General features: G+C 48.6%; 2 protein-coding genes across 2 annotated transcripts in view; both read right to left on the reverse strand.

Annotated features, from left to right (window-relative positions):
• LOC118574485 (UV radiation resistance-associated protein-like) overlaps positions 1-20,908 on the reverse strand; it is a 54,311-nt gene extending 33,403 nt beyond the window's left edge. The window contains exon 1 of the mRNA XM_036175446.1: positions 20,606-20,908. Coding sequence (XP_036031339.1) covers positions 20,606-20,722 — 117 coding nt within the window. The 5' untranslated portion in view covers positions 20,723-20,908. The remainder of the gene's footprint in view (positions 1-20,605) is intronic.
• Positions 20,909-30,965: 10,057 nt separating this feature from the next.
• On the reverse strand, positions 30,966-60,748 carry Dgat2 (diacylglycerol O-acyltransferase 2). The gene is made up of 8 exons (XM_036175740.1): positions 60,392-60,748; positions 46,988-47,116; positions 42,323-42,430; positions 41,883-41,953; positions 36,044-36,248; positions 35,407-35,581; positions 34,140-34,342; positions 30,966-32,055 (listed from the first exon to the last, which is right to left on the reverse strand). Exons 1-8 carry the CDS (start codon positions 60,510-60,512, stop codon positions 31,901-31,903), a joined length of 1,167 nt encoding a protein of 388 aa, XP_036031633.1. The 5' UTR covers positions 60,513-60,748; the 3' UTR covers positions 30,966-31,900.
• Between the last annotated feature and the right edge of the window lie 6,027 nt (positions 60,749-66,775).

Consider the following 66,775-nt stretch of genomic DNA (forward strand, 5'->3'; position numbering starts at 1 on the left):
GAAAAGCCACTCTGGTGTGCTGGCTGCTAGTGCAGACACTGTGAGAAGGTTTCTTCACAGCATCTGCGTGACAACTGTCTTCACACTTGTCCTGGAGCCCATCTCTATTCACACTTGCACTCCTGGTTTCATTTCTTCCTTGGTTCAAGCATTTATTCTCAGCCTGGAGCCACACTCACTGGCAGGTAAGGGCTAAGCCCCAAGTTAGCTCAAGTAAATTCGGATTCTGGTTTATCTGCTTTTATGCAGTAGTGACTTTTTTTTTTCCAGAGCTGAGGACCGAACCCAGGGCCTTGCGCTTGCTAGGCAAGTGTTCTACCACTGAGCTAAATCCCCAACCCCTCATCTGCTTTAATTTTATGGAAGACAAGAAAATGAAACGCTGAAGAAAATTTGCTTTTCAAGTTTCCAAAGAGGACAAAGACACTCACTCACTGAAACAGGGACGTAAGCTCAATATCAAGTCAGACAGAGTTTTCAAAACCAGAAACGCCCCTTGGGTGCTGCAACACTTTCCACAGTTTCTCAGCCTCCGGTCCCACCTGAAAGACTCCCTGGGAAAGTTCTGAGAGATGAACGCTTTAGAAACGAGGGCTTAGCCCTCCGACCCTAATCAAATGGTGCCAAGAGTCACGTCACAGACTTAACCCAACAGCACATCCCCCAGGAACCACTTCACAGTTCTTGTTCGTAACTGAGCGCGTCCTCTGGCTCAAATTACACCGCTCTCAACGGGAACCTTTAACATTAACTCTGCTTTCCAACTAAATCAGCCCAAGCATTCGTTTAACAAAATCACTTACTGAGCACTACTAAATTATCAAACAGGCTTCTCCATGGCAAAAACAGAGAAACCATCGGAACGTCGGGCATTTCTTTACTTTCTTACCTCTACCCTATTCACCTTCAATCTTGGCTCAAACCTGCCCCTTTCTTCCCCTTGCCTTCTGCCTTGCTCTGAGGAACAAGGTGCTGGGGTGACAACCAGCATGCATAGCCATCTACATCTCCTTCCCCTCCTCCCATCTCACTGATACTGTCTTCACACACTATGCTTAGGCACTGTGCTGTTGTGGGATATTTTGATTGCACTCTGATGCCAATAAAGTTAAATCGGGGGCGGGGCCAGCGACTAGCTGACCAGAATCCACCAGAGAGTGGATTTGAATAGAAAAGACTCACAGGAAGGAAAGGGAGACTTCAGCTTGGCGCTTCCCTTTGGTTCTAGGACAAGGGATGAGATGTGTCTCTTGCAGTGTCTCTGGCCAGAAAGCAAGGTCAGCTAGTTGCTACTCAACCTCTCTGAGCTAGGTTTTCACACCAGTCTTATTGATAAATAGAACGATAAAGGCTTAATTTAAACCTATATATTGTGACTGGGAGCCCTGACTGGCCGGTGGGCCCTAAGACGATAATTAAAATATCAGTAAATTCATGTAGCCAACAAAAACATCACTGTGGGGAAGGAAACATGGCACTCCCTCAATTCACAGTATACAAGGGACATAAGGAATAGAAATTCGAGCCCAGGTATGGCAGCCCACTTACAACCCAGTAAACCCTGCACTCAGGAGGCAGAGGTAGAGGGCCGAGTTGGAGGACAGCCTAAGCAACAGCAAGTTCCAGGCCAGCAAGAACCTCCCTCCAAACACTTATTAAAATACAAAATAAAAAAAGAGCCAGGTCTACAAAGCAAGTCTCAGGACAGCCAGCACTGCTAAGAAAAAAAGACAGAGGCATGGTGGTGCACAGCTGGAATCCTAACACCTTTATTTATACTGCCATATTTTTTTCAGCACACTGAAATTTCCATGATAAAATACTGCCAAATAAGGACTGAAAGGATCTTAGAGTCTAAAGACTTTTTCAAGTTTAATAGGGTGACAAATTCGACTATGTGTTTGAGGATAAAGAAAATTATTTTTAAAAAAAGAAAAAGGAATTAAAGACAATTTCTAGAAAAATGGCAACTAATCAATAAAGGTATCAGAGCAATGGAGCCGTCCTTCACACCTGCTCACACCCCCACACACACATACCACACTCACCTTAGCTTCACACCTGCTCACACCCACACACACACATACCACACTGACCTTAGCTTCACACCTGCTCACACACACACACACACACACACCACACTGAACCACACTGACCTTAACTTCACACGTGCACACACACACACACACACACACACACACACACACACATCACTGTCCTTCACACATGCTCACACCCACACACACATCACTGTCCTTCACACGTGCTCACACCCACACACATCACTGTCCTTCACACGTGCCCACACCCACACACACACATACCACACTGACCTTAGCTTCACACCTGCTCACACCCACACACACACATACCACACTGACCTTAGCTTCACACCTGCTCACACACACACACACACACACACACACCACACTGACCTTAACTTCACACGTGCGCACACACACACACACACACACACCACACTGACCTTAGCTTCACACGTGCTCACACTCACACACACACATACCACACTGACCTTAGCTTCACACACGCTCACACCCACACATCACTGTCCTTCACATGTGCTCACACCCACATACATCACACAGTCCTTAGCTTTACATGTACACACACACAAACACACACCATACTGTCCTTAGCTTCACATGTACTCACACCCATACACACATCATACATCCTTAGATTCACATGTACTCACATCCATACACATACATCATACTGTCCTTAGCTTCACATGTACCCACACCCATGCACACACATCATACCGTCCTTAGCTTTACATGTATACACACACACACACACACACACACACACACACAATCATACTGTCCTTAGCTTTACACATACCCACACCCATATACACACATCATACTGTCCTTAGCTACACACACACACACACACACACACACATCATACTGTCCTTAGCTTCACACGTACACACACACACACACACACACGTCATACTGTCCTTAGCTGCACACACACACACACACACACACCACACTGACCTTAACTTCACACGTGCTCACACACACACACACACACACGTCATACTGTCCTTAGCTGCACACACACACACACACACACACACACACACACACACATCATACTGTCCTTAGCTTCACACACACACACACACACACACACACACACACACATCATACTGTCTTTAGCTTCACACACACACACACACACATCATACTGTCTTTAGCTTCACACACACACACACACACACACACACACACACATCATACTGTCCTTAGCTTCACACACACACACACACACACACACACACATACATCATACTGTCCTTAGCTTCACACACACACACACACACACACACACACACACACACATCATACTGTCCTTAGCTGCACACACACACACACACACACACACACACACACACACACACATCATACTGTCTTTAGCTTGCTCTCTGCTGCTGTGATAAACCCAACAGCCAAAAGCAACTGGGAACTCCCACTCTCCCACGACAGCCCATCACGGAAGCAAGTCCCAGCAGAACCCAAGGAAAGCCCTGAAGACCACGAAGAACACTGCTTACTAGTGTGCTCCCCGCTAGCTTGCTCAGCTTGCTTTTTATAGAACCCAGGACTGGCTGCCCAGAGCTGGCACTGTCCACAATAGGGTAGCCCCTCCCCATCATTATTAATTAAGAAAATGCCCCACGGACTTGCCTACAGGCCAACCTGATGAAGGCATCTCCCCAACTAAGGCTCCTCTTCCCAGATGACTCTAGCTTGTGGAAAGCTGACAAAAACAAACTAACCAGCACATATAGTTTATATCAAATCCGGATGGCTCAAAGCTATTTGAATGTTCTGTTAGTCATAGGAATAAGAATTTCTGGTTGGAGGTGGGGTGAGCATAGTGCTCCTCACCTTTACTCCCAGTACCTGAGATACAGAGGCAGGCAGGTCTCTGAGTTCCAGGCCAGCGCCAGGACTACATAGCAAGACTCTGTCTCAAAAACAAAAATAAAAACAGAGTTTCTCAGGGATTAAAGAGATGGCTCAGCAGTTAAGAGCACGTGTTGCTCTTACAGAGGACCCAAGTTGTATTCCCAGCACCGAGACATTCACAATCACCTATAACTCCTGTTCCAGGGAATCTACCAGGCATACAAGTGGTACACACAGATACAACAAGCAGGCAAGGAACACTCATACAAATAAAATAAGCACAAAAAAAATTTTACCAAAAAATTTTTGCTATTATGTTATTACTGTATAGTAGAGCAACTCCAGAAAACAATATACTATATCGTGCTTTGGTTGGTTTTTGGTTTTGTTTTTAAAGACATTTTTAAAATTTATTTATTATGAATACAGTGTTTTGCCTGCATATATGCCTACATGCCAGATCTCATTATAGTTCTGAGCCACCACATGGGTGTGAGGAATTAAACTCAGGACCTCTGGAAGAACAGCCAGTGCTCTTAACTACTGAGCCATCTCTCCAGCTCCTTGTTTTGTTTTATTTTTTTAAAGACAGAGTTTCATGGGGCTGCTCTTCCAGAGGTCCTGAGTTCAATTTCCAGTAACCACAAGGTGGTTTCACAACCATCTGTAGTGGGATCTGAAGCCCTCTTCTGGCAAAAGGTGTACATGCAGATAGAGCACTCATATACATAAAATAAATCAATCAATCTTAAAAAAAAAAAAAAGTCAGGGTCTCACTATGTAGTCTGGATGGATGGAATTCACGATATAGACCAGGCTGGCCTCAAACTCACAGATATCCACCTGCCTCTGCCCCCCAAGTACTGGGATTGAGGGCATGTGCCACCATGCCTGGCTCACTATATATCTTGAAAAGCTACAAGACAATTTTGAATGGCTAAAGAAGTAACATACACAAGTATACTTATGTCAAAACATCACACAGTACCCCATAAATATGAACGTTTATATTTTATGTTAAAATATTTTAATTTCTTAAACAATTTAAAAATACTGAAATGCAAATAGTTCAAGCATAAAAGTACCCAAGGAAACCTTATAAGTTCAAAGATCTAAGAATGACACAAAATTTAGATGCAATAAGAGAGAAAAACAAGGCTGGGTGGCACACGCCTTTAATCCCAGCACTTGGGAGGCAGAGCCAGGTGGATCTCTGTGAGTTCGAGGCCAGCCTGGTCTACAGAGCGAGATCCAGGAAAGGTGCAAAGCTACACAGAGAAGCCCTGTCTCAAAAAAACAAAAGAGAGAGAGAGAGAGAGAGAGAGAGAGAGAGAGAGAAAGAAACAAGGTACTACATAAAAAATGTTTTCAAGGTCAGAAAGATACTCCATATTTGTCTTGACAAACTGAGTTTCATCCCTAGAACCTTCAGTGAAAGGAGGAACCCCCAAAGTAGTCCACTATCCTCCACTGATCTACACTACATGTGCACACATGTGTGTGCATGAAGTAACAAATAAAATTTAAGAAGTTTAAAAAGGGAGCACAAAATGTTTAATACTTCAAAATTATCCATGACAACAGAATATGGCAGTTCACACCTATCATCCCAACACTTAGAGGCTGAAGCAGGAAAATTACCATGAGTTGGAGGCCAACCTGGGCTATACACTGAGTTCAAGGCCAGCCTAGGCTACAGAGTGAGACTTTGTCTAAAAAAAACACAAGAAACAAAACCAAAAGCAACTCTATGCGACAAAATGACCAAGTACAAAGTAAAAGGAAAAAAATAATTAAACTCAGGCAACAAAAGCAATTTCACTGACACATAAGGAATTCCTAGCAATTCCCAAGAAAATTCCAATAAATGGGAAAGAATATGAAAAGATAATTCACGGAGGAAATACGAAGAGTACTTAAATGTAGAAAAACACTGTGCAAAAAATAAATGCAATGAAATGTCAGTAAAGCCGGCACAGGTCAAAGGGGCAAATATCATTTTGAGGCAAAACACTGGCAAAGCAGGCATTCTGCAGACAGCTGTGCAACTGGTAAGAACCTGCGCTAACCGCCACCAGCATCATCTAGACGACAAAGGGACACATCCTTCCAAACCCAGTTCCGCTTCTCCATCTGGGCTAAAAATATACTTGCAGATATGCAACATGATCCACTGAGTTTGGATCTTGCTTCTCTTGCAGTGGTTGGGGGCAGACAAGGTCTCACTCTGGCCTTGAACTCACTATGCGGTCCTGGCTTCCCTCAAGCTCTTGACCCTCCTGCTTCTACTGACTACAGTTTGGATCTGGGGTGCCCTTTCAAGGTCCAGAGATTTGTCCCCCAGAGTGATACTTTAAGAGGCAGTGGGGCCTAGGATGAGGGTCACTGGAGGTGTGTCCCTGAAGATAGTGTGACCCCAGGTCTTCCCCTTCCTCTTTAGAATCTGTCTCGAGGGGAAAGTGGCTCTTTGCTGTAGGAAATGCTCCCTACCATGATTGACAGCATCACCACAGTACCAAAGCTACCTCACCACAGACTGAGACCTCAAAATCCATGACCCAAAATATTCCACTCCTCTTTGTAAGCGACAGTTTTAGGTATGTTACAGTAACAGGAAGCTAACGAACGCAAATATAATAAAGCATGGTTCCTATCAGTAGAAAACTGCAGAGAACGTCAAGTACGTCCACGGGTAGTTAAGTTACAGATCCTATAGTGAAAAGCCCTGCATGGCCGCGAAGAACACTACAGTCTCTCACTAGTTTATGTGATCACTGTGTTGCCATTTGTGTTTAGAGAGAGAAAAGAATACAATGATGAAACTCCTGGAGAGGCTTGGGGATAAATGAGAACATTACTTGTCCCAGGAGAGAACACAGTGGTAGGGTGACTGGGCACTGTATTCTTTTATACACACTTTACATGAGAAAGCATAGGGAATTTATTCCCTATTTTTAAATGAAATTAAATTTACATTTAAAAAAGCAGATGGCAACAAATCTTTAAATGCAGACAGATGTCACAGCCGTTCCCTGACGAGTGTGACAGAGGGAGGCGCTCTAACTACAACCAGTAACCCTGGACGCCAAGGGTCTACAGATTTCCAATGGAAGCAGAGATTTACAGCATCAGGCTTATTTCCTAATGAGAAAGTTGAGACCAAAGTAAAGGGAATACTCACATTCACCTTGTTAGTAAGAAGCAAAAGCAAAACAGGGCCACAGGCCTGATCTCCCAAATGGGTGCACCATGCTTGCCTCCCAGACACCCTGCCTCAAAACCCGTGAGGCCTCTTGGCCTTTCAGGCCTCCTGTGTTCCACCCAGTTGTAGCCAGCCAGCCATGTTCATTACCGTCTTCTCAGCATGATGGGTATACGTCTCTATGGTGTCTTCTCAGCATGATGGGTATACGTCTCTATGGTGTCTTCTCAGCATGATGGGTATACGTCTCTATGGTGTCTTCTCAGCATGATGGGTATACGTCTCTATGGTGTCTTCTCAGCATGATGGGTATACGTCTCTATGGTGTCTTCTCAGCATGATGGGTATACGTCTCTATGGTGTCTTCTCAGCATGATGGGTATACGTCTCTCTCTATGGTGTCTTCTCAGCATCATGGGTCTCCGTCTCCTCCTTTGACGTCTATCATTCACTGCCTCAAAGCTATTGTCACACTAGGAAAAGCAGCTTCCTTCTCCTGCCTATGTATCAACTTCCTCTTCTGAAAACAAATATTCAGTTGCAAATGTCAAGCTAAGGACAGTTTATGAAGGTTCAAGGCACTGAGACGCATTTAACTTGAACATGCTGGTCCCAGGCATAGACTACAGCAAGCCAGAAGTTGGTCTTCCTAAGGCAGAACTTTGCTTTCTCCTTTCTGTATTTTTCCTGTTACATCCTTTTCTTTGAAACTAACCATACTCCTTTATGTAACAAGGTCCTCTACTTCCTCTCATCCTAATCAAGCTTTACTGAAGTCCAAAGGCTCCAGAGCTCCAGTGCCATCCTCAGCCCCTCACCACCCACAGATGTTCTCATCTTTACAAAGCTCCCCTACATGCCACATCCTAATAAACCAGAATAGTTCACTATCTCCTCACTACTCATGAGTTACTAGCAACACCTCTGAACATCACTACTATAAAAAGAAGTTGAAAAACCCCAAGTACTAGGATACAGGTGTGCACTATCATGACAAAGATGAAGTTTTTTAGTTGGTTGTTTTTTTCTCTTTTTCCCTCCTTCCTTCTACTACTTGGAATGAAAACCCAGAGGCTTCGTGCAAGATAGGCAAGAGCTTTACCATGAGCCACTCCCTAGCATTGACACTTTTAAAGGGAAGCCTGTGTTCTTTGTTTTAAAAAAAAAAAAAGGATAAGTTGACTAAATGTAATATCCAAACAGTGGCTGGATCCTGAACTGATGGGGGACCAGAGACCAGTTCTAAAACATCTCCAGAAGGCCTGTGTGTTAATGGCTTGGTCCTCAGTATAGCACTATTGGGAGTGGAACAAACTTTAAGAGTTAAGATCTAGTGGAAGTCTTCGGGCATGTGCCCTTGAAGGGATGGTGGGATCCCAGCCCCTTCCTTCCACGTCCCCATCAAAGGTGGATAGCTTTGTGCCACTGTGCTCATGGAGCCCAGGATATTTCACCATAAGGGCAAAATAATGAGGTTAGCCAATCATGGACTGAAACCTCTGAAACTCCAAATCTTCAAAACTCAAATCTTTTCTCTTCATAAATTATTTGGAGGAGTTTGTCCTTTTTTCCTTTCTTTTCTTTTTTTTAACTGAAAGCTAACAAGAGGAAATGTTCTATAAAGGACAGTCAATCCGAGGCTGGAGAGATGGCTTAGAGGTTAAGAGCACCGTCTGCTCTTCCAGAGGTCCTGAGTTCAATCCCCAGCAACCACATGGTGGCTCACAACCATCTGTAATGAGATCTGGTGCCCTCTTCTGTATATATAATAAATAAATAAATAACTCTTTAAAAAAAAAAAAAAAAGACTAACTAAATAGGCATATGAGCACCAGAGAGCTTCCACACAAAAGACCAAGCCATAGCTGGGTGGTGGTGGTGCACACCTTTGCTCTCAGCACTCAGGAGGCAGAGGTAGACAAATCTCTGAGTTCAAGGCCAGCCTGGTCTAAAGAGGGGATTCCAGGACAGTCGGGGCTGTTACACAGAGGAACTCTGTCTTGAAAACCCAAAAAAAAAGAGGGGGGGGAGAAAGAGAGAGAGAGAGAGATGAATAGAGACTAGAACTTTCTGCCCCTACAAGGGGGAGAAGGACTAGAGACCGGAACAGTCATCAATGACTCTGTATAAGCATGTCTGTATAACAGAATTACCGTGAAGCCCTAAGTACAGGAGGTTCTGACCTGAACATACAGGGCCACTGGGAGGGTGGTATACCCCACAGGTCACACACACACCCCCACCCGACCCTTCTCTAAACCTTATTCTGTGATTCTCTCCATTTCGAGCTCTTGTGCTGCATGCTGTAATGGAAAGCTGGTTTGTGAAGTTCCAGGGGCCATTCTAGCAAACAAACGAACCCATGGCGAGGGTGATGGGAGCTCCCTGATCCCGAGACTTGCGGCGGCAGTCTGAAGCAGAAGTCTTGTAAGAATCAATCCTCAGCTTTCAGGCTCTAAGACTAACTCCAGGTAGACAGCTTCAGAACTGAACCAGAGACAGGCAAACCTGTTCCTATAGGAGGATGGGTCAGTGGAGCAAAGCAGGCAACCCCTTAGTTCCACCCCACATTTATAATCATTCCATCAGCAAATGCAGTTAACACGAGGCCTGGAGGCAAGGCCTGCAATCCTTGCACCAGGGTGACTGAGACATGAGGGCTGACAGGAATTTGAGGCCACCCTAAACTACATAGTAAGTTCCAGGCCAGCCTGGGCTAAAAGAATGAGACCGTATCCTTTTTTTTTAAAAAGGACAAGATAGTTCTTGCCATGGAGGCTAACATCCCGAGTCCAATCCCCGGGACCCACCTGGTGGAAGGAGAGAACTGACTCCTGAAAGTGGTCCTGTGGCCACCACATACGTACACCAAATAGATAGATACATAAATTAAAAATATCTTTAAAAAAGAAAAGAAATTCTGCAATTCTCCAAATCTAATAACTACATGGTGTCTTCTGGTGGAGATAAATTAATCTCTCCAGAGTAGAGAGGCAGCTGGCTCTTTATTTTCCTATTTGTCCTTAAAATCCTCCACGTAGGGCTGGGGTAGCTCAGTGGTAGAGCGCTTGCCTAGCAAGCGCAAGGCCCTGGGTTCGGTCCTCACCTCCAGAAATAAATAAATAAATAAATAAATAAATAAATAAATGAATGAATGAATAAATGAATGGATGAATAAATAAATAAATAAAATCTTCCACATAGAACAAACTCCATTTAATTACTTCATGAAAAGAAGCCTGAAATGCCTTCCTATGAAGACAATCACACACCCGTAAAGAGTGTGTCCCGTAACCCACCCTCAACCTTTCATGAATGCCCACATGCTTGAGTCTACAGATCAAACCTTGGCAGGCTCCTCATGGAAGCTAACACATTAGGAGTATCAGTATTTCCAAAGACTCTTCTCTTTTCAAAAGGAACAAAATTTTAATCATCCCTCATAAGTCTAAATAAAATCATTTTCATCTTGAAGACTTTTTAAAGTTTTTTCTAGATTAGCTCTCATACAAAGAATGTTTGGAATTGAGGAAGGAAATCATCCATATCCTCTCCAAGACACAGTCAGGATGACTAAATCAAGGCGTCCAGCTCTGGGTCCAGTGCTAGCACTTTCAGAGACAGTGCTTCACAAATATCTACTGAGTAAATGGCCAACTGGGCAGGCCTTCCTACTCAGCACTACAATAAACATACTGAATTACTCAGAGTTCAAAGTAAATCGCTAGTCACAAAAAGTACCCTCATGGCAAAAGTCAACAAGTTTTTTGTAGAAAAACATACATCAGGAGCCTGATTCCCAATTTCTTTTATTTGTTCCCTTTTTCCTTGCTCAGGAACCTATGGACTACCAAAGGTAGACACTAATTTCAGCTTCCTGATATATCTTGTTATTTTTTAAAGGTCTGGTCACATCTTTTAGAATATTCTAAACCCCATAACAGGAAAAGAAAAATGCTACCATTTCCATGGAGCACCAAGTGCTGGGTTCTAATGCTCAGCTTCAGGATTATTTATCTCAGCCTCCACAAACACACTTTGCAAGTTTTCATTTTTTAAAAATGTCTAATAACATCACAAGTGGCATATACAGCAATCAGTGCTAAATATCACACAGAATCAAGCAGCTGGCATGGAGAAAAACCAGTTACCAGATGTTTGCTGTTCCTGAAACTTAAGGAGGTAGAGAAGTCATTGTTCCCAAGAATATTTATTGAGAGCCACTGGTAACAAAAATCCCTGAGAGTATATAGCAGTGACAACTAGTGTTCAGAAGGTCAACCTATTAGAACCAAGGGTTCTGTTAGAGGAAACCATCATGCAAGGTGTTATGGAATTACTGCCTTTTGAATGAATTGGCTGTATCTTGTTGTAAACTTCTTGTGTAATAACAGCTATGATTCTCCCCATTTACCATGCATTTCTATGTTATGTGTACATATAACCTCATGATTGCATCTCAATCTTATGGCATACATAATTGTGGATAGTCTAGAAGATGGTTTCTTATTTAACTGTACAATTTTTATGAATAGAAACAAACTAAAATATGGTTCATACTAGATCTATTATTCCATGTGGACTGTAGACACTTAGAGGTCTTTCGCTCCATCCTTAGTCACTGATAAGGTAATTACTGGCCAGAAAGTGTCTTCGTAGAACTTTCACAGAGCGGAATTGCAGGTGCCTGGCCTTGTTAGATCAAAATTCTTCAGAAGAATTACAGTGAACCAGAAGTGATAGTGCAGGTGTCTGGCCTGGGTATCTCTTAGTCCTTCAAGAGATCAATAGCACCTATCTTGCCCTCAGCTTCCTCCAGCGGCACCTCCCCACTCTGATTCAAAAAACAATTAACTCTTTGTATTTATTTCTACACCAGTTTTTAATGCAAGATTTTGGGCTCAATAGACTAATTATATATAGGTCTTGACATTCAGGTGACTAACAGAAAAAGGCTGTTAATTGATTAATCATATCTGCATATTATTAATCACATAAAATAGTACACATATTCTTTGTCCTTTCCTTAAATCTCTCATTGGTTTCTTTCCTTGTAACCTTTGTAGCTATTCCTTTAAGAGATAGCCAGAACTTTTTACAATCTACATCTGTTGTCAGTCACCAATTAAGCTGACCAACTCTTTGCCAAGTGTGACTCTTATCAGAATACTTGTCCCTGAGAGTTTACTTTGTAGTTTTTACTAACAAGTTGTTAATGAATGGAGATATACACATACATAAATATGTGTGTGTGTATACATACATACATACATACATACATACATACATACATACATACATACATTGGATATATATCCAATATATATATTGGATAGCCCTCAGATTAGAATCCTCAGCTGGTTGGTAGACTCTTCCATGGACCCTGGAAGCAAACAATATAGGCTGGAGCTATTATTGTTTGCATTAAATATTCAAAAAGGGACAGGCTTGGTAAAGCACAGAGACAAAACAGGAAGACCAGCCCTGGAGTCCAGAGGGAAGGGCAGGGGGGCATTTCAAAGCTTCCAAGGTTCACACCGTGAATGGGGCAGGGGCAGAATCCGAGGGTCCAACCCTGCCCTTAAAGGGAACTTTAAAACAATGCCACCACGCCGTCTTGGTTCCAGCCTAATGTCACCAAAGCTGGAGGGACACCACCTCAAAGCCCAGAAAGGAGTTAAAGAAACAGGTTCTCAGCAGCACAGACCTGCTTAGAAGGCGCAGGAGCTGAAGAGTCCAGAGGTCCCTACAGATCCCTTATACAAAAGTCCCTGAGGTCTCCAGAGCACAGTCATGGCCTAGCAAATAGTTTCACCTCTGAGAACATCAGGTTTTTTATATCTGTAAAATTCCCTTATTCTAAGTTTCCACCTTAGAGTAAGATGGAAAACAATATGAACAACAAATAAAAAGGAAAGAAAGAAAGAAAAGCTCTCCTTTTTCATATGTTCCACTGTCATTTCGGATACAATAAAAAATAACTCTCGCAGGACAAGACAAAGCCAATGCCATTAAACCTAAAGAACACAACTGCAAATATTTAACCCATATTTCTAAAATATATGTCTTTAATTTTTCTAAAATAACTCAAAGTTTATAACTGTACACATCCTAGTACACTAAAAATGTCCATTATTTGCCACAGGAGAAGTATGTTTTGGCTTGCAGGGAGAATTACACAGTGTATTAAAAATACATATTGGACTGGGCAGCAGTTGGCACACACCTTTAATCCCGGCACTCAAGAGGCAGAGGCAGACGGATCTCTGTGAGTTCAAGGCCAGCCTGGTCTACAGAGATAGAGTTCCAGGAAAGCCAGGGACACACAGAGAAACCCTGTCTTAAAATAAAAAAAAATAAAAAAAAATAAAAACCCACATTCGTGGTCCATCCTGCTGGCACACGCCTTTGATGCCAGCACTTGGGTGGCAGAGACAGGTGAGTCTCTATGTGTTCAAAGCTAGCCTGGTCTACACAGTAAGTTCCAGGGTAGCCAGGGCTACATAGAGACACTGTCTCAAAAGTCAATATAAAAGTAAAATGCACATTTGGAAACTGTGGAGATGTAAATTCTGTCGTCTTAGCACACACTGCTGCCCCAACTTTCAATTCTGCTCTATTTCCAGACAGTTTCACTTCTGGGTTTTCTACCCAAGAACTAAGAACTATGATTCTGTGAAGAAATCTTTACATAAACCCAAAATAAGAACATAGATTTTTCCCTTCAAAGAAAAACTAAACATTTTCATGCGCTGAACAAAGAAATAACAACAAACAAGATAAGCACTTAAATTCTTGATGGCATTTTGTCATGTAAAATAATGACTTTAAGATGGGATATTTGAAGCTTCCAGCATTTCCTCCTGCTCAGGGGTTTCCACGCTTTTATTTTACAGCTACACATCTATAGACTGCATTTCCTTCCTTTGCTGTCTCCCTTGTTCTCTCTTCTTCCTCTCCTTCTTCTTGAGCCTCGATTTCTCCTCCTACTTCTTCTCTCTACCCGCCAGCCCTGCCTATCCTTTCTCCTGCCCAGCTATCGGCTCTTCAGCTCTTTACTAGACCAATCAGGTGCCTTAGGCAGGGAAGGAGAAACAAATATAACACATCTTTACATAATTAAACCACATCTTTACATAGTTAAACAAATGCAGCACAAACAAATGTAACACACCTTTACACAGTTAAAGTAATATTCCACAGTATAAACAAATGTAACACATCTTTGCCTAGTTAAAATAATATTCCACAATGAGCAGACTTCCAGCAGGGCCTGATGAGCACTACCCGCTGTGTGGTCATATCTATGGTGAGCACTACCTGCTCACTACCTGTGGTGATGTCTTTGGTGAACACTACCTGCTGTGTGGTCATGTCTATGGTGAGCACTACCTGCTATGTGGTGATGTCTTTGGTGAGCACTACCTGCTGTGTGGTGATGTCTTTGGTGAGCACTACCTGCTGTGTGGTGATGTCTTTGGTGAGCACTACCTGCTGTGTAGTGATGTCTATGGTGGGTACTACCTGCTCACTACCTGTGGTGATGCACAGTAAACACTTACCTTGGTCTTCAATCCCTAGAACTTTGCCTCCTAATTCCCCCAACAAGGAGTTGGAAGGGAACTCCTCCTCTCTGGTTTAGGTGTTTGACCCTGGTTTCTGACACAGACCGTTTCCTGGGAGTGCCTCTAGTCTAAGGAAGTGACACTTGGCAGGCTCCTGGGGGGGTGGAACTATCAGCCCATTCACCTCAGGAAGGGAACTGGCAACTGAGTTAGACATCAATAGTGTCTACATAATGATCTCCCAAAACTTGAGGGTGAGCACTCTGAGGACAGGAAACCTTCCCCCACTCCCTACACCGTTCTCTTCCATCTGACTGCTCCCCATTTCCTTCAAAACCAGTAAACTGAAGGTTTCCCTGGCCTTGTGAGCCATTCTTAGCAGATGATCAAAACAGGGGGCAAGGGGAAGGGGCTGTAAAAACCCTCAGTTTACAACCAACTGACCAGAAGTTCTGGAAAGCCCAGGTTTGAGATAGGCATCTGAAGGGCATGGGGGCAGGGCTAAGCCTTTAACCTGTGAATTCCGGGTAGCTAGTGTCACTATTTAATTATAGAGCACACTTCTGGTACCCACTGGAGAGCTACATGGTTCCGAGGAAAATTCCCACACTTGGGGAGTTTTCAGAAGTGCTGTGTTGGGAGCCAGGGAGGGGATAGGAGAAAAAAAAGCTTTTAGTCCCTTAACATCTCAGCTAGGGGCCACAGTTCATATCCATCAAAACAAATAGTGTAATAGTATGTACATCTGCCATAGTAAAATGGTATTTCACTCTTAAACCCTGTTCTTAAAAGCCTACAACCCTAGTGTAACTATGAAAAACAATCCATATTAATGCTAGCACAGAAACATCCTAAAAGTATGTGACCAGTCAAGGGCATCAAAAAAGGGAACGTGTCAGAAACTGTCACAGCCAAAAGGAGCCACAGTGTTTACTCACAGAAAATAAGCAGGTGAAAAGCAAGGCTCACTGACTAGCTAGATGAGCATTTCCAAGGTGGGCTCATCCACAGTGGGTGAGCCTCGCAGGAGGGGCCAGTTCTGACACACGCTACGACCAAGATGAACCCTGAAAACATTCCGCTGAGGGAAATCGGGCAGACACAAAAGCACAAACACTAAGAATCCATGCACCTAAAGAACCTAGATGGTCAAATTCATAGAAACAGAAAGTAGAAGACAGTTAACCATGAAAGGGCGAGTGTGGAGGGAAACGGAGAGCTGTTTACTGGACTGCAGGTTCTGCTTGGGACGATGAAAAAGTTCCAAGCTGTCCAACACTGAGCACATTCTCGATGCTACTGAATTCCTCGCTTAAAAAAATGTTAAAATGCAGGGCCAGATGGATGGCTCAGAGGTTAAGAGCATTTACTACTGCTCTTGCAGAAGACCCAGGTTCAATTCCCAGCCCCCACATGGCAACTCACAACCATATGTAACTCCCTTTCCAGGGTATCTGACAGCCTCTTCTGTACTCTGCAAGCACCAGACACACATGTGATGTACACACATCTATTCAGGCAAAATATGCAAAACACATAAAATAAAATAAATAAACCTAAAATAATTTTAAGTTCAAGGCTCATCTGGGCTACAGATCAAGTCAAGGCAAGCCTGGGCAATTTAATGAGACCTTGTCTCAAAAAAAAAAAAAAAAGTAGAGAAAGGATTGGAATTATCATTCAGTGACAGAGGACAGAGGACTTGCCTAGCAAGTGCACGGTCCTGAATTCAATCCCAGTACTTTGACGATGATGATGATGATGATGATGGTGATGATGATGATGATGGTGGTGATGATGGTGATGATGGTGATGATGATGATGGTGATGGTGATGATGACGACTGATACAACTAGGGGAGATGGTGGGCAAGCATTGCCCTAAAAGTGAGAGGACTTGAGTTCAGGTCCTTAGAACCAACATAAAACAAGGCTCGTAACTCTGGAATCCAGAAACTCCTATAAAATGCAGGCCAGCTAGCCTGCCATATGCCACAGAGAAAACAATATTCTTCTTCTTAAGGTGGAAACCAACACCTGAGGTTGTCCTCTAACCTCCTAGTACCATGCTCCCTAACTAACACAGAAACAGAAATACACACACATACACACTAAGATAAAATTCATTAATAATAATAAAGGCTAATAGCTTTAACCCAGTTCTCTCAAAAACAAAAACGAAGGAAGGAAGGAAGGAAGGAAGGAGGGAGGGAGGAAGGGAGGAAGGAAGGAAGGAAAGGATTCTTCAAGACTATAAAAATCAAAAGCACAACAATTAGAAAAGTGAATGCTAAGGACACAAACAAGCACTTCACAGAAGAAATTCAGGTAGCAAGAAAATACATGCAAAGATACTGAAACTCATAAGGTTGGGCAAGAAAACTGAGATCATGTGCTTAACGGTCTAATATGCAATAAAGGAAGCTGTTAAACTATAGCCAACAGCTAAAGAAATGCACATTTAAATAACAAGTACATACACACACACACACATACACACACACCTGGAAGGAAGTGATAGCATATGCCTTTAATCCTATTGGTAGAGGAAGTGGATCCCTGAGAGTTTGAGGCCAGCCTGATCTAAACAGTGAGTTCCAGGCCAGCAGAACAAATAGACAAACACAAACACACTACCTCCCTGTGTTTTCACTGCTCTAAGTTTATCCTCCAGAACATCGCATGTATTGAGAGATCCTTCAACACAGCCATCCAGTGCAGTGGAAAAGAGAATTGCTGGAAATAGTCCAAAAGCCCTTCAATGGGAACTGGGGTGTCACAGGAGGAAAAAAAAAATCAGGAAGGTGTGATAACACACACCTGCAATCCTAGCACTCAGAAACGTCAGGCAAGAGTTCCAGAGCAATGTGGACAAAGGCCCTGTCTCCAAACAATGGGCAGGCAGTGTCTCAGGAATAACATAGAAGTTGCCCACTGACCTCTACACACATGTGCACACATATGCACACAGACACAAATACATAGACAGATGAAAAATGTGGGTAATACACATACATATGGAAGACTATCCAAGAAAAAGTCTAATAGCTACATTTTGTAATTTTTTAATTGAAAAGGATTAAGCCAACTTAGGAACACTCAATCTGAAGTTTTCTATTTAAATAAATCAAAGACTCATCCAAGATTAAGTGTAAATGCATTTTCTAAGAGTCTGTTTCTTTTATGAATTCCTTTTTTAATGTTTTATTTTCTTTATTTATTTAAAATTATTTATTTTTATTTTTTATGTGCATTAGTATTTTGCCTGCATGTATGTCTTGTGAGGGTGTCAGATCTCCTGAAACTGTAGTTACAGACAGTTGTGAGCTGCCATTGTGTGCTGGGAATTGAACTTGGGTCCTCTGGAAGAGCAGTCAGTGCTCTTAACTGCTGAGCCTTCTCTCCAGCCCCCTTTTTATGAATTCTTAAAGGAACATGTGACCTCCAAAAAGGGTAATCACTAAAAACCTCTAAAATTGTCTGCATTCTGAGTATCTGAGAACATGGCTGAGGAGCTTTGGAAGAGGAAAGAAATTTTCTCAGTTAAGCTTAATATTAAGGACACATTAAATGTCTCTGCCAAAAAAAAAAAAAGTTTTATCTTAAGACTCCTAAATCCATGCTCCTCCTTGGCTGAGCCTCTACTGATTCACCAAATAATGACAAATATCAACCAAAACAGACAGAGCAGCCTGTCTTCAAGGTGTATGACCACAGCTTCTCGCTTAAATAACGGTTACACAGAGGACCCAGAAGCAGAGGTGACTGAAGAGCTGTAGTATGGTCACATTAGAGCCAGTGGGGGGGGGGGGGGGGGGGGGGGGGTAAGTGGACCATAGCTAGTACTCAGCCATGAAAAGAAAGGTTCCAGGTTAGATATATAAAATAAAACTACCCCTGGCGGGATGGCACAAGCCTGTCGTTCCAGCCAGGTGTAGTCATGCATACTTGTAATCCCAGCATCTTGGAAGGCAGAGGCAAGTGTTTATCTGTGAGTTCAAGGCCAGCCTAGTCTACCTAGTGAGTTCCAACCTATCCAGGGGCTACATAGTGAGACCCTGCTAAAAAATAAATTAATTAAAATTTTAAAGAGATAAAACTATACATCTTTATAAATAATCTTGTGGGCTCTCTTGGGCAAACCCAAATCTTTCTAGAAGTAGCTAGGGTGGAAGGAGGCTAATACTATCAGAACTTGTGCTATATAGTAATACATTGATACAGTTAATTAACAAAATGCTTATTTTAAAATATATTTGTTTCCAAAAACCTGAGCAACTTTGATCTAGAAAGCGAAATTAATATCAACCACAGAAGGAATGTGCTTTGTTACATAGGCTGCCTAACAGAGTTAGGATGACTCTCAGAAAACGGTAAAGAGCATGCCAAGTTCATGCAGCATCCAGCTGCAAACTTAGGCCATTATCCACCAATCCAGAAACTCGACAAACACTGACAAATGGAGCTGAACTGAGGCTGTGGACAGTTTGCTTGGATTATGTCCCCTAGTGTTAAACTGTGAACTATTACTAATAGAACAGGCTCTGTGCAGTAAATGAAGCTTTCTTTTTCTTTTCCAACCCCACGTGTTCTCATAGCTCCCCTAGACTATTCCCAGCTAGATCCCAGAACTCCAGGATTTCTCCAGGCTGCTTCTAACAGTACCCACTACTGCTCCTCCCAGCACCCGCTCGCAATCCACCTCCCACACATACAAAAATTCACATTAATGCCCAATTCACAGGGACGCTCTCATCCTCTCCTACGACCTCAAAATGCAATCCTGACCTCACTACTTTCCAACTCCTAATATTCCCCCACCAAGTCCACCCAAAATCAGGGCACACGGCTTCTGATCTTTTAAGCTCTCTCCTACTACAGACTCTTGCTTCTGCAATTAATGCTGCTTCCCTACTCGTAGGGCACCGGGTAGCGGTGGCTGGGAGTGTGGATGTGTGAGCAACATTTCTCTTTCCTTTACATTCCAATCCACTTCATGCCTGGCCCTCTCTCCCATAGCCTCTGCGCTCTTGTGTGGCTCCTTCCTGTCTCTGGCAAGGATGGAAAGTTACAGGAAGGGTCTAAGGGAGCTTGCTCTGTCCTGTGGACAGTGGCGGAGTCGCTGCTCAAGTCTCAAGCAAACTATGCCGGTGCGTTGTCTGCAGTCAGACTATGTTAGGAAGCCCAGCCCCACCAGTAACAGTAACAGGAAGGCAGTGGACAAGCCTGTTTCTAGAACAGAAAAATCAGGATGATAAAAACAGCTGTCTCATGGAGTTGTGAGGATTCAATGAGCACTTTGCACAGCCCTAGCACAGTAACCTCTCCATGGCTGACAGTTTGTCCTGATCCTCTTCAAAGCTAAGGTCCCTGCAGAGTCTCACCCCTGAGGGACTGCGGGAGGGCAGTGGAAGACGTACTTTATAGATAGGCGGGTGTCACCAAGAAATTTGTCAGATTCCCAAAGTCGGTGTTCTCTCGTCCTTATACCCCTGCAACCTAAGATCCAAGATATAAACACATACTTCAAATACTCCTTCCCGGCGCTCACCCGAGGGAGTGAAGTGTGCCAAGAGGATCTGAGACTTGGGAAAGAAACCCCGACGTCCCAAATACCTTCCTCAGGAGGAGCAGAAAGAAGCATCCCATAACGCTAGGAATAAGTGCAGAAACCAACTCCTCGGCGCGGGAGCGAAAGAGAAAGCGCGGCGACCGCCAGCAGGGCGCAGGGCTCCCCGGCGCCTTCCCGGAGGGATGCGGAGGTCTGAGCGCGGGAACGCCCGGTTCCCCCAACCAAGGACGTGGGGTCCTCCTCCTGTCAGCCCTCCTCAGTCCCGCGAGCCTAGCCAACCTCCTCTCCCGGCCTTCTCCACCCCCGGCTCGCGGCTGGCTCACCTGCTGGGACGGCAGCTCCACATGCAGGGCCCGCGCCGGGGCACCGGACGGCAGCGCGGCGGACGGGCCCGGGGGTGGCAGGGGCACCGGGCCCCCGAGAGAGGCACAGGAGCTCATCTGGACCCCTGGGCCGCCTTGCGGCCAGGCGGGCACTCCTCCTGCATCCGCCGCCGCCTCCGGAGCCGCTATCCGCCTAGCCCTTGCAGCCTAGAAACGGACCACCCGAGAGCCCCGGCACCTCGGCGCCCGCACTGGCCACCGCCGCTGGCTAAGGAAGAGCCATATTACCGCAGTGCAACCCCTCCACCCCGCCGGGAGCTGGCGTGCTCATTGGTTCCGTTCCTGAGAGGGCGGGACCCGGCGGCGGCCAAGGGATGTGCTATTGGGCAGCGAGTCCGTCCGTCGCGGGCCGCAATGGCTAGGGGCGGAGGGACTCTTAGGATGGCCTCAATTGCGTCTGTCAAACCCGGGCGAAACCTGGGGCGTTACTTCTCTTTGCCTCATCCTAATTGGTCCTTTCACTAGTGAGAGGCGGGGTCTCCTAGTGGGGCCTCATAGGCCATTGCTCTAGAGCACTGTCAGTTGACGGTGAAAGAGGGACGGCGTCTTGATTAGGTAGAGCGCGCGCCTGGGCTCCTGTGTCACGTGCAGAAGTCTGGAGAGTCACCTGATTAGTGAGAGTCAATCTTTTAAGCCACTTCCGCCCTAACCTAGTTGCCATGGTAACAGAGCCTCCAGTGGAGGGCGGGGACCGGCTTGGAACCAGCTGAGTCGGGATGGATGGTCTGTCTTGTTCTCATCCACTTACAAAAAAGCTGTGCTTCATGGCTGAGACGGGAGCCGCCACCGAAAGATCACTAAGACCAGAGATCCATCGGGCAGTCCACCAGCTTGTCAACGATCGACTCAGACCTGCAAGTCCACGCCCCTTCTAGCTTCTAGTACTAGTAAGCTTAGCTACAAAGTGTGTCAGCCACCCAGGAGACTGTCTCACCTCTGCAGGTGGGATGCTTATGCTCTGCGTAGAAAGACTTTACTGCTTGTGACTAATGCTTGCTAAGCCGTCATATTTCAGCTGGGGCAGGAGTCCTTTCTTCAAAAAGACTTCGCTCATCTCTCTGGGACTCTGAATTAGGAACCTTGTCTCTACCGCCGTCCAGTTTATTCTATTGTGTTGTCTTTGTTTTTGTTCTTTTTTTTTTTGGGCGGGGGGGGGGGGAGACGTGGCTGACCTGGTACTCACCATGTAGCTCAGTCTGCCTCAGCTGCCCAAGTGCTGGGATTACAGGTGTGTGCCACTACACTAGCCTCCACTTTGTCTTTTAATGGGCGTTTAGCACACACAAACTGCCACTCTGCCTCCCTGAACACAAACACGCACACGTGAATTCCTCAACCGAAGGACCTTGTCTGATTCATCCCTGGATCCCCATTGCCTGCAGAGAATAAAGGAATGGACACGAAGGTACAGCTCAGATGCCCTCTTTCCTGAGGACTTCTTTGATCATAATAGCAGCTACAGCCGTTGCTTCTCTAAGTAGCTCTGAGTCATTTTGCAGGATATTGATCCCCGCCCCCGTCCCCTTCGAATGTGAATTTCTCCACCACCTGGACTGATAGGACAGAAAGAACACAGTGTTCAGAGCGGCAGACACAACAGGAAGCAGGCAGTTTGGGGTTCTGACTACCACCTTCGAGCAATGTCGCTGAGCAGGTCAGCTCCCCACTCTCCAGTTTATCCGTCTGTAGAATAGTAATAATGTCACCGTGGGGGCTAGGTAGGCCAAAATATGTACCCATGAACCTTAGCATATAGTAGATGGATTTAGAATCTTTTACTGAGTGGGAGGGAGTATAGCTCAGTGGTTGAGCTCACAAGGCCTTGGGTTCAATCCCTAGCACCATTATTAAAAATTGATGTGTTTGTGTGTACACGTTTGCATGTGTACAGGTATGCATGCACGTGTGTGTGTGTGTGTGTGTGTGTGTGTGTGTGTGTGTGTGTGAAGAGATCAGAAGTCAGCCTTGAGTATTACTCATTGGGAGCCATCCACCATGTTTTGAGACAGGGTCACTCATTAGCCTGGAACTTATCAAGTAGGTAGGACAAGGATGGCTGGCCAGTGAGCCCTAGGGATGGATCCTCCTGTCTCTGCCTCCCTCGAACTGGGATTAAAGGTATGCATGCACTGCCATGCCTGGCATTTTTACTAAGATACTGGCGCTGGACCCCGGGTCTTCATGGTTGTTCAGTAAGTACTTCACCAACTGAGCTATCTCCCCAGCCCCTCCCCCCTCTTAAAAGAGAAGGTAAGCACAGTGACTTCCAGGGGCATGAATTGCATAGGAATTGCTTCGATGTCAGTCTCCTGTTGTGAAACGTTGAGCAGTTCCTCATGGCTGGAGCCTCAGTGTAGGTCAGGTGTCTGTTGAGAAGTGAGTGGTTGGGAAATTCCAAATCGCACACAGCTCAGCCCATCCAGTGCCAAGATGCAGTGGAATTTCACAGAAAACATATTTCTGTTTCTGAGCTGTGCTTGTTTGCCAAGGCTGCCATATCAGATTACCACAGACTTGGTAGCTGAAAACAACAGAAATGCATTCTCCCACAGTTTGGGGGGTCGTCCCCCCTTGCTTTCCCAGCTTCTGTTGGCTCTCCAGCTCCCTTGGCTGCATAATTACAGTCTTTGTCATCTCCTGACCTTCTCCCCTTCTTCCTGTGTCTCCTTTCTCTTATCAAGACACTGACATTGAGTTTAGATGTCCTGTCTAGACCTCGTCTTGAGATTCCCCACTGAGTGGCGTCTGCAGAGGCAGGCAGGGTAGCTCATGCCTGGAACAGCAACACTCAGAGGGGGGCCGTGAGCAGACTACAGGAGGAGTTCCAGGCCAGCTACATGGGCTACAGTGTAAGACCCTATCTCAAAAAAGAAAAGAGGAAAGGAAGGGGAGGGAAGAAGGAAATAAATGTGTATGTAAATACCTTTTTCCAAATGTAGTTCTAATCACCGGTTCAAAGGATTTGAATACCTGGGCCATCATTCAGCCTACAACACAAGTTAAGGAAAAGGAGTCTGTGGGCTGGTAAGCTGACTCAGCAGGTAAAGGTGCTTGCTGCCACGTCTGAGGATCTGAGTTCGATCCCCAGAACCCACCTGGCAGAGGGAGAGTGCTCAGTCCCATAAGTTGTCCCCTGACTTGCAGGTGCACACCTGTATGTAGCATATAGGAGCCCACACACGTAGCCATAGATACATAATACATACATATGAATGTAAAAAGAAAAACGGGCCTAGGGAGAGAACAGAGTCTCTTGGTCTTCCTTTAGGGGTTCTCTTCCATCAGCTGGCTTTATTACTTTATTCACAATAAATGCCCAGAAGTCCTCTGCTGGGTACCAGGAAATGCGACCCTTCTCGAGCCAACTCCTTGTAGAAGGGAAAAATAAGTGAAGAGTGACGGCCTGATGGCTCAGTACCGGCACTGAGCTAGTACTCATCACTCATGCTAGACTAGTCCTGAATGAATCCCAAGGACAGCAGCACCCAGACAAACTTCACACTGGAGGGACATTTAAACAAGGGTACTGAAGAACCGATAAGAGCAGAGGGAGACAGTCGGTGCGGTCCATCTTCCCACAAGCTTTCACTGGGGTTCAGCTCCTCACAGGCTGCCTGCTGAACACCAGAAACACATCCCTCGAATACAAGTCCCATCTCAGACTTTTCAGCCTGCGTGACTCCATCACTAGTGGGAAACGCAGCCTGCTGCTTGCAAAGCAGTCAAGAAAATGCACATCAGCCATGCGGATCGTGTCTCGGAAACAGTAAGCGTTTAAGAAGCACATCCTATAATTATCTTCATATATGCTATTTTATTCTAAAGCACTTTGTATTCTTTGGAACTTAGCCTGGAATGTGGCAGTTTCAACATTAAAAAATACTTCACGTTGCTTAGGATTACCATGATATTTATACAGCCCTGTGTGTATTTCGCAGGGAAACATGGTCAGTGGTTCCCAGCCTTCCTAAGGCTGTGACCCTTGAATACATTTCCTCTTGTTGTGGTGACCCCCAACAGTAAATTATTTTTGCTGCTACTTCCTACCTGTAATTTTGTTAGTGTCATGAATGAATCATAATGTGGATATCTGATATGCGACCCCTGTGAAAGATGTCGTGACCCATGGGTTGAGAAGCATTAAGTGGCCAAGTACAGCATACATGCCATGGCAGAAAGGTTAAAGGTCGGGTGGGAACAATGACTGGCTCATCAGAGGCTAGAGGAGAAGACCAGAGCTGACCTGAAAAGTTTGAAAGTGTGATGTCTTAGTTACTTTTCTATTTGGTGTGATAAAACGCTACAACCAAAGCAACTTAAAAAAAGGAAGCATTTGGCTGGGGTTACAGTTCCAGAGTCGGAGTCCATGACGGCAGAGCAGAGAACAGCGGAGAGCTCACATCTTGATTCACGACCACAGTCAGAGAGAGAAACCTCAAAGCCTGCCCCTAGTGACAAGCCTCCTCCAACAAAGTCACACTTCCTATTCCTTCCCATACAGCCCCACGAACGGGGACCAAGTGTTCACATGCATGAGCCTTGGGGGCCATTCTCGCTCAAACCAGACTTAGTTCAATTAAACGTATCCCTTCTTCTCAACAGAGCCTCTTCTTTTCATTCACTCGTTCAACCAGACGGCCTTTGGACCTTCACCAGGCACACAGTCTGAGACACCCCCCCCCCCCCCCCACTTAAGAAAACGGCAGCCCTGGCTGGGGCGAGTCCTCACTCATCTCGGTCCTCGGTGCTGAGTGCAATCATGGAAACGGCATATGAAGTACAATGAGAGGGCATGAATGTTCCTAAAACGGGGTGTTGTACAGGAAGGAGGGAGCAGACAGGGCGCTCTAGGCGGGTGAGCAAAGACGCGCAGCAGGGACCTGGCGTCTGCCTTGTTTGGCTGAAGCAAAGGCTGAAAGGAGAGCATCAGGCAAAGAGGCGAGGAGAAGATGGAGGGCTAGCCGGGCGGTGGTGGCGCACGTCTTTAATCCCAGCCCTTGGGAGGCAGAGGCAGGTGGATCTCTGTGAGTTCGAGGCCAGCCTGGGCCACAGAGTGAGTTCCAGGAAAGGTGCAAAGCTACACAGAAAAACCCTGTCTCAAAAAACAACAACAGCAAAAAGATGATGATGGAGAGCAAGGAGGTGAGAAGAAGGTGGAGGGCCAGGAGGTGAGAAGAAGGTGGAGGGCCAGGAGGTGAGAAGAAGGTGGAGGGCCTCGAGAGGAGCCTGACTGACTGGCTGAAGAAGGCACTTTGCTGGTGGGTGTTAGGAAGTCACTTTTAGGGTGATGGCGAGATAGCCCTGGAGAGGCAGCTTGGAGGGACAGGATGGGACAAGACAGGTTTGTCCAAGACCAAGTTAGAATTGTGAGACCGAAAGGCTCCTCAGACGCCTGCACACATCCAGCTGACCTGGAAGGCAGGACCCTGATGGCATTTCTCCTTTCCCTTCCAACCACATTTCTGAAAAACCTTTCTGGAACTTTCTAATGGCCACCTCCTCTGCACTCCTCGTGGCTGCCTGGCATGTCTTTATGGCTTTATCCATGTGCCAGTTATACTGGGTAAGGTAAGTCAGTCACCTTTACTCTGTATAAACCTCTGCTTTGATTTCTCTCTGAACCCCTGGCATCCAGACATAGGGCGGCCTCACAAGCATCACTGAGCAAATGACGGGGTGAAGTCTGAACAAATGAATGAATGCTTGAGTGTTGGGATCACACAAGGGCCTCATGTGTTAGCTTCTCATGGGGTCAAAAATACCTGAAGACAATTTAGTACAAAAAAAGGGGTTATTTTGCCCCATGTTTCAGCCCTCTTGCTTTGGGCCTAGAACAGCCGCAGTGCATCATGGCAGGTGTATGTGGCAGAGGAAGCCCGTTCTCTTCATGACAGCCAAGACACAAAGTGAAGGGAAAAGAAAGGACAGGGTTACCAAATCTGCTTCAAGCAAGGGTGCATCCTCAGCGGCCCACCTCCGCTCACTAAGCCCTACCTCCTAACTACCTCCCAAAAGCCCTAAGGAGCAGCCCTCAATACATGGGCCTCTGTGTGTGTGGGGTGTGTCCAGATCCAAACTATAACACCTCCATATCTCCCCCAAATGGAACAGAGGATCAGAGCAGAGTCCAGCCTGCTCCATCCCTACAGCCTCATGGCCATGCCTGTAATTGTGCTGGTGTGCGCACAGGAGCATGGGGACATGTGACAAGCCGGGGAAGCAACAAAGACGACGCGGCAAGCGTATGGAAGCCCAGGGCAGATCTAGCGAGAGGTGTCCCGAGGAAACAGTACCCAGGAAACAGTCCCGAGGAAGGGGCTTTCATGGTGAGGCCTGAAGGGCACAGAGGAGTCAGTTGTGCAAAGGCTGGTAAGAGCAGGGGGAAGGGCAAAGGTTGAAGGAACAGGAGCACTGGCTTGAAGGAGGAGCATGGACCAGAGAACTAAAGAGAAGGCCAGGTACAGTGGGTGGGGAGCACCCAGTGCTGAGAAGTGGGAGAAGGAGGTGGGTCAGTTTTTTAAAGATCATATGCCAAAAATCAAAGTGCAAAAACCAACGCAAAGCTGGCCTTTGATCTAGTTTACATTGTCCCCATTTGTCATTTCACAAGGCAGAGACACCACCTTCTTTTCAGGGCCTAGCACTGCAGACACTGCCACCTGGCCCCTGGACAGCACTGACCGAAGCTGGAGATCTCGCAGGGGCATCCTCTGAGTGTTGCAGGCTACTACAGGGTTTGCGTGTTTTGAAGGGACAACCATTGAAAGGTTTAAACGGTGGCATGATCTGATTTATGTTTTAGAAATGTCAATCTGGGGCTGGAGAGATGACTCAGAGGTTTAAGAGCACTGGCTGCTCTTCCAGAGGTCCTGAGTTCAATTCCCAGCAACCACATGGTGGCTCACAACCATCTATAAAGAGATCTGGTGCCCTCTTCTGGCGTGCAGGCATACATGCAGGCAAAATATTGTATACATAATAAATAAAAACAAATTCATAAATCTTTTTTTTTTTTTTTTAAAGAAATGTCACTCTGAGCATCAGTGAGATGGTGTCTTAGTTAGGGTTTCTATTACTCTGAAGACACACCATGACCATAGCAACTCTTTTTTGTTTGTTTGTTTTTTTCAAGACAGTGCTTCTCTGTGTAGTTTTGGTGCCTGTTGCTGGCCTCAAACTCACAGAGATCCCCCTGGCTCTGCCTCCCGAGTGCTGGGATTAAAGGCCTGTGCCATGTTGGACAGAGGGAGGTAGAGGCAGGCGGATCTCTGTGAGTTCAAGGCCAGCCTGGTCTACAATGCAAGTTCCAGAACAGCTAGGACTGTTAAACAGAGAAAACCTGTCTCAAAAAAAAAAAAAAAAAGCTGGGCGGTAGTGGCACACGCCTTTAATCCCAGCACTTGAGGCCAGCCTGATCTACAGAGCGAGAGCCAGGAAAGGCGCAAAGCTACACAGAGAAACCCTGTCTCAAAAAGCCAAAAAAAAAAAAAAAAGATTTAATGTTAATCAACTCGTTAATTTACTGATGTATTACAAGAAGTCAGCCACTTTATTCAAGGTTGGGGCTATGGGAATTTTGTAGCAAGGAGACAGGGATTTCTCTCTGTCAACCTGCTATGTAGTAGAGGGTTACCTTGAACTCTTGATCCTCTTGCTTCCACTGCCCAGTGTTGGAATTACATTTTCTGGATAGGGCCTATGGGCTAAGCCATGGGGTGACCATTTCCAGTTCATTTGTCAGATGTCAGTATCCTCTGTTAGGAGTAGAGATCTATGCACTTTACAGGTGCATAAACTGAGGCACTCAGAAGTTAGGTGACAGGGTGGTGCTGATGGCATGTGCCATGCCTTAGGGGGAGCAGTCCAACCTCAGCAGTCTATGATTTTAGGGATGAAGAAGGAAATAATTCAGTTTTCAGAACTGTGGGGAAATAGGGGGGGGGGGTGGGCTAGAAATATGGGTGTTTTGTCATTAATGTTAATGTTTCAAGTGCCTAAGAACCAAGAGCATCAATCTGAGTCAAGAGGAAACAGGCAGTGAGTGCTGATTGGCTGTGTGATGGAGGCAGGTCCTTCAGCCCCTCTACACCAATGTTCCCAGCAGTGTACTCTAGATGGTGGCTAAGTTTCTGTCTAGCCCTCTGGGTGCATTTATCTGTAGCTTCTAGCTTGGGACAGGAGCTAGGTAAGTGTCAACACATGAGGCGTCCAGGCAGCCTTGTCACATTTGCCTTGGAACCGATCTTGGTGCCCCCTTGTGGCTATGTCTGGGATCCCCGGGAAGAGTCTAGGAAATGACACTCTTGGGTAGCCTAAAACTGCAATCCTAATTCTCCCTGGACAGCAGAGGGTCTTCTGACAGGGGCGTTCCTTCTACCAAGGCAAACCTTCCCAGTGTCCACCCAGGACCTCCCTCCCAGCTACAGATGAAGATCAGGCTGGCTCAGCTCTGGACACACTGCTGCTGGATGGCCCCGGGGAAGGGGACCCTTAACCACACAGAGGCGGCTGAGTTTCCTAGTACATAGTACGCACTCACTAATAAGAAACTTAGCCGGGCAGCAGTGGCGCACGCCTTTAATCCCAGCACTCGGGAGGCAGAGGCAGGCGGATCTCTATGAGTTCGAGGTCAGCCTGGACTACCAAGCGAGTTCCAGGAAAAGGCGCAAAGCTACACAAAGAAACTCTGTCTTGAAAAACCAAAAAAAAAAAAAAAAAAGAAAGAAATTTAATCCTTAGGAGTGCCCCTTCCGTCATGGGGTAGCTTAGGTTAAGGTCAGGGCTTAGTCTGGAGCCAGAGGCTTTCATATCTATCGTTAGCTGCACACTGGGATCGGGACTAGAAATTTGGTGTGGGCCTGCGGCTCTCACTAGAAAATAGGCCTTGTCTCCACCAGAAGGAAATGGCCATTTTCTGGCCTAAGCTTTGATTTGTAACATGAAAGGACTGCCTAGTGTAACAGAAGTCAGCAGAGGCCTCCTCTCTTTATGCCAGCTGGACACTAAAGAAATGATCCCCCTGCCCTCAAAAAAACCAAGCTTCACAGACACAGCTGCCCACAAGCACTGGCTCCAGACCAGCAGGGTGCAGTGTGGGTCTCTCCATCTTTGCGTCCACTGCTCTGCCCCTCTGTCGTCGTCCCCCCCAGCCCCTTCAGCTCTGCTGGGGCCCAGCTTAGTCACTACATTTTCAGTGAAGCTCCAAGTTGGGCTACAGGGTCCCTGTCACAGCTGAGTGTACTCCGTTGTTCCCGTGGTCTCTGTGGCCCACTCAGGGCTCCGGAGAGAAGATGCCCTGAGGTGGGGGATGGGACGCTGGCAGTAAGGAGGTGGGAATGAGGTCTGTGGTCTAACAGCAGCAGGGTTTCTGGCTGCTGAGCAGTCACCAACCGAATGAACAAGAACAGTGGAGCTGCACATTCTGAGACCTGTAACCACGGAGGTGACATCAGGCCCGGTCTCCACCATTTTAGTTTAGCTCAGAGTAAGCACAGGTTTGAATAGTTCATTAGGACCCTTCTAGCTCAGCTGTTCTGGAACCCGCCCGCACATGGTGGGAACTTGCAAGGAGGCTACGTGGCCCTTGCCTCTCAGCATTCACCTCCTCCTCACATCTAATGAAAGCAAGACTAGTAAGACATCGTTCCCAAGGTCAGTTACACAGGGCTGTGGTTCTTCTCATTGCTCTGCCTGAGCTACCGTGTGGAAAGGTATACAGGGCAAGGCGCTGAGAATGGCTTCTGGTCAAGTCTGTGGGTGTGGGTGGGGGTGTGTGGGTGGGGGGCTGTGGGGAGGGGCGGGGTCCCTGCTATCACCCACAGGAACAGGGAAGAGGATCTCTCTCTGACTGAGAGGCGCTTATCCCTGGACTGCGGCCTTGGCAGGGACAGTAAGCAGAGGGCCCAGTAAAGCATCAGTGCCTACTTTAGGATGGTGAGGGCAATGCTTGAAGACACTACTTTTTTCTTTAATGTGTGTGTGTGTGTGTGTGTGTGTGTGTGTCTTGCCTACATGTGCCTGTTTGTTACACAGCTTGTATGCCTTGTGCCCACAGAGGCTCCTAGGACAGGAGTTACAGACAGTAACTAATATCTAATTCCACGTGGATATTAGAAATTGAACCAAGGTCCTAAGCAGCCAGTGCTCTTAACCACTGAACCATCTCTCCAGCCCTGCAGGCACTACAGTTTGAAGCCAGTTGTTTCCCAAGGCTAACGGAATACGAAGGGAGTGAGTGGGAACTGCAGTCTGCCCTGTCCAAGAGACTAGACAACGCGTAAGGAGAGCACCAAGCAACGACTCGCAGGCAGTTCTTGTTTCCATTTATTAGTCTAGGAATATACAAAAGTGTGACATGGCACAACAGTCTCATGGAGAGACAACAGAACACACAGGAGAGGGTGGCTTTCTTCCCTGCCCAATGCCTCAGGAAGGCACACATGTGAGGCTTGGGTAAGGGGGCCTCCTGTCCTGGACCCAGTGTGCTACACAGAGAGCCAGGCCCCTTTGTGAACAGAAGAGAGACCCTTCCTCACACCAGACTTGGGGTATGGCTTAGGAGAGCTCAGGTGGCCGGGAGAAGATGCTCCAAGCCAAGGCTGAGCTGTGCCGAGTCTGTGAGTAAAACCAGCCAATGGCAGCTCGATAACCCAAGTCGGTACCTGTGGGACATCCTGTCCCTAGCACAGTATACAGGAGGCCAGTGTAGGCTCAGATTGGGAAAAAAGGGACGGGGTGGCCTTCCAGATGCTGTCTACCACCTTCCCCAAATGGGGCCAACTCTGCCCTCTGCACCCTTCCCTTGGCAAGAAGGACCAGACCTGCAGTCCCATGTGAGGTGGTGGGAATGGAGGTGTTTGTTAAACATGGCCTCTGCCTCTTGAGAATCCCTGGAGCAAAGAGGATTATCTAAGAGTCATAGGGCTGTCCTTTCTGATTAACCCAGGGCCAAGTGTCTGTTGTTTGGAGAACCCTAGAGGGGGTGGATAAGAAACCATCAAGGCCCAGAAATGTCAGCCACCACCTTGAACAGGACACACTAGAAATGGGAGCTTAAAATACTGACTCTTCCCTTCTTAAAAAAGATCTAACATTGCAATGGTTTAACAAAGTATAATTTCTTTTAAATAACCCACAGACACCCATGACGCTTCCAAATTTACAGAACAGATGCGCGTGAGAACTTGGCAGAAAAGGATTTGCAGTCATTCCTTCCAGGAGCTGCCCGTGGCTGGGTCAGTTCACCTCCAGCACCTCTGTCTCTGGAAGGCCGAATTTGGTCTTGTGGTTGTCAAAGAGCTTCACCAGGGCCTCCATGTACATGGCGTGGTACAGGTCAATGTCCTTCTGGGTCGGGTGCTCCATCTTGGGGATGGTGATGGGCTCACCCACTGCAGAGAGGGGCAGAGGCTCAGGTCAGTCAATGTCACTGAGTGTCCCATTCCTGGGGACCCTGGGCTGTGTGCTGACCATGGGCTAGGAACTGTCCTATGGTCCAGAGGAGAATACTATGGCATCGCAGCATCAAGACCCCACCCAAGACTGTGGCCTCTGAGTGGGGGAGCGAGACCCAGCTCCACAGGCCACTACAAACTCCAGTGTGATGTGTAGGACCATGCACAGGGCTTTGCTTTTGCTCTAGGAGCCTCGGTTTCCCATCTGCCACCTGGCATGTCTCATAGATCTAAGGATTCTGGGAAGAACAGAACACGCTTGAGCAGTGGTAAGGGCCTGTGGAAGGGAGAACACCCTCCCACATCTGTGCTATGCTTTTTTTTTCTCATCCTGCTTCATGTTCAAGGCCAGCCCAGTCCTCTGCGCTGTTCTGAGCTTTCTCTCAGATGTATACATAGCCATCTCCACTGGCACTCTTTCAGTCCGGGCCACTGAAAACCTCCAGAATGGCCTCCTGTATTTTGCCCATTCTAACCCTTTATTTTCCCCTCTACCTAGCAGCTCCAAGGATCACTTAAATTTGTAGATAAATGTAGCTCTCATCCCTCATCAAAAACAAAAACAAAAAACAAAAAACTTCTCTTTGAAGCATACAGAGATGATTACAGAAAGCCACAACTGGTCGGGGCTGGAGAGATGGCTCAGCAGTTAAGAGCACTGACTGCTCTTCCAGAGGTCCTGAGTTCAATTCCCAGCAACCACATGGTGGCTCACAGCCATCTGTAATGAGATCTGGCACCCTCTTCTGTATACATAATAAATAAATAAATCTTAAAAAAAAAAAAAAAAGAAGAAAAAGGAAGCCACAACTGGTCAAAATCTGATCCTGGGGTGCTCAGCCCTCACTGATACATCTACAACACAACCCCCACAGCTAAGGGTCGGGGACATCTCAGAAGAGGAGACAGAAAGGCTGTAAGAGCCAGAGGACCAGGGAGTCTGCTGCGAGATTCTGTTTGCTGAAAAGGTCAGGGAAGCCACAACCATGATATTTCAACAATATGGCTGCCTGAACAAGACCCGAACATTGACAAAACCAATAGACACGTTACCACGAAGGGGAAGTCTTGTGGGTGGCACTCCTAGACAATAAATATAGGCAACTAGTGACTGCCAAGAGGAAGAATGAAGTCTTCCCCAGGGGTGAGTGTACTGGTAAGCCACACCAAGAGATCAGCCCGGGAATCACTGCACATGAGCAGCACTAGAGTGAGTGAATGAATAGTGCCCAGAGCCCCCCACACCTCCCCTGTGCTGCAGCAGCTCTCCACCCTGCAGCTGAAGAGGCTCCAGCTCCAGCCCAGCTCCTCCAGCCACCCTCTAAGAAGAGCTGCCCTGCATGGAGCCCAGGCAAACGCCTGCCCCAGATACTCAGGCTTGGACATCTACTTAAAACACACACTCACATACACGTATACAGGCTTACACCCGACAGGTGATTTTCTGTATGTTCTAACTTGTCCCAAATATAAACATACAACACTACAAGTTTTTTTTTTTTTTCTTAGTTCCCACAGGTCTATAATTATATTTTCTTTCTGTTTAAAAAAATCTCGTTTCTCTAACTTTTGTTGGGCAGTTTTAATTTGTTTTGAGACAGGGTCTCACTGTGTAGCCCTAGCTAGCCTCAATCTTGCGGCAATCCTCCTCTGCCTTCCACACTGGGATTACAGGTACGCAGGACTATGCCTGGCTCTTCCTTCCTCCCTCTTTTCTGCCGAGAATTCCCACTGGCCAGCAGTAAGAGCGGTCTTCTGAGAGGGCCCACTACGAGGAGGAGAACAGGAGCAGCAGCAGCCCCACAGCACCGTGGACAGCCGCACGGTCACTGCAGCCACCTGTTCCTAACAGGTTTGTATTTACCACTGCCACGGTGCCCCGGCTCCCAGCAATGGTTCAAACTCCACCTCCCTCATCACTCCCACCAGTGCCTTATGACAGGTTCTCATCCGAGCCAGGTGATTCGCCCAGGATCCTGCCATGCTCAGGACAGCCTTCAGCATGCAGGCTAGGGACTCACCAACAGTGGTGATAGGCTTGGAGTAGGGCACCAACCCCCAGGTGTCAGAGGAGAAGAGGCCTCGGCCATGGAAGATGCATGGGGCAAAACCGATATACTTCTGGAACTTCTTCTGGACCCATCGGCCCCAGGAGCCCTCCTCAAAGATCACCTGCTTGTACACCTCATTCTCTCCAAAGGAATAGGTGGGAACCAGGTCGGCTCTGCAAGAGAAAGGCCTAGATCAGCCAGACCCCCAATCACTGGGTTCCGTTCCTTCCATCACCCTAGAGGGCCTGTCTAGCAGGGCCCGGCTCTGCCATTTGCCTGTCCTGCCCAACTCAACTCCCTCAGCCTGATTCACCTCATGTCACAGCCTCAGCACACTATCTCCTCCTGCCATTGGTCTGGCCTGACTTGACAGCAGACCGCAGAACAGCCTCTCCTGAAACCCGAAACCCGAGGGAGATCCTGGGACCTAGAGAGAGAGCTCTGTCCACAGCTATGTTCCAAGACCACAGGGCATCAATGACTTGGATTGTTGTGTCCCAGCAATTCACCTGCCTCACAGAAGTCCATCATTCTAGGACCCTACTCCAAGGTCTCCCAGGGCTGAGCTGTGGGAGGAAAGCAATGACATAGGGTTCAAGGAGCTTGCTCTGCCCCCTAGACCATGTATCCTCAGTCTTCTCCAGGGGGAAATGGGCACTCACGTCTCCCCACCTGCTAGGACATCTAAAGGAGCCCAGAGGTGGATTTGCTTCTCAGACATGTCCCTTGGTTTTCTGCAAAGGTCAGGGTTCCAAGCTGCCAGCTTCTCTTGTCTAAAGGTCAGCCCTCCAATAGGCAAGCTTTCCTTGGGGCTTCAAGTAATGCCATCTCCTTCCTGGTCTCTTGCTCCATTTGGTCCTGTGTGGTGTGTGTGTGTGTGTGTGTGTGTGTGTGTGTGTGTGTGCACGCGCGCGCGCGCACGCGCGCGCGCAGGGGATTGAACCCAGGATTTTGTACAAACCAAGTATTTGCTCTAACACCGAGTCTCACATCTCTGGCCCTTTAAGTGATAAGTCTTCTCCTATGTTCTACACATAAGCCTGGCCTCTCAGTTACTTGCAAGTGCCCAGGGACAACAGGTCACACACATCTTTGCACCAGCTATATCTGGACAAGCCAAGCCATGAAGTGTGGGTTCCAACTTCTTTCATTACCTTCCGAGGTTCTGGGCACCCCCTCCAGAGACCCGTTGTTCTGGGTAGAGGAAAATACCAGAGATGTGTGTGTAGGCACTTACCCATGGCGCAGGGCCAGTTTTACAAAGCCTTTGCGGTTCCGCAGGGTGACTGCGTTCTTGCCAGGCATGGAACTCAGGGACTCAGCTGCACCTCCCACCACGATGATGATGGCATTACCACTCCCGTTCTTTGAAAGCAAGTAGTCTATGGTGTCTCGGTTGACAGGGCAGATGCCTGGGTGAGGGGACACACAATCAGGATTGCTTATGGATGCAATCCCTATCCTTATATATAAAATCAAGGATCAAATAAAAATCTCTATAGGTGGATACCAGACCTGTTACCCTCTTAGAAGATTTATGATCCTTCCTACCTAAGCAATTCATTTTTCCTGATTCTTAGTTTACTTATCTATAAAATGGGAGGGATGATAGGAAAGTCAAGCTGGTGGGGACCCTGGGTAGGTAGACCCAGACAATAGAAGAGTGAGAGAAAACCCCCGCGAGGTGTCATCTATGATGAATCCTGAAGCCTAGGACAGCTCACCTGACCTAGCGTATCTTCTGTAGTCTTTCCCTACCTGCATGGGACCAGTAGCTGGTGGGAATGGAACTTCAGTCCCCTGAATTGCTATCCTCAATAGGGAGGCTCAAGCCTTGACAGTGGAGCCCAGGAGTAGCTGAAGTGGATTCTCACCTCCAGACATCAAGTACTCCCGAAGCACAGGCATCCGGAAGTTACCAGCCAATGTGGCCAAATAGGGCCTTATGCCAGGGAACTTCTTGCTAACTTCGGTGGCCTCTGTGCTGAAGTTACAGAAGGCACCCAGACCCATGATGCCATGGGGATGGTATCCAAAGATATAGTTCCTGGTGGTCAGCAGGTTGTGTGTCTTCACCAGCTGTAAGGAAACATGTGTTAGAACTGGCTGGAGAGGACACACCCAACAAGTGGGGAGGGGACCTGATGTTTCATGCCCTCTTATGCTAGGAGCCCAGAAGAATGCAGTGACTTTCCAAACCTGTCCTCAGACTCATTACTGAAAGCGCAGTGCTAGTGCCTGACAGTTACTGGCCTGTGTATGAGTCCCTGGTCGGGTGCTCTCCTCATTTCCCAAACACAGCCCAAACCTACTACAGGCTTAACCAGCCTCCTGTCTTCCTGATTCTAGGCTCTTTACACACAGTGACTTCCCTAAAACTCACACCCAAGCTGAAACACTCAGACCGAAAGAGGGCATTCAGCTTTCACTAGGTACAGTTTAGATTCTGAGTTTGGCAAGCAGAGCCATGGCTTCAGGTCTTCCAGTAAGAATCTTAGTGGAGGTATGATCTGTCTGGTCCCTTCAACAGATCAGAGGACAAGCCCATGCAGCCCACCTCTTTATACTCTAGTATGGACAAAAGGATGGTACAGCTGGACCAATGCAAAGTTCTTGCCAAGTAGGCAGGCCCAGCTCAGGTTCTGAGACAGGTAGGCAGGGCAGGATAAGACAAGACAAACATCAGCCCTCATGCCAGGAGGCCCTCCAGGAGGAGGGGGAGGTGGCTGGTTGTGTGGCTGTGGCAGCTGATGATCTGAACTACCTGTGCTATCAACAAAGCTGTCCTGGAATGCTCCAATTGATAACTGGCTTCCTAAGAGCCCACCACCTGCTCTGAGTTGAGTGCCCGTAAAACCCCAAACATGAAGGACCCCAAGCCTGAGATACTGAGACAGCATTGCCAGGAGCGTACTGTCGACGGAGTGCTGAGAGGAAGGAAGAGGGGTTTCTGTTCCTAAAATATCACTCTCTTAGAATAGAAACAAATACTCAGAATTCAGTGTTTGTTTGTTTGTTTTTGTGTTTAAGACAGAGTTTCTCTGTGTAACAGCCTTGATTGTCCTGGAACTCTCTTTATAGACCAGGCTGGCCTCAAACTCACAGAGATCCACATGCCTCTGCCTCCCAAGGGCTGGGATTAAAGGCATGTCCCACCACTGCCTGGCCAGAATTATTTTTTTTTTAAAAAAGTGTCTGCATTCATTTTTTCATTCCATTGAGATTGTCCTTTTCCTACTTAAATAGAAATAGGTCTCTCTAAAAAAAAAAAAAAAAAAAAAAAATCCAGCTTAGTCTACATAGTGAGTTCCAGGCAAGCCAGGGCTACACAGTGAGATCCTGTCAATAATAATAACAACAATATTGGGCTGGAGAGATGGCTCCGAGGTTAAGAGAGCTGCTTGCTCTTCCAGAGGTCCTGAGTTCAATTCCCAGCAACCACATGGTGGCTCACAACCATCTGTAATGAGATCTGGTGCCCTCTTCTGGCCTGCAGGGATATGTGCAGACAGAACATTGTATACATAATAAATATTTTTTAAAAACAATAATAACAATATCAAAAATCCCACAAAATTGAGGCTATAGCATTAGTGCTGTCTTCTAGGAAACGTCCTATCAGTACGGGTCTCCTCAAAGCTGCACTTCCCTATCCCACAGCCATGCCACTACCATAGCACTCACTCAAACCTTCACTGACAGACATTTTATTTTTTATTTCATTTATTTATTTTTGTGGTTTTTCAAGACAAGGTTTCTCTGTCTGGTTTTGATGCCTGTCCCAGATCTTGCTCTGTAGACCAGGCTGGTCTCCAACTCACAGAGCTCTGCCTGGCTCTGCTGCCCAAGTGTTGGGATCAAAGGCGGGCGCCACCACCGCCTGGCTGACAGATATTTTCAATGTATCCAAACTTTCCCTCCTAGAATAATGCTGTAGTAAAAGCTTCTTCTATCCATATTTCCAACCGGTTTTGTGAGCTGAACTGGTTTGAGGCTGCCCAGGCTCAGGGAGGGCATTCAGACCACCCCCGCCTAAGAGCTCGACAGTACCTGTTCCTGCACTGGGGCTGGCTAGCAGAGGCCCTGGCTACCGGGCGAACATTAAAAGACCAAATTTCCCTTCACTCCAGCTGTGGGAACCTCCGAGCTGAGCGAAGGTCCTTCTGCTCAGTTTGGGGAGAGGAACGCTGCTGAGGGCACGCGCTAAGACGGAGGCGGGGAGGGCTGGCACGGGGCATCTGGCGCCGCTCTCAGCTCTGCGGCTGTGGTACGCGTCCCTTGGTACCATCCCTGTTGGATGGAACACTTGTACTCTTTCCTCACTTGCCTTTGGCAAGCAGGTCAATGTTGTCTGGAAAACAACCCTCAGCTGTCCACCAAATAACCAGGGAATGGCAGTGGGCTCAGCCAGGGCTGAGTGGGGAGTGAGGGAACCCCCCAGGAGCAGGGTCCATCAACTGTGCGGGTCTGCGGCTGGGCTCTGCCCACCTAGCTAGCTCTTGAACTGGGAGTCAAAGCACAGACTGGATTGGAGAGCCCTGGCAATCTAGGTTGTTTCTTGACAAGCTAAACAAGTCTAGAGAAGGGAGTCACCCCCACCCCCCCCCCGCCCCACCCCCCACCCCAGGGAAGTCATAGTGAACCGATTCCACATATGCACAAGGCCATTCCCGTTTCACTTTTTCCGGGACACTGTGACAGTGACGTCACCTCTTGGAAACCTAACTGGCTTTTAAATAATTCCCTCGCTCCCCATCTGATAGGACGCATGGTTCATAACGTCCTTGGGACACTGTACAGTTAATGGTCCCCATGCAGTACCAAGGAGAATAGAGACATTTGATACAGCTTTGATGTGTCTTATGTCACTACTCTTCCCACCTGGACAGAATGTCCACTCAGCAGGGAGGGTGAAGGTCACTGCTACTGACTGCTCTGCTGACATGCCTGCTGGGTGGCAAAGTCCCAGCCCAATGGCGTTCAAGCCAGGCTGGCTGGTGAGCATAAGCCTGGGCAGATTCCTGGCAGGTCACTCCTCACATCCTGCTCCGAGGACAGGCTTAGTCTACCTCTAGCCCCAGACAGAGGAAGACACCCAGTCCCAGAGAACAGCAGCGGCTTGCCTAGGCTTACAGCAGGGCATGGCAGCAGAATCTTGTAAACTTGGGACAGTCTCTTCTCTCTGAGCCTCAGTCTACACATCTATGAAATGAGGCAGTTGGACAGATAGCTGATTTGAACTCCAGACAGCCTTTCCTAGTCTCCAAAGGTCTCGCCTACCCTTCAGGTAGAGGAACCCCAGGATATGGGCCACTTCTGTTACAGGCAGCTGCAGTCCCAGCAGCTGCTAAAGAGGCCAGACATCTAGTCTCTGGGCCAGCTAGATGACTTTGGAGAAGGAAGCTCCAAGAAGAACAATGGGTGGGTACATGGGTCTAGCTGGAGAGCTCTGTTACATAACCCATGGCGGGGAGCTCAGGAAAAAGGGTAGAACAGGCAGGTCACACACACACAGCTCTTGGGTACAGGCTGTCAGATCTGACGTAAAGCAGCAAAGGGCAAGGAGTAGAGCCCGTCACTCAGGGTGGCCCAGGAACCTCATAGGGCAGCTCACAGAACAGAGACAGTGCAAATACAGGGCTCAGAGTTATTCATTTATTTATTTGAGGTAGCATTTTACTGTGTAGCTCTGGCTAGCCTGGAACTTGCTAGGTAGACCAGGTTGGCCTTAAACTTACAGAAATCCAGCCGCCCTTGCCTAAGATTAAAGGTATGTGCCACCCCACCCCACTAGATTTATTTATTTTTATTTTTTTACATGTATGGGTGTTTTACCTGCATGTATGTCTGTGCACCATGTACGTGCAGTGCTCTCAGAGGCCAGAAGGCATTGGATCCTCTGGAACTGGAGTTACAGTTATTAGCTGCTATATGGGTACTGGGATTTGAACCTGGATTCTCTAGAAGAGCAGCCGGCCATCTTAACCACTGAGCCATCTCTCTAGTCCATCATTTGGGTCTTTTGAAAGGGTAAAGGTCAGTTGGAGTAGGACACCTGAATGCTGGGGTCTGACCAACAATCATCGGGTCACTTGCTGGGGGAGGGGAGCTACCAGCTTGCAGGTGGCTCCCTGGAGTGAGACCACAGTGGCAGGAGACAAAGCAAACCTAGTAGCAGTAGAGGCAAATGGTGCTCGGTAAGGCTGAGAAAGCTATACAGAGAGTGGGTGAGAGGACAGGGGGATTCGTGAGACCGTAAGCCCAGGGCTGACGCTCCTCAGAGCCCAGCGAGACAGGCCCCCAAAATGGCAGGTCAGTAAATGGGATGGCAGAGCAAGAGCTTAAACCCTGGTTCCAAAAGTCAAGGAGCTATGGGAAGAGGGAATCTTTCTAGCTGGGGACAGACGTGGGCCAAGTCCCTCACAGAGGAATGGGCAGTTAGGAATCAGGGAGGACCCTGGGTTGTATGTCAGAGGCTTGACATCACGGCCATGGACTTGCTAGACATCTTGAGCAAGGCCTTGCTTGGCCCTCTGGGGGAGCGAAGCCTAACCTCAGGGGACAGCAACATCCTGGGAATGCATGCCAGCAGTAGGGAGAGCCTGTGCACAGCCTAGGGCCACTCCCACCACACAGCGCAGTGGAGGAATGCAGGGCTACCTGACCACCTTCCCCAGGCAGCCTATCCAGATGTCTCAGTGACTGACTCACACCAACAACTGACTCACACCACCCTGCATCATGCACATGCACTTTCACACTCACATACTGCCACCATTTCCAGCACTCTGCCTTCTGCAGGGGGAGGGGTAGCGGGAGGGTGGGGGTGGGGAGGGCTCAGCAGTAAGGGTGCAGGCTCCCCCCCACCCCGCCATGGGTAAACCTTCAGGCCCACTCACAGTCCTCTAGTGTATCAGGGCTAGATTATTCTGCCTTACCACCCAGCCTGCAGACCAGGCAGGGCCAGCTGGAGCCAAAAAGACACCAACATTGTTCCTGCTGGGGACTTAGGTCCATCCCAGAGGAGACAAAAGCCCAGGAAAGTGAGTGCCCTCAAACAGCCCAGGGCACACTAGGAGGAAGCCCAGAGGGGGCGTCTGTGGGGAAGAGTCCCACCCTGACCACTCTGGCCTCCTCTCTCCCAGCATGAGCACCTGCTGAAGGGAGAGGGAGCACCCATGGTGAGCAACCCAGGCTCTGAAGCAGGGCAGCGACTGGAAGCTCTGCTCGGCTTCACCGAGCTTTGCTACTCTCTAACCCCCAGGTTCCTCTTTAGAAAGAGGATCAAGTGAATGGCTGCCTTCCAGGGAGCAGTGCGGAAGGTGATGGCTGCTTCCTGTCCCTTCACACTCTCCATCAGCTGTTTCTCAGTCTCAGGGCTTCAACTCTCCATTTCCCCTGCCCCTCAGTGCCACACACCCTTAACGTTCTAGGCTCCCCACCCTCTAAGGAGGTCACGTCTCAGGTCACCCTCTGTTCAGTTATAAGGCTGCCATGTCCAATGACTGCAACCCTGCTTCCCTGACAGCTGAAGAGGTGGTGCTTTGCTCTAAAACTCTTGATTTCACTTTACCTAGTCTATCTATCAGAAGTTGCCTCAATCCGGCACGGACAGATGCTCAGGGTGGGGGGTCCCGGACGGTTCAACTCCACACTGCCACTGTCCCTATTTCCACCTATCCCGTCCTCCAAGACAGCACACCATGTCTTTACCTGGATGGGAAAGTAGTCTCGGAAATAGCGCCATACAGCCCAGTTTCGCACCCACTGGGATCTTCTGCCACCTTCCAGGAAACAAAACAGTGTTGGGAAGGCGCAGGTATGAGTGAGGGACATTTGAACAACACAGGAGAGACAGAGCCAGTGTGAACCCCCGAGGGAGGCGTCTATCAGCCCACACAGCATTTTTGCAGCTGCCCGGTGTGCCCCTTCCCACATACATTCCCTCTGCCACCCCTAATGAAAGGTGAGCTCCTGTGAAGACACTGAGGGAGCTTTAAACCACCCACTCCAAGCCATACACAGCCCAGCCCAGGTCTTTCACAAAGTAGGTGTTCCATAAAGAAAGAGGCAGCGCCCAGGAGGAGAAGCTGCAGCCCAGCAGGGAGCTTCCTAGGGTGTGGGAGAAGCAGGTGGGAGACGCAATCATTTACCTTTCTTGGGCGTGTTCCAGTCGAATGCTAGCCAGGTGAAATAGAGCACAGCTATCAGCCAGCAGTCAGTGCAGAAGGTGTACATGAGGATAACACTGCAGGCCACTCCTGGGGGGGCGGGGGGGGAGAGCAGGACAGCAGGTCAGGCTCCCAGTCCTCATGCCTGTGCCATGCCTGTGCCGTGGTTTCCCCTCGGGAAAGGATGAAGCACTTCCCATGGCACTCATCTAGGCAGAGGTCCCCGATGCCCAGGCCATGGAGCAGGGCCAACAGGGCCCCTGGGCTTGAGCTGGCTAGGCAATATGGGGAGACTTCAGCTTCTTGTGAAGCAATTCTTAATGTCTCCTCTCAAATGACCCCTTTGAGTCATTAAAGCAGGGTGACTTTTCTATTTTAGATGAGAACTTGACAGGGCTGACCTTCCCAAGCTTACCCAGCAGGACGGAGGAGAGCCCGGGTTCAAACTCAGACTTGGAAGTCAATGGTCTATCATCAGCCTTAGAAGTTCACCAAAGGTGAGAAATCTCAGATTGTCATGGCGGGGTGGGGTGGGGTAAAAGGGAATACCTGTCCCATGGGGGCTGTTCCCAGTCAGCTCCAGGCCAGAGCCAGAGGCCACCAGGACCCCTCTCCTCAAACACTTAAGATTCTCCTGGGACACCTTCTATTTGTGGTCACTGTCCTCTGGGCCTGCTGGCTGACCATAAGGCTGAATGGCCCACCCCTAGATGCCCTCATCAGGGCTTCTCTTTTCAATTTGTATCCAGGCTTTAAGCCCTGCTCAGAGCCTTGTTCCCTCCAGAGTGTTCTTAGTATCAAATTATCCCACCACACAATCTGAATTCTCCACCCTGGTGGGGATACATCTTTTCCCCCTGGCATTCAACCCAACTGGGGGAGGGGTCAGGGACTCAGGCTCATAGGCCACAATGCTAAGTCTGTTTTAGAATGTGTCCGTGAGAAAGAATAAGCCCAGATGCAGATCTCTGTGGACCTGAGAGCAGGGAAATTATGGTCCTCACCATCATCAGCCCAGTCCCATTCCTGAGCTGGCCTTCCCCGGGATAGCTAAAAGCAAGTTACAGTGCCCACAGAACAGGTATACGCTTTCCCAAGACAACTCAGCAGTGGTGCACACAGGAGTTGAATCTTGGGAAGCATCCACAGCCCACACACCCTGTTGAAGATAATGTGGGTCCCTAAGGCAGCTGTGAAAACAGTGCTGCTTATATTTAGGCTGCATACAACGCATTGATCAGTTTGCCCAGGCCCCCTTCCTGGGTCCCAGAAGAGTCCACTCCAGCCCTAGCCTCCACAGGGGTCCAAGCAAAGAAAGGCTCCAAGCATTCCCAGTAGGCCAGGCAGGTCCATGGAGTTCAGAAGGAAGGGTGCAGCGTGAATATCCTAAAGACCTTGCTGCCAGCAGGGAACCTCAAGCCCCACTGCTGGGAGGCTAGTCACTATGGGGAGGAAGGTGTCCCTAAGTATCTGTCCTTTCTGCCCGACACAGCTGGGGGCTGCCCCTACCCTCTCAGGGTGTGCATTTCCTCTCACCGACTGTCTCTCCTGTTCAACAGTTCAGTCCCTGAGCCCCCTTGGAGCTAGAACAAGGTGAGATTAATCTCTCCAGCCCCAGCTACCAATACAGAAAGGCTTAAGTAATGTGGTGGTGCACAACTTTATTCCCAGCACTCTGGAAGCAGGGGCAGGTGGATCTCTGTGAGTTGAGGCCAGCCTGGGCTACAAACATACAAGTAGCCAGGGCTCCACAGTGAGACCCTGTATCAAAACACCTTATGGAGGTTGAGAGGATAACTAGGAACCACCCCTAAAATGTCTTCTTTTTGGGAAACCTACAATAGGTCCTTGTCCTACGTTCTCAGGTAATGAGGCTGACACCCACCAATGCCACTGGGCCCCTGATATACAAGGCCCATGACTGAAACTGCCTGCTTGTTCCTCGTAGAGAACACTCAGGACTACCTGCATACATCCCTTCCTGTAGATGGTAGCCACAAGCAACCCACAAGTGCAGAGCTCTGGCCCCCAGGCTGGAGGTACAAAGAAATGTGTGGGCACTCTTCAGTAGGAGACACAGCAGCAGGGCTGTGGAAAAAGCAGGGACAGGGCCAAGCAGACTGGGTGACATGGCCCTGCCATATACTGACCACTACCCACCCCAGAGCCTCTGCTTTCTTACAGAGGGTTGGGAAGATAAAATGACATGATGGTGGAATGTAACACATGGTCTGGAGCACAGGTAAGTGTCGATGGACTTGTATGGGGGAGCAAGGTGACATCTAAATTTCCTACTAGATCCACGTGGAAATGTAGCATTTCCTTCACTCAGAGACAAAGCACAGGAGTATGGGCAAAGCCTGCTGACATGATACCAATGGAGGCAAAGGTGTTTTCATGCTGCATTATAGCAGTATCAGCCACTGAAGACACTTCATTACTTAAGATTAATCATTGTTATAGCTACTGCTACTTTCTAACCAAACAACCTAATAAAAAAAGCACACATGAGCTGGGAGGTGGTGGTGCACGCCTTTAATCCCAGCAGAGCCAGGTGGATCTCTGTGAGTTTGAGGCCAGCCTGGTCTACAGAGCAATATCCAGGACAAGCTCCAAAACTACACAGAGAAACCCAGTCTCGAAAACAAAACAAAACAAAAGCATGCATTACTAAGTGTCCAACTGGGTTTCAAAGGTTACATATTTATATTCCAGCATAATTAGAATTAGTTCCTTTAAAAAACCCCAGTGCACTTTATATTAGGCATTTAAAAGTGCCAAGAAGACCCACGGCTTTCACCAGAATTCTAGAGGGCTACATGGCACATTAGAAAACAAAACAAAACACTGTTTAGGAGAAACGTGGAAGGTGCCGTCAGCAAGCAGCCTTGGCAATAGAGAGTAAGCCTCTGCCAGCAGGTTTGGGACACAGTGGGAGTGGCTGGGACTGCTCATGTAGTGATTAACAGCAGCTTAAGCAGGGCTGCTCATCTGCCCAGGTCTAGCTCCCACCTACACCAACATGTTGGAAAGACGCGCCGGGCCAGTTTCTGGGCTGTGGCTGGGCCTCACAGATCATTAACCCACAGCTTGGGGCCAGTCCCTATCACATGCTGTATGGGATTGCACAATGTACTCGGTGCCCCACAGCCAAGCTCTGACCCACTAAGGCAAGGTAAGTGTTGGCTTCTAGTACAAATAGGGACAAGTGAAGCTGGGAAAGCAGACTAGACAGAGGACTGAGAGGCCAGGGTCACTGCCTTCTTTGTCTTGGTCCCTCTTATTTCCTCATTTCCAGACAAGGTTCTGTCCCCACTAGGTTCTTGCTTCCTGTCTGAACAAAGATGAGGTTACACTGTCTTCTCCTCCCTGGTATTCCAGTAAGAGACCAAATGCAAGTCACACTCAGGATTGGAGACCTAAGGGAACCAACTTAACTATCTGTCCCCCGAACCACGATTTCTTTATCTTTCTGAGGCTATATGACCTCGTAAGAATCTGAGGATGGCTGTAGCCTGATAGCAATGAAAACGTATGCCTGGCCTTGCATTTAATTTTAGGGGTTCAATGAATTCCCCAAATCCCACCCTGGGCTCTGTCCATTAACTCTTGACCCTCATGGTAAGGGAATTCACTGGGCCTTGACTCAAACTCCAACTTGCCATTTGAGGGGTGTCATGGTCTGCCACTGAACCTCTAAATTCCCATTTCCTCAGCCGTGAAGTAGGACTTTGAGAAAAGGCACTCCAAGGGCCTCACACACCATGGGATTTGTTCCTTTCGTTCTGCAATGTGGCTGCTCACACTATCATGTGGACGTCTGCTGAGCTCCCGCCATCCCAGGCAGTGTGAAGAGTGAGTGGCTAGAGGCTTGGCCACAAACGCTGGCCACATGGTGTTCTGCGGCAGGTCCGTCTGTGCTCATGAGCTCAGAAACTAACCTGTGCTGAGGATATACTATGGCCTGGGCATGAAGAGAAGGTCCCAGGAGGGCAGTCTCTGCCCTTCCCCCAGATTCTAGCTGGTAGGCAGTGAAGCACCTAGCCAGGCCTGCAGAAACAGCATCACGAAGCCACCACAGGCAGGGCTGAAAGGCAGGGTGAGTGGCTGAGGAGTACAGTCAGCGGAGGGAGGGAATTAGGACTGGTATTGAGACCTTGGGACACTCTTCATCCACAGCATTCCTGCGATGGGGAGCACCACCAGGCTCTGTGGAGTGGCTTTCAGCCCTTATCTTCAATCCCCATGTGAGGCAAGAAGCGGCATCTTCACATGCATGCAGGAGGAGAGAGCTCAAGAAACCTATGTAAAGTCAGAGCTTGTCTGGAGGGGGGTCACAGACCTGACAACACACACTAAGGCAAAGCAACACCCCTGCTCTCTGCTGGTAGTCAAGGATTCAGTTAGAGGAGTACAGGCTTTGGGCATCCTCTAGACCCAGATTCAAGAAACTGTGGGCAAGTTAATCTGCAAAATTAAGCCATACTATATCTTCCACGAATTCATTAAGGTTTCTGGCATGCCTAATGGTAGAATACTTGACCATAGACCTCAAAGATGGGAGTAAAGGGAAAGAGGCTGTGGAGATGATCTCAATGCGGATGTAACCGGGTCTCCCCTACCTCCTCCTCTCCCCACTGTACTTACCTAGCACCAAGAAGGACAGGACCCACTGTAGTACTGAGATGACCTGCAGCTGCTTTTCCACCTTGGACCTGTTGAGCCATGTGACAGAGAAGATGTCTTGGAGGGCTGAGAGGATGCTGGAGCCAGTGCCTGCAGGAGAAGAAGAGGTCAGTCTATATTATAAGCCTGCCCTCCAGGCCAGACACTCCAGGACAACCCACCTCCCACAGGTACCTTCCTAGACAGGTGAATGTGGGACACAGATTCAGAAATAACTGAGTCCTTATTCTGCCACCAACGCTTTCCTAATGGCTGCCTTACAGCATAAAAGCCATAAAAACTATGACTTCCCTGCATCACCATTTCCATATATAAAACAAGGGAGCAAGGTAGCTGGGAATCCAAGAGCTAGTCCTGGATTTGGGCCATAGGGAGGCCAGTTCTCTCCCATCCCCAATGCCCAAACACGTATCTTCCTTTATCTGATCTAGCACAAATATTTAATCTTTGCTTCTGGGTCTATGAGGCCAAGGACAGAAGTTCAACATCCAATTTGCAATATTTTGTTTTGATTTTTGTCCAACTGTACTTTGAACATCCCGATCCCTGCCCCACTCCCTTTATTCTGGACACCTCTTTCCATGGAACTGACTCTCATCCCCACTCCAACAACTAGGCTTAAACCCTTATCAGCTGAAGAGAGGTTTACATTCATCTTCACTGTAGAGCCCAAAGCTTGGGGCTCAGGGAGGACCCAGGGGGTCTCTTACTTCCCCTAAAGGGAGGGCTATGGACCACAGCACTGCAGACAGAATCCCAAGCCAGTGGGTGGAACAGGGAGGCATCTGATCTAGGGCCGTACCTATGTTTGCTTCTAAGCAAGTGCCAAGACCGGGTAGCGGGACAAAATGTGCTCAGTGAGTTGGCTCTGTCGTTGTACCCCAGGATGACCCCCGGACTCCAATAGCTGACAGGCAGTGTGACTGTGAAGCCTGGTGCTTACAAGAGAAGTGGCACTAGGTAAGAGCACAGGTGAGACGTGCAGTCAGCCCTAGACTGAAAAGCAGAGGCCACGTCACACCCCAACTCTGCTGAGCCTGCATCTCGGTTACCAAGCGCCTGTTGTGTGAGGCATTCCTTCCTACCACCCACTGCTCGAGGCCCAGGACAGATGACTCACTCATTCTTGTCCTTGAGGGTCTCTGACCATTCACCCTGGTTTACAAGCTGAGAAAAGGGATTAAAGGGCCTATGGGGTCACATTTGAGCCTTTGCTTTCTGTCAAAATTGGTAGCAACAAGGTCACAGCCTAGTTCAGAAAGGAATATACCTCATCTCAGCTCCATGATCACAATCGAACTTTTAGGCATGAGTAGGGAATGCCAGACTTCAGGGAGGATCTAATAAATGAGGAGGGGGCTTGGCGCTGCAGAGGCAAACATTTCTTCCACTCACTACGTGACCCTGGGGAATAGCATGTCCAGAAATCAATGCTACAGGACCATCACCTACTGAGTACTCAGTAACCACCAATGCTCTACGGGAATGGGGTGGGGGTGGGTGGGGCAAAGGCACGAACAGAGCCATTCCAGAGGGCTCCTTCACCCCTTTTCTAACTCTCCTACTGTCTTAGGCCCTTTTCCTCCTCCAGACTTGCTCCTTAGCTTTCGTCCTGAGCCCTAGAGGGATCATGCATTATAGCATGAACAAGGTTACTAGGTAGAATAAGAACCCAGGATTACAGCCAGGCTGTGGTGGCACACACTCAGACGCAGAGGCAGGCCGATCTCCGTGAGTTTGAGGCCAGCCTGGTCTACAAAGCGACTCCCAGGACAGCCAGGGATGTTACATGGAGAAACCCTGTCTCGAAAAACCAAAAAAAAAAGAAAGGAAGGAAGGGAGGGAGGGAGGGAGGGAGGGAGGGGAAGAGAGGGAGAGGGGGAGGGAGGGGGAGAGGGGGGGGGGGGGGAGAGAATGAATGAACAAGGAACGAACCCAGGATTCCTGCCTCTGCTCAAGGCTCCGCCTCTTTTTTTGTTTTGTTTTGTTTTTTTTTTTTGAGACAAGGTTTCCCCATCTCTAAAATGGAATGAATTAGATCAAGTTCATGGTCCCTGGTGTCCACCTCCTGGCCAGAATTTGGGCCCTAAAGTTCACCAGCTTGCAGCAGCCCTGGGACAGTCACCTGGGGAACCAGGAAGTGAGGGTCCCTTTACATATTCCCAGGGCATAATCAGCCTTTGCTACCTGGTTGTCAACACTTCCTCTACTCCAGCTTGGTTGGCAGAAGTCCAGCTGGTGAGGAAGCTACAGGCAAATGCCACCCCCTCCACTCCCACCCAGCCTGTTTGACTCTTGGGTAGGGTGGCAGCGAGTCTTAGCATCCAGCCCAGTTCAGCTTCCTTATCCCTCAAGCCTCCCTGGGCCCACCCACTGTCCTCTGCTCTCTCATACAGCACCAGTCCCATGGAATCCCATGTATAGGTATTTGGCAACCCCGCCTGTAACAGTGACTTGTGAGTACCAAGACTGGACCTGGTTCATCTGTGTGTGCAGAAGAACCTCACACAGGGTTGGTTGGGGTGGGGTGGGGGCTATAGAGGTCTGCTGTACAGCTGGGCAAATCCCACAATGCCAACCCCAGAGAAGGCTGGATGCCCAAGTTGCACTGGGCTGCTTTCAGCCCTGCTGTGGGAAACGCTGGGGCCTCTCCTGACTTATGAGAACAGAACCTCTACTTCAGGTTCTGTTTTTCATTTGCAGACATCATTCTTCACAGGAGAGCTAAGGCATGGCGTAGAACCAAGAGACTAGTCCTGTGAAGCAAAGATTTGCACAGGACGCTGAGCTGAGACACTAGTCCTTGCACACGGCTCTTTTTTTACTCCATCCATTATCTGGAGGACAGAGGGAAGGGGATGCCAGAGAGGCCCAGAGCAGCTTTCTTACCACTCTAGGCCATGTCACCATCTCACAGCACTCCTTAGGAGGAAACTGAGGCATGACGAAACCAGAAGAGATTAAACCTCACTGGTTAGGGTACTGGAAGCCATTACTCAAGACACGTATTTGGACTCCAAGTCCCTTTATCACTTGAACAATGCCATGTTACAGAGGGCTGGTCCCCAACTAAACATGGTCGTCCACACCCAAACCCCAAGCTAGCACCTGCCTGCTCTGCCTACATCATATCTCATTGTCATGGGGACAGTTCTGTGCAGACTGGCTGTGCAAGAGTGAGCCCCACCCAAATGCTTCTAGAGTCAAGCTTCTGCTGAGGTCATGAGAGCTGCAGGCCAGAGTGGACCCAACAGCCACATTCTCAAGGCCCAAGAATGGGAGTGGTGAGGACTGTGTTAGATCTTCCTTGTGAGGAAAACGGTTTTCTGGCTTTCTCTCACTCTTGCCTAAGAATGGCAGAGTCTGAATCTAGGCCCCCAGTTCTGGGGAAAGGGCCAGCTCTGCCCTGTCTGGTTCTGTGACCTGGGGTGATTAAACCTCTGAGCCTAAGAACAACCTCAGGGGGTTTTGGAAAGGATTAAATGAGAGTATATGGGAGGCCTGACAGCTAAAGGCAACTGCCACCAACAGGACCCACATGGTGGGAGGAGAGAACCAGCTCCTTCAAGTTGTGCGCTGACCTCCACACATGGACTGTATGTAGTGTACGTGTGCGTGTGTGTGTGTGATGTATGTAGGCAACAAACTATTTTTAATGTAGGTAAGGTGCATGTGGCCAGTTAGGAGAGACTGGTGCTGCTTTCACCTCCCCAGGTGGAAAGGATATAAATAGTGAGCAGAGACAGCTTTTCACAAGGTGTGCATTAGGTGTGGCAAGGCCGTGCAGTAGGAGAAAAAGTACAGAGCGTGCTGTGCAGGGAGACTCTCCAGGGCTCTGAGGGAAGATGGGAAGGTGAGCAGAGGCTGCAGGTGGTGGAAGTTCCAAACCAAAGAGGGATCCCATAAGTCAGGGTCAAGGCACATGACCAACAATCCAGAAATGGGGTGGGGTATCGGGATGGCCCAAAGACAAGTTGAGAGCAGGACTGTCTAGCCGAGGTGCAATGACAGTCAGACCCGAAGCACAAGCACTCAGAAGGTGCTGCCGGCAGGGAGGGCGTTGGTGGGGGTGGGAGTCAGCAGCGAATGCAGGAGATCAGGCCCCCATCTGTCTGGAAGCGGATACTGCTGAGGGAGAGAGTGTGACATCAGGTGGAGACGAGAGCAATAAAGGAAAGCAATTTGGGGCAATGAACCAGAGCCAGGGGCAAAGAGTCCCCAGCCTGTGGAAGGGAGGTCATACCTCTGGACAGTCTACATGGCTCCTCTGCCACCTCCACAACAAGCATCTGTGGAGGGGCTGCACCCAGAAGTCCAACCAACAGGAAAACTGGCCTCTAACACACAGGAAGTGTGGTTGGATGAGTCACTCCCTATACAAGCCTCAGTTTCTTACCTGTACAGTAAGTAAGGCTAATACCTACCTCGCCAGATTGCTAGGGGAATTAAGTGAGACACTGCTTAGGTGAGAGCTCCATAACATGCAAGGATCTGTGTGAGTGGCAGCTGATTATCAAGTCAGCCTCGGTGTCCTCCTGCTGTCTCAAAGCAATACAAACCCCAGATCGAATGCTTCTTGCAAATTGCCACCCTCCTTCAGACCCAGTGTCCTCCTTAGTTATGGGTCCCTGTGAGGAACCCAAATAACTTGTGGAAACAGTCCAATCAGAACTGGCCTAGCTATTAGGTCTGGAAAGAGCTAGAGAGCAGAGGCATGAAGGGCCCCTGGGGCTCCCTGAGCAGGAAGGCATCCTGCCCATCCACATTCCCAGACCCCAAGGATGCCACATCTGGGCCATCTGGGCCATCTGGGCTGAAGCTCTGCTTTGGTTTGAGGAGTGAGGAAGCCACCCTCAAGTTACACCAGAGGACTGGGCACAAGCTGCATGCTTATGACGGGGCTGACATACTGACCCTCAGCATATTTCTGGGAGGGTCAAGACAGCCAGTCAAGTGAGCGAGCTGTCTTTTGGGCTGCCTCAGGCAGGTACTTTCAGCCAGTGTCCACACATGTGATAGTGACAGGGCCAGACATGGTGGAACGGACAACTCAGGATGGTCATGCCTGCACTTATCAGAGTCCCACTCCAATGCTGGACTCTGTTAACCCATGCACACAGAGTGTTACCAACTCCAATGCCGGGTCTGTTAACTCATGCACACAGAGTGTTACCAACTCCAATGCTGGACTCTGTTAACCCATGCACACAGAGTGTTACCAACTCCAATGCTGGACTCTGTTAACCCATGCACACAGAGTGTTACCAACTCCAATGCCAGGCTCTGTTAACTCATGCACACAGAGTGTTGCCAACCACTGCCTGACAACTCTGGACGGTCATGCCTGCAGTTATCAGAGTCCCACTTCAATGCTGGACTCTGTTAACCCCCACACACAGAGTGTTACCAACTCCAATGCCAGGCTCTGTTAACCCATGCACACAGAGTGTTACCAACTCCAATGCTGGACTCTGTTAACCCATGCACACAGAGTGTTACCAACTCCAATGCTGGACTCTGTTAACCCATGCACACAGAGTGTTACCAACTCCAATGCCAGGCTCTGTTAACTCATGCACACAGAGTGTTGCCAACCACTGCCTGACAACTCTGGACAGTCATGCCTGCAGTTATCAGAGTCCCACTTCAATGCTGGACTCTGTTAACCCCCCACACACAGAGTGTTACCAACTCCAATGCCAGGCTCTGTTAACTCATGCACAGAGTGTTACCAACTCCAATGCCAGGCTCTGTTAACCCATGCACAAAGAGTATTAGCAACTCCAATGCCAGGCTCTGTTAACTCATGCACAGAGTGTTACCAACTCCAATGCCAGGCTCTGTTAACCCACGCACACAGAGTGTTACCAACTCCAATGCCAGGCTCTGTTAACCCATGCACAAAGAGTGTTACCAACTCCAGTGCCAGGCTCTGTTAACCCATGCACACAGAGTGTTACCAACTCCAATGCCAGGCTCTGTTAACCCATGCACACAGAGTGTTACCAACTCCAATGCCAGGCTCTGTTAACCCATGCACACAGAGTGTTACCAACTCCAATGCCAGGCTCTGTTAACCCATGCACACAGAGTGTTACCAACTCCAATGCCAGGCTCTGTTAACCCACGCACACAGAGTGTTACCAACTCCAGTGCCAGGCTCTGTTAACCCACGCACACAGTGTTGCTGACTCCAATGCCAGGCTCTGTTAGCCCATGCACACAGAGTGTTACCAACCACTGTCTCACATGCTTTGCCAGGGACTTTCTTGCTCCAGCCTGAAGTGCCACCAAGTATCGTTCTCTTACTTCCAATTCTGGTCAGTTGTTTAGCATGTACAGGGGAATCCTGTCAGGCACACCAACTCCTTGGCAACTAGCCTATCCACCTTCCTTCTGGGAAGTGTTCCCATGCCCAATTCAGGATGGACTGGCCATGCCCGACAGGCTGCCTCTCACTCCTACATTCATAGCCCTTTTCACTATGGGAGGTGTGTATTCATTTGTGGGAACTATGCCCAGAACGGAGCTATACAAAGCAGGTGCCTGGTCTATGCCTGAATGCTTGAAGGCATTGTGTTAAATAAAAAGAGCCTGGACAAAAACAGAAATAATTGGTCTGTGCCAATGGGTCAAAGGGAGTATCGTAGGGAGTCAGGAAAGGTCTTTTCTAAGTGGAAGGGTGGGCTGAGCCAGGGACAACAGGAAGGTTCCAGAAAGAAACCTAAGTACCCTGAACCAAGAGGGGAGCTTCTAGTCTCTACCTCCCTTCTGCTTCTCAGGCACCTGCCAGAGGCTGTGAGTTCTTGGACCACCCACCCCAGATGTCACAGAGGAAACAGGCTATAATTAGACACAGGGGCCTGAAAGGACCAGGAATAGAGGGGTGTCCATAACCAAGCCTGGGAGGGACATCAGATGAGGTATCAGCCTGACACGAGGAAGGCACGGGCCCTGCAAATGGTATCTCCAAGAGGAGAGGGCATAAGTGTAAGGGTTTAAGTGCAAAGGTCTAGTCAAGCTGCAGCAGAGACTAGATCTGAGGAATAGAGGAAAGGAAGGCAGATGACTAGGAGGCCATGAAATGCTGGCCTCGATCCTGAACACCAGGCCAGCAAGCTAGTCATTTACCTGGTCCCAACACACCGGTGAGTTTCTCCCAGAGGGATGAACAAGCCCCCTTGAGGGCTGTTATGGAAATTATGTGTCCTAAAATAGTGCCCACCATGACATCTGGCCCACACTGGAGAACAAACCCCAGACACGCTATGCTGGTAGAAATACCTGGTCATGCCATCAAGATCTGCATTTCAGGAGCCTGCTAGGAAGCCCAGCATTCCAAGTCTTCATAGATTTTTCTGGGACCCCGCCCCCTTGCTCTAAAGGTCTCTGTTTCCTCTGCACTAAATTAAGGAAGGGGTAAGGGGAGAGCAGATGAGGTCTAAGGTCTTGCCAACTTAGACCTTCTGTTCTCGGCTAGAATTCACTAACAGATTTTTAATCTACAAAAATGATCCTTCTAATGGGAACCCCTACAAGGGTTATTCCAGAGGTTCGGGCTTAACATGTTTAGTTTTTCATTAAATACAGTAGAGTCTTGGGAAACAAAGACAAAAAAGTAGGTCTTTTTAGGATGTCCGGTTCAATACCCAACAAGGACTGTGACAGTGCTTAAGACCCTCGTGGCCTGCTTTCTCCACCTCCACTTTCTGACCCAGCGCATTCAAGAGGACTGGAGGAGGAGGGCTGCTATGGCAACACCACCAGCTTGCACATGCGTCACCAAGGAGTCCCCAAAATAGACCCTTGACAATCCATGGAGAGCTAAGTTCCTCTGGGGCACTTACCTGGGCCCCAAGGAGGATGCAAGCCCCATTTTCTGTGATGACATTGAGATTAAGAATGAGGAAGAGCAGCAGGCCAAGTCTGGCCACACACTCTCCAGTTGATTGGAAGGCACCAAAGGGACCAACCTAGCTAGCCCTCCTCACCGCACTGAGGATCTGAGGCAGTATAAGAAGCAGATGCAGAGCAAGGTTCCCGTGCAGGCTCAGAATTACTAACTGCTCTAATGAGAACAGACTCTCATGCTTCCTGCTCCTGTGGGTTGGTTGGCACAAGAGTCTCCAGGTTCAACACCATGAGAGGGAAAATCCATTTGCCTGTCACAGCCCTGTCCATTTCACAGACGAGGGGCCTAAGAATCAGCAAGAGGCAGTGAGTGGCTTGCTGAGGCTACACAGATTTTCAGAGGCAGAGTAAGGACCACACATACCTAGGCTGCCTCCCAGTCCAAAACTCCCAAAGGAGCCAACACTAGCTCCATACCATGAGTACCTAGGAGTGCCAGAGGCCAAGAAACTCTGCCTACCGCAGGCTCCTCTCTCTCCTGGGATTCTTTTAAGTCTTCTGAGGCAGACACAGATTAACCCCCACAGGCCAGGACCTGACATTCTGTCTCATTTGTCTTTCCTGAGAAGAACATTAGAACCACAGATCAGACTGGCCCCTCAAAGGCCCACAGTCAGACTGCATTTTCCACCTAAACCTGTGTCTCTTTACACTATTCCTTAGGCCCAGGACATCTTTTTAAAAAGTGTGTGTGTGTGTGTGTGTGTGTGTGTGTGTGTGTGTGTGTGTGTGTAAGTCCAAGGACAACTAAAATGCCATTTTATCCTTCACAAGTCAGACTGAGCATTGCCTCTCCTAAGAAGCCTTCCCTCGTTCCACGGAAATTTAGTTCCCTCACCCTCCAGACCCACAGTTGCTCCTTCTTTCTTCCTGGTTACTGCTCAGCTCCCTCTGCACATCATCTCAATGTGTGTATACCCCTCTGACCTTGCTTCCTCAGGCATACTGGCTGACACATAAGAGATGCCCAGCCACCAAACTGTGAGTCCATACCCAGGAGAGTCCATTCCAGGAACATATTCCATTCTCATGAAATAAGGTAGAATTTTTAATGATGATGCCAAGGAAGTTGGCCACTTAGGATACCAGGTTCCCAACACCCTAGAGTTACAACTTGGACCATAACATGACTGCTAAGTACCCCACTGACCCTCTGTCTACAGTGTTGGGACTTCCTATATGAGTTACAAAGAAAAAGTGTGGGGGGGGGGCTCATTTACAAATCAGTCAACAAAACACTTCCCACTCACCTTAACTCAAACCCTCAGATGCTAATTCTGAGATGTCTGAATCTATTTCTTTTTGGTTGTTTTGGTTTGTTTGCTTGAGATGGTTTTTTGTGTAGCCTTGCCTATCCTGGAACCCAGAGATCTGCCTGCCTCTGCCTGAGTGCACCACTACACCCAGCTTTGAATCTATTTCAAAACAGGAAAATGAAATCCCCAGAGGCAGTGAACCCATCAGACCCCAGAGAAGAAAGGCAGGAATCCTGGCTTTGGCCTTCCAGTCTGGAACCATGTGGGGATCAGGGTTCATCTGGCTCTACCCACTTGGCACTCAGCCCTCAAGGTAAGCTCTGAACCAGACTGCATGTCTCTAGGGCACTCAGCACATACAGGCAAAGAGGCCTGGGGAAAACTGCAGAATTACAGGGAAGTTAAAGGCAGGACTTCCTGCCAAGAGGACCTGGGAAGTCCCGCTAGTGATTCATTCAGTCAACAAATATCTACAGGGTCCCCACTACCTGCCTGCATAATGTCAGACGCTAGGAACACATCACTGAGGAGAACAAATGAGGTCCTGTCACCAAGGGCTGACAATTACTCAAACAGTAAGTACATGCGATGACTAGGTATTGATAAGGACTAAAAAAGACCTGTGAACTAGAGGCTAGGGTGACAATCTGGGTAGGCATGCCAAGATCTGGGAAGGGTAAGCAAGTGCAGAAACCCTGAGAGAGAACTGAATTATGGACAACAATGGAGGGTCAGAAAGACCACTACTAGCACATGAATGGTGGGAGCCAGGAGGTTATAAGGTGGTAGGAGGTGTCAGGAGCCTCATGGGATCGGAAGTTTGAAGTACTTGGGGTGGGGGGCAATCCACCTAGCCAGACAAAGTTCCATGGGCTGTTGGTAACCTTTCCCACTAAGCTTAGGGGACCTTCCTCCAAAAGCTGGGAAAGGAGACACCATCCCCATCATGGAGTTAGGAAGCAATCAGCACACTCATTTGGCAACTGCACAGCACACATGCTGGTCACTTGTCAGTGTTGCTGTCCCCACACCTCTCTGGCTTAAGGAGGCCAATAGGAACAGACGGAGATGGATCAGGGTTCTAGTATGTCTTTCACACCCCTGGACTAGTTCTTTTAGGGACCTCAGTTTCTCATCTGTACTATGAAGGTTGGGCCAGACCCAGCACCAATGGCTAACTGTTGCTTTTGTTTTTTTGTTTGTTTGTTTGTTTTGTTTTTCAAGACAAGGTTTCTCCATGTAGCTTTGGAGGCTGTCCTGGAACTCGCTTTGTAGACCAGGCTGGCCTCGAACTCACAGAGATCTACCTGCCTCTGCCTCCCAAGTGCTAGGATTAAAGGCATGCCCCATCACCACCCAGCTAACCTAAGTACTTGCTGCTGAATTTAGGAGGGAGAGGGTGGAGGTGGGGCAGAATTTCCACACTTGCCACTGAGTCACCTGCTAATAAAGCATTACAATGAGCCCTCCTTGCCAAGCTTAGATGAGCCTTAGCACAGAGCTAACTCAAAAGTAGTCTCTGCAGAACTGAGGGAGTAAGGACAGGAGTGAGGTTTTCATTCTGTGGGCACAGATGATGATGATTGCCAACCCTCAGTGCCAGAGTTACCCCCAACAATCTCACTCTACCTAGCATATTCCCAGGAATGGGGAGCTCCATCTCCACCATCCAGGCTATGCAGTCATCAATAGCTGTTGGGATTCTTCTATTAAAAGCCAAACTATGACTCTATCCATGTCCTAGGCTTTGGGGCCACACAATGTACCAGCTCAGAATTGTACTGCACTACCTCATGCTGGGTCCTGGACTAAACCCTAAGAATAGCCATGAGCATTCAAGGGCTCTACCATGAAAAGCTCCCATCCAAAGGCAAAGACATGAATTTAACTATAGCCTCCAAGACACAGTCCAAGCCAGTCTTTCGGAGATTAGAAAATACCACAAGCCAGGAGTGGTGGTGCATACCTCTGACCCCAGCACTCAGGAGGCAGGTAGGGGTCCTCTGAGTTCAGGCCAGCCAGGTCTACAGAATGAGTTCCAAGTCAACCAGCAATGCACAGAGAAACCCTGTCTTGAAAAGTCAACGGAAAAAAAAAAAAAATACCAAAGACCCCTCTCTCCCAACAAAGGCACATCACCCAAGTGTCAACAAAACAACAGTCACTAAGTTAGCTACGTGGTTGCTCACCCCTCATGGAACTTCCCTTCACAGAATCCATGCTCTCTCCTTCCTTGAACACTGCCACTAACAGGGTGTTCAGTGGGAACCGATCTGAGGCAAACTAGGCCACTAGGGAGTGTCTCCAAGGACCAAGGAGGGACAAGAAGCCTCTGAGAGATGTCAAGATAACATAAAATGCTTGCGCACCCTCCCTTACCCCACCTAGTCTTTACCAAGTCGATCCCAGAGAGCTAAACTGACTAGTTTGCATTTCATGTTAGTCCTTGTGACAGTCTGAGATAAGTACGCCCACTTCTTATCCCATTGTATTTTCAAGGTTGGACAAGATGGAGAAATTCTGCTATTGACAGTAAAGAACTGATCAAAATCAACTGATTGCAAGTACAAATCTCCCTGAGTTCAAAAAGAAATCTGTAAAAAACACGTATTTAACAGGCTTCCTGCCCCTGGAAGACAGAGGAGAGCCCACGAAGGGTATCTCCAAAGGGACCACAGCAGACAGAGAGCAGACCCACCCCATTACCCTGCGATGAGAACATTTTCAAAGCATGAACAGGTACAGTGAAGAAAGCATTCTGAGAGAAGGCAGTAGGTGCTAGACTGGGACGTGGGGCAACCCAAACTGCTTGCCCCTCGGATGGAAACAGGCGAGTACTTCTCCAGGGGCCGATAACCACACACACAGTCAACTAGGACTAATGGCAATGTCACTGGATAAACTGTGACAGAGTTCCAGTGTGGGTTACCTGGCAGCCACCAGCACTGGAGAAATGATTTTGACAAATGGCAAGAAATAGTCATGATTTAATATTAAGACAAAACTGGATTTAGAACTGTATCTATAGCATGTTCCTGACTTTATAAAATATGTAATAATAGAAGTAACCACCAGAAAGCTGATTCACCTTATGTTCTTTCTGATCACCTGTACTTTAGATTCCCATAATTCCAAGTTCCCATGAACTGGAACTCACTCTGTTGACCAGACCAGTCTGCCTGCAGGGTGCCCCACTGCCCTGATAAGGAAACCTTGAGTAGCATGCTCATCCTCAGTTTCTCCAACTACAGCTAAGGAGTGTGGGACACGTGATTTTTAATTCTGCCCCTAGTTCACTGAAGGCCTCAGTTTTCCCTTGATGGACCTTCAAGATGGAAAACCAAGTCCGGTGGTTCTCTGTGAGTTCGAGGCTAGCCTTGTCTACAAAGTGGGTTCCAGGACAGCCAGAGCCACACAGAGAGAAACCTGGTTTCAAAAAAGACTATGATGACGACGACGACGACGGAAGCCAAGGGTCTCCAGCCCCACTTCTAAGTACGTCAGACGCAGGGTTGCTGTTGAGTGGGCTCCACAGTCTGGGTTGGCACACATAAGCTGGGGCACACCTGTTCGAGGTAGGCATGTCCTCCATCCAGTGGCTGTTTCAGGGGATTGCAAAACCCTCACACCCTGCTCCATCCAGTTTCTCCCAGCCAAATTCTGCTCCACCTCGTGAGAAAGAACAGTACTGGGGGCTGAATAGTGAAATATCACTAATAACTGGGGAGAGTGGGTGGTGTCGCCCTCAGCAGCTGGGGGATGGGAAGTGATGTAACACATGTCGCAACACTGGTGAGTACCAGGATGGAGAATGAACCCAGGCTTGACTAGGATACATACCAGGTTATCACCGGATAACCAGAATAGGCTGCCTGGCTCAAACTGGTAACCCCCATCATCCCAGACAAAAATGACATGCTGCACAGAGTCGGGTTCCCTCAAGGAGAAGCCAGTTGTGGTGGCACACACCTGCAATCACAGCATTTGGGATGCTGAGGCAGAAGGATTCCGAGTTGGAAGACATCCTGTGCTATGAGGTGAGACCTAACAAACTGCAAATAGTTGTCTGGGACAGCAATCAAGTGGCTGGCTAGCCGTCCAGTACAGGGCAGCATTGCCTTAGCCAGAGTCCCTTCCTGAAGTCGTCTTTGCTGTGGATACCCCTAGGATGAAATCCCTCGGGGTGACTGACACTCACCCCATCGACCAGACCCCTCGCGTGACAGGGCAGATCCTCCTTTCTTGTTCTCGCTGCGGGCAGCTTCGGCCCGACGCTCACCCCGCAGCACTCCGGAATAGGCGGCGATGAGAGTCTTCATGCTGAAGCCGGTGCACGTCACGGCCGTGCAGAAAGCCGCCTCACGTCGCGCCCCTGGCCCATGCCCCGGCCGCCGGGGCCAGGGCTTCGCGCTGAGCTCCGGGAGCCGGGGAACAGCACCCAGGCCGTGGCGGCAACAGCACGACAGCCGAGGCAGGCAGCCGCAGCCACCCTAGGTAAGCCGAAAAGCTAGCGAAGCGCGGCCACGGCGCCTAGCGCCGCCGCGCGCGCACTTTATAACCTCACAACGGGGCGTGTCGTGACGTAATAGGGCGGGGCTGAAGGCTCCGCCTCGAACCATACCATATTCTCGCGGGGGGGGAGGCCCCCGGGGCTAGGCTACGTGCAAAGCACAGGACAGCGTCATGGACTGACCGGTGCGGAACAGAGTGTCAGCAAGTACGGCAAAGGGAGCTATAGTACCGGTGCGTGAAAGCACGTCTGGTTGTTACGGCGGCCGCCTGGTCTTCCTCCCTTTTCCTCCCTTGTAGACGTTGGTACAGTCCAGCAGCAGGAACATGGGCCGGGAAATTGAGCACGTGCGGGACGATAGGGAGCGTGCGGGTGCCTGTGTTCTTAACTTGTCTCGGCTTTCCTTTGGCTGCAGAAGGGCAGGCTTTGCCTGCGGTCAGTAGTGTTGGGATTAGTTAGGTTACAGCTGTGCTTCGCAATCACCCCACGTGCCCCTGCCTTTCCTTTTATACGGAAGATCCTGGAGCGCTTGAAGCCAGCCTGAGCTACACAGTGAGACTCTGTCTCAAAACACCAGGGACAGAGAGGCAATACTTTGGAACATAGTGATGCACTTTAAGTCTAATCCCCTCCCTCTTTCCCTCAACTTCAGGGGATTTTTGTTTCTTTCTTGTTGGTTTTTGTTTATTTGATTTTTGCTTTAATGTAGCCATGGCTGCCCTGGAGAACAGGCTGGCCTTGAATTCAAAGATCCACCTGCCTCTGTATCTGAGTGCTGGCATTAAAGGCAAGTGCCGCCACCCTCGGTTTTCAACTTCAATTTTCATGTCTGAAAAATGGGAACAAACAACAGATGCTTTTGGGAACTAAGGAGGTGAGGTATGAAAGGCACTCAGCTCGTTATTGGCACTTAAGGTTAGGAACTCTTTCCACTGCCCACGACTGAGTAGGAGTTTTTACAGAATGAGAGCGTGAGGGCAAGCAGAAGGCCAGGCATAATGTCTGAAGAGTCAGCATGTTTGGAGTCATGATTGTAGTCCAGGCAACTGTGAGGATGAGGCTGCAATGACTTGGTCTGAGAAGATCCTCGAGTGTCTCATCTCTCCAGACCTTGGGGTGGGAGGGACTGGGTTCTTGGAAGAACCTTAATAAAGGAAATGGTAGCAGTGGGGTGAATTCTAGGAGCCCTCTAGACAGCATTGAGAGACAGACAGGAGGGCAGGCTGTGGGAGGGAGCTGGGTGAGAGAGGAAGAACCTCAAGCAAAGACAATGCCCTGCAGAAAAAAAAAAAAAAAAAAAGCAGAGGGGTGGGGTGTGGCTCACCCTTGCATTGCACATATAAGGCCTAGGGGCACTCGGCCTTCAGGAGAGTGGAAAAGAAAGGTGAGTTCTAACAGAAGAGGGAAGCAAGAAAGGGCAAGGGACAGACGCCATTCGTGAAACCTAAAACACTTGCGTTTGTTTAACTCCTGCAAAGGCGGGGTGGGTGGGTGGGGCACAAATCTCATGGAGGAAATGCTACCAAACCCTGAGAACTGAGTCAACCAGGAGTAGAAGGAAAATATCCCAGGACAGAAGGGTCTTCATGTGCCCATGCTCTGTGTTAGAGCTGGAACCTTTTAGGGAATGGGGGAAGGCTAGATAGTGGCATCCCATGTCCCCAGGAGACTCAGGACAGGCGTATGCTATGTGACGACTGTGAGGAGAGAGCGGGGGCATATCTGAGGGGTCAAGAAGAGTTCAGCTGTGCGGTACTATAGTACCAGTGGATTAGTGGGGGCAAGACTCCTTCCTGCTGCTTGTCTAGCATGCATGAGGCTCTGGGTTCAGAACTTAGCAACACACACACACACACACACACACACACACACACACACACACACAATCTTGTGTTGACGTGGAAGACCCCGGGTCACTGTATGGCGTATTCCTTTTCTCTAGAAGTATCTTCTGTGGAGGAAGCCTTGTGCTGGGACCATGGCTCTTCCACTCTAATACTGTGTAATGGGCAGAGATTAAGCTAGAAAGCTCTAGGCTTGAGGTATGGTCTCTCCTCCATCAGTGACTTGTCAAGTGTCCTTGGGTAAGTCACTAGTTGTTCATCACAAAGTGGAGGTGGGAAGCCAGGCCCAGTTGTGCACACCTGTTATATAATCCAAGCACTTTGCACGTGATGAGGAAGCCTCCAGGAGTTCAAGGTTATCCTTGTCTACAAAGTGAATTGGAAGCTAGCCTGAGCTACATGAAACCCTGTCTCAAAAAAGAAATAGGAGGGAGAGAAGGAGGGACATGGAAAGAAAAGGGTGACAGTTCCTATCTTATGGACTGTACTTAAGTACTTATGGATCAACTAAAATAATATGGAGGGGTGTTACCATTGTGCAATGAGAGTAAGATATCACTATCTCAATGATAAGGAACAGCAAGACTTTGAGTAAACAAGGCCTCCTGGAAACATTCAGATCGCAAGTTTGTGGACTTCAGCATTTTTCTGTGCACCTTCTCTGGGCCAGGTACCGATTGGAACACTCAGAATCAGACCTAGTCCCTGCCTTTGGGGAGACCTAACAAAGAGGTGAGACCAGTGGTCAAAGGATGGCCAGGCTGTGGGGCTGGGAAACATGAAGGCCAGGCCAAGGTCAGCCCTTCCCTCCTGGCCGCCACTGCCTGTCTCCACTGAGCTTGGACTCTACCCAAGCTCAGGAGCCCTTGGTCTGTGCCCATTGGGAATCTGACTTAGCCAAGAGGCTCAGTGAACAGTGATGTGCAGTAGTCTGGATGGTAAATGAGAAAGAGGCGGCTATATTGCTGCTGCTGCTGCTGCTGCTGCTGCTGCTGCTGCTGCTGCTGCTGCTGCTGGATAGGAGATGAGTCTGGTTCTGTTGATCAGGGAGGAAGGGCATCTATTCAGGTTCCAGTGTGGGCAGAGGGCTAGGAGTGGGACCCTGGCATGGCTGGAAAAAGGAGATAGATGGCAAAGCAGGAAGAAGGGAGGAAGTGAAATTGAAAAGTTGACAGCAGGAGCCGAAACTGGGGCACCTCGTGGTTCAGCACTGGGTTCTGGCTTCATCCTGTGCAGTACAGAGCAAGAGAAGGGCGTGAGATCCTGGATAAGATTAGCCAGATAGACGGGGCTAGCAGTGTATGGGTGGAAGGTTGGGAAACAGGGCCATAAAATCTAGTCCCAAATACCTGGCAGTGCTAGTGCATGCCTTTAATCCCAGCACTTGGGGGGCAGAGGCAGGCAGATGTCTATGGGTTTGAGGCCAGCCTGGTCTACAGAGTTCCAGGATAGCCAGGGCTAAATAGAGAAACCCTGTCTTGGAAAAAAAAAAATCTAATCTCTAGTTTAGACCCTTCATATGTGGGAACATATACCAAGGGCCACAGAGGAAGTCCAAAAGCTCCCTTAATATCCAGCTTCTATGCCTATGCCCACTGCTTATGTACATTGGTTCAGATTGGATTTGGATGGAAAACCAGACCCACAGTTAGAACATTAAAAAGAAGACATTGCAAGTCTGGAGAGATGGCTCAGCAGGTAAGAGTATTAACTGATCTTCCAGAGGACCCAAGTTCAATTCCCAGCATCCACGTGACAGCTCACAACTGTTCCTAACTACAGTCCCAGTGGGAATCAGACCCACTCTTCCGGCCTCAGTGGTTACCAAGAATGTACATGGTGCACACACATACATGAAAGCAAATATCCACACGCATAAAATTAAAATAAAAAGAGAAAACATTGGTTTGAATTTCTCCTCTGTAGGAACGTGAGTGTTGGGGTTCCTCTCCACACATCTAAACACCCCTAGAATTTTGCAGTCGCCTGCCTGCTCTTCACAAGGACAAACAGGTCAGCTCTAAGATGTGTTCTAGACCTGTGTCTTCTTCCCTTCTCTGCCACACAGCCCGGCTCATGAACACTGTGAACAGCCAGAGACAGGTCAAGTCACATATCCAAGAAGGGTTTGCCCAGGGTGGGCTTTACTAAATGTACAATCTTACTGCTCCATACATCACACTAGTGTCAGGCTCCTCCTCCTCCCGCCACTCACACAGGGTGTCTCTGTGTAACAGCCCCAGCTCTCCTAGAACTTGATCTGCAGCTCAGGCTAGCCTTGAACTCTCAGTAATCCACCTGCCTCTGGCTCCCAAGTGAGTCACTACCGCCTGGCAGGTTGCTATTAGGAACTGTGTACATGCCCTTGTGTTTCTATGAATCTGTGTACAGACTGGATGGGAACCATCACATAGAAGAGGGGAATAAGTGTGTGTGGGGGGGGTGTCATAAGGCAGAGAGGATGACTGCCCTACAGGCATAGAGAGAAAGAAAACATTTGCCAAGCACCCTGATTTGTGCTAGGCCCCAGCTGCTGGCATCCTATCCATCCTCACAACCACTGCAAGAGTGAGTACCATTCTGCTCTGCAGTTGGGGTGCAGAGAGGCAAAGAGAAATAAATGACCAGTGCCACACAGTAAACATACACAGGTGGAACCTCCCTAGTTAAAAATCTGAAGTGCTTCTTGTTCCTAGCATTTCAGACAAGAGTTGCTCAGCCTGTGGGGAAGCCGGAATTCACACGCCAGCCTCTCCAGCCTGCAACCCACACGCTTTCCCTGCTTTCCCAGCCCGACTAACCTGGAAGAGGACCCACCTTGAACACAGAACTCTTGGGCAAAAGGGTTCATCACCCATCACCCTCTTTAAGCATGTCCACACAGCCTGTGAGGTTGGCTATTCCCATTTTTGGAGTTGAAAAGACTAAATCTCAGGGAGATGATGGATGTTAGGGATTGAGTAGGATTTGAATCAGTCTCACACTCACAGCTAGGGCCTTTGAGGTTCAACTCAGGACGGGCTCACCTCACTTGCAGAGAGAAGGAAGGCAGAGGTTTGGGCAAGGAGAAGGCAGCCTGGCATGGCTCACTGGCTCAGAACTCACCCATCTCCTTCCCTAGGCAGGAAGTTGCCAGCTGGAGCTGCTATGTGGCAGGGCTGCACCCTCCTGGGTTTCCTTCCTCCCATTTCTAAGCCCTTCACTGTCCTTCTTCTAGTAGATATCCCTACATACCACATCCCAGGTTATTAGGGGCCAGAGAGGGTACAGTATCGATTCCCAGGCTATAGAATGTGGACTTTGTCCTCAGAGCAATGAGGAGCCATGGAGGGTTTTGCAGAGGGGAGGCGTGCTCATTTTTATGCCCTGAAAGATCACTAACAAGCACACCTTTAGCCGTCACCTTCATGGCATCCTTCCTGATGACCCCTGCCTTAAATTAGATTCCCTGCAGGGAACGGCCTACTCAAATTGGGTAATTTGAAGAAAGTTTAATACAAAGACTGTTTTCAAAGATGTGGGCATGAATATGGGAGACTTTCTCCAAAACTATTAACATTTAAGGCCTGTGGACAGAAGAAGCAAGGGAGAAAGCCCAACAGAGTGGGAGCTGAGAGGAGAAGGCTGCCCAGTAGGAGCTCTGGGCAAAGACGACCCATGGTAACCTGGCAGGGTTATTCTCCACCCTTCCCTTCCTCCCCCAAGGCTAATGTCAAGGCTTCCTTCCACCCAGAGAGTGATGCAAGCCCCTTGATGTCAGCCATGCTGAGCACCTGGGAAAGTGCAGAATAGACAAAGGCTATAGACAAATAGCCAAAGAGACTAGGGCTGAGAGAGAATGGTAGGTATGCAGCACATGGCCCTGGGAAGACCCTTGTCTCCTCCTGTGCCTTTTGTCCTTCATCTGGCCTGTAGCATCCAATGCCTGCATATTTATCTTTCCCATGGAGAGCCTGCCATGAGGCAGAAGTACTGGTCGTGCATGAAAGGGACTTGGGTGATGGTGGTGGTAGGAATGGGGCATGGAGGGGTGAAAAATGGTGACACACTTGCAACAAAATTTAGTTTAAGGACCAAGAAGGGTGTCTTGAGGTATGCCAAGGCTGGGGATCTCCAAGACTCAGTGACATTACCCGTGTCACTGAGTGCAGAGGAAGGGAAGGGGCTAAGTGAAGGAGACTCTGGGTTTCAAACCAGAGCCAAGAGCACACACTCCCTCAGGGAGCTC

This window comes from Onychomys torridus, chromosome 1, assembly GCF_903995425.1.
Source record: "Onychomys torridus chromosome 1, mOncTor1.1, whole genome shotgun sequence".
Classification (NCBI taxonomy): Eukaryota; Metazoa; Chordata; class Mammalia; order Rodentia; family Cricetidae; genus Onychomys; species Onychomys torridus.

Excerpts from the sequence above, each read along its gene's own strand:
- Dgat2 (XM_036175740.1), bottom strand. The coding sequence starts at position 60,512 with ATGAAGACTCTCATCGCCGCCTATTCCGGAGTGCTGCGGGGTGAGCGT. Across the intron at positions 47,117-60,391 it reads CGAGGGGTCTGGTCGATGGG|GCACTGGCTCCAGCATCCTC; the intron begins GTGAGTGTCAGT and ends CTTCTCCTGCAG. Across the intron at positions 42,431-46,987 it reads CCTGTCCTTCTTGGTGCTAG|GAGTGGCCTGCAGTGTTATC; the intron begins GTAAGTACAGTG and ends CCGCCCCCCCAG.